Source organism: Telopea speciosissima, chromosome 4, assembly GCF_018873765.1.
Source record: "Telopea speciosissima isolate NSW1024214 ecotype Mountain lineage chromosome 4, Tspe_v1, whole genome shotgun sequence".
NCBI classification, from domain to species: domain Eukaryota; kingdom Viridiplantae; phylum Streptophyta; class Magnoliopsida; order Proteales; family Proteaceae; genus Telopea; species Telopea speciosissima.
In genome coordinates, this window is record NC_057919.1 from 43896450 (window position 1) to 43968538 (window position 72089).

Below are 72089 nucleotides of genomic sequence, written 5' to 3' on the forward strand. Positions count from 1 at the left end.
AACAGGTTGAAGATGCTCCTATGCTCATTCACACACTTGCATAATTGTAATTGCATACGTATAAATAAAATTGCATTTGCATCATATAGAGACTCTAGGAAGGTACTTAAAGACCCTAGAAGTCCTTAGCATTAGTTGGGAAATACTGGACCAAAGACTGTCAGAGATAGGCTGACAAAATGCCTAAAAATCCCTACCAGTCGGACAACCGATCGATCGACTATAGAGCCAAATCGACCGCTGAAAACAATGAGCAACCGATTCCCCCAAACGGTCACCCAACACCTGTCGATCGCTCAATCAGTCGACCAGCTATCGACTACTTGGACTTAAGAATCCTAACGGCTCTATTTTCCCCAACGGCTCTATTTTCCCCAACGGCTATATCTAGCAGTCGATCAACAGAATCAAGTGATCGACTGGTTAAGCTAAAACTAGCCGTTTTATAGTCGTTAGAGCAATTTTGACACATGATTTTTTAGCATTAAATGATGCCTATAAATACCAATCATGTCAGAACCTTTGACCATCACTACAGTCCAAAAGAATACTTTACTGGGAAGTGAAAAGGTTAATTCAGATTCTTAATGCTAGTATTTGAAATCTAGAAGAAAGCTTAGTTACTCAAGGTTGACATCATCACTTGAAGATTTATCTTTTTCTAGTTTAAAGGTCAAAACTCAAGAATCTCCATACTTGTCATTGCATATTCACAATTGTATTGCGTGAAGTAAGTTGGAACACTTCCACTTAGGTAATTTTTTCCTTTTCATCTCTCTTATTAATTGTTTTCTTACTCTTAAGTCAGGTTGACTCTAGACGGGTAAAGCGTGCTTACATTTTGCTAGACTATACTTAGGTTTTGTAAGGGATTCTCTTATCCTTAAAAGATTGTGGGATTCTCTTATCCTTATAAGATTGTAGGATCCTCTTATCCTGATAAAAGGATTTAAAGGTATTTTTCCCACCTATTGTATTGAAAGAAAAAGATTAGTGGAATACTCTCAAGGTTGAGAGAAGTAGACGTAGACTCAAGGTTGAGTCAAACTACTATAATGCTTGTGTTTCTCTTATTTTAATTTGCTTTGAATTACATTATCTTGAAACTGTAGTATAATTTTAAAAGAACAAAAATTTTACTAAGGTAACCTATTCACCCCCCCTCTAGGTTTTCCAACAGACCCAAAGTCCCGAAAGTGGTCAATCACATATCACAACAAGCAACAAGGATTCGACCATAGCCATACAACATTGGGTATGACATATCCTACTCAATCCCCAGTGGGCCCCAACAGATCAATACAAGTGTAACAGAACCAAAAAATAATTGACAGGTTCAAATGGATCAACACATGGAAATTTTTCATGGCATTACAAGCATACATCCATACAAGAATTCATATGCAAGGCCGAGCAAACAACACGGCATTCCAAATCATAATTCAAAACAAAAATTGAATGCCTACCCTGGGTGTTTTCCATGCATTGCCACATATGTGCAGAGGCATGTCCCTGGGGAGATGGCCCTCATATCATGGGGCCCTCGAAGTCTCCTCGTATAGCTCAACATGTTCTCATCCGGATCAATCTCCAGGCGATGGGTAGAGTCATCCCCTTCTTGCAACATGATTCCCTGATGCCTTGACCGCTTGGGAACCGGCGTATCCCCATGGAGCATGGGTCTCTTACACTTGTCTTGCCTATTCATAGCAAAGAGATGGAAGAACAAGAATAACCAAAGATAACTCGCAAAAGAGGACCTCTCTTAAAAATCCACTCGAACAGGAATAGAGAGGAGGATAAGACGATTAATCCAAGTCCAAGATCGAAGGATTTGACCCACAAATGGTCTCACACGGCCTCAAATACCCCAAAATCCTTTTGGAAACCCTAAGCTCTCGAAAATAAAAATGTAAAGTGACTCTTCGTATTCATAATAGCGATTTTCGCCCAGAAAGACATCGAACCATCCTTCACTTGACATCGACGTATTGCTGAGTCAAGCACCTCGATGTCAACATGGGCTCTCACTATCAAAGAAGCCTTTCTCAATGTTGAATTGCACACTTTACTGCCAAAATTCAAAATTTGAACAAGTAGGTCCATCCCCATGGTGACTTGGCACCCCTAGCATGCTACCACCCACCTTACACGTGCCTCGCACCTACAATCAAGCAAGATTCCCAATCTCCAATCACGTCCGCACAATCAGCGATTACCAACTTGGGATCTCAATCAGTGTACTTCACATGCTCTTGCACCAGTAAAATTCCCAAACTACCCTCACCATGGCTAGTACTGTATAGCCACCTATGGCAATTACAAAACTACCCTTGCACCACGCCCTGCTAATGGTGAATTTATCCCTAGGAGTGCCCGTACTATTGGTAACCTTCAAATGCACCACGCCCTGTCAATGGCAAATTTATCCCCAGAAGCGCCCATACTATTGGCAACCTTCAAATGCACCTCGCCCTGTCAACGTCCCCTCAAGCGCCCGTACAATTGGTGACTCTACAGCAGCACCCTTGCCCTATCAACGAAAATATTTCCCAGGATGCCCACACCATGGCAGATACTATTTACAACCCTGACGGAAGAGCCCATACCATCGGCCAGTCTCGTCAACCCAGCCAGCGCAACCTAAACTATTGGCCACCGAGCACTACTACAAGTTCAACCAATGGAGCTACCTGCGCAGGTACGCCTCTATCCCCCACACTCCATTGTCCCTGAGCAAGGCACTGGCTAGTTTTCTCTCAATCCAACAAAGCGAAGCGTTTGCAAAATCACTTCTTTGATCTACAACTGTTGCACAGTCTTAGTCAAAGAAGGGCATTCTGTTAACATCTCATTTTGTCTTTCCCCCTAGAGGTTTCCCGTAACGAGCACCTTCCAAGGCCTAGATTTGATGTATCTGTGGATGTAGCGTCAATGTGTACTGCCTGAATCTATTTATCGATCGTCGATCCCCCTTTGTCGAAGCCCAAATCAGAGCCTCCAAACCCTCCAAGAACCCCTGTAAAGGCTAGCCCTGACCCAGACCCTTTGGTACCAACTTGGCCCAGCACAAAACCTAGCCCAAATAGTCCATTTCATCCATGTCGACACCATAACCGAGGTCGACACTCAAAGGCCCCAAGTCGACATCGACCCCACCTTCCTTCGATATCGAGCCATCCCCTTTGACTATCGGGCAGAACATCCCTACTGTCTAACTTACCTCGACATTCAAAAAACAAAATTCGACATTCAAACACCATCCCTCGATGTCGAGTGTTGTTCATAGACAATCACTTGATGTCGACCTTACCCCACTTCGATGTTGACTCAACCCCTATTCACTGTTGAATCTGTACAAATCTGAAAAGCCAAAACTTGCCATGTTTAGCTCCGATCTCGACTCCCTTAACGACCAAGCCTTTTTTGGCACCTTGGATCTCAATCTTGGCCCTATTAGGCCCTAAGAAATATCTCCTAAGGCAATAAAACAATTGCTACTCACCCATTGGCCATTACCTTGACTTTACACCCACCGTCGTTGTGAAGACCCCTCCTTTGGATGATCCGGATCAAACCTAGCATCCCTACACAAATTTGGGAGTGCACACACCCCTCTACATCTAAAAATACACCCCCTCTCATATTGAGGAGGGTCCCTAGTTCAATGACCCATTGTTTGGACCTTGCTTACCCCAATCTCAACTCCTATATTCAAGTGCTTTGAGTCCTTAGCCTTTGGCCCATCACTTGGCCTTATCCAACTGCCTCTCTCACCTCTTGAGTGCCACATACCCCCTTGAAACTTCAAGATCAAATCTCCAAGACATTCCTCCTGTAATCTCGGCTTGACAATGAAGTGTTGCTTACAAAGAGACAAGAAAAGCCACCACAAGCGGCAATACTTGCTCAACGTACAAATCTCATAAGTTATAAAATGGAAACCTCCACACTTTTATTTCGATTGTCTTCTACTAGGTAGGTCCTTCTTCAGCTTTAACTTGTTAATTCACATTGTTTTAGCTTTTGTCTCGCTTTGCATCTCCAGAGGAAAGTGATCCCATCTCTTTAGATGGTGATCACATATACTCCTTGTTGTCCTTATTGCTTTTATGTTGTACTTTATCTTCATGCATGCATATCTCTATGATCCTCATCCCCTATAGTCTAAGTTTCCCTCATGCATACATGCCACGCATACATGCTTTCACATTTTGCTCTCAACTTCCATGCTTCTTTGTGCACATGCATTAAGCTATCATTTTTGTTCTCATATGTTCGTAATCTTGTCCTATTTAGCTTAGTGTCAACCTTGCTTAGGTCCCATAGGTCTTCGAGTCCTTTCTTTACTTTCATGTATACTGACCCTTGCCTTGCAGCCAAACCTCCGAATATGTGTTTCTTTACCTTCCCTTGTATTTTACTTTCTTATAATTTTCTTGTACTTTACATTCTCCCCAAAGCATGTTATGACCTTACCCAATTGGGCCTAACAATAGAAAGATCGACAAGTTTGGGCGGGCTAGGGTGCCTAATTCTTACCGTAACTTGACCCATACCCAGACCAACGGACCATTGGTCCCCAAAAGGGCGTAGCATAAGAGTCATTACAGTACAATTTTTGGGTCTTAGACCCTCCTCTAGGTGGCGACTCCAACATTCACTTTCGTACCTCTCTTCTCTCCCCCAAAGAGATGATGAGGTGGAGGACACATGGCAATTCTTCACCATTTTTCATTTGTCCTCGTACTTGTGTTGCTATCCATTGATCATGTCTCTAACATGTCCCCTGATGAGCTGGGCTAGGTTCTTGAGTTCTTGTGCCATTCCTGGTAAGGATCTTATGTCTTCTACCCGCTCATATTGCCAATATGCGCTCTGACTATGGGATCCAAATAGGTTGGGGCTTTTGGTAACATAATTCTGAATAGAGGTGTCAACTTCTTTGATGATTTGGTAAGTCTCCTCCAGAGTGGTGTATAACCTTTCATCTTGATCCTGATGATCGTGCCCAACTGTTATAACGGTATTTCTTAATTAATGGACGGTTGAGGCCAGTTCATCCCTTTTTGGGCAGGATCCAATGGTTGATCGCTTCCAAATAGGTTGTCAGTTAGGCTATCAGGTCGATCACTGCTTTGTTCATCAACGGTTATGTCAATGAAGCTGTCGTCATTGTCCTCTTCTTCTGGTAGACCTTCAGGTATAGACTCGATGGGAATCTCACTTCATGCTCGGAATGCTCACCGTTGAAGTCTTGAGAGTATTTATCCTCATTAATCCCTATGTTTATCATGATGGCATCATCTGAAAGTGCTTGCAGTTAGGGCTTGGACCAACTATTTGGTCCATTCTATAACATGGGGATCTTGTTGGTTCTCAACCGATGTGAGCAAGGCTTGTAAGTTAATGGGTTTATCCTCCTCTTTGAGGTTGTTAATGGACTTAGAGTTCCCATCACGTGGTGGAAGGGGATTGGTTTGTACATTCAATTGGCTTACTAGACCACAAACTTTCCCTCATCAAGCAAATCTTGAACTGCATGCTTCAGTTGGTAACATTCATCAGTCACATGCCATTTTGTTTATAGTACTCACAATAGAGGTTGGGCTTGTACCGTTACATCCGTACCCAAAATATACCCTTATACCTCAAGGTAAGTTAGACCTTACCAAAGGGTAATGCCTAGGTGGCAATGGTCAATATTACTGACCTTGAACTTAAAATATTATTATAACTATCCCCTTGAAGTCTTGAAAGTACGGGTCAAAGCCCCGCAACCTTCCTTGAAGTTTGGGCCCTGACAGCAGCATCGGAGTCACGAACGGACTAACTCGAACTGAATCCGCTTGAGGATCCGCCCGTGCTGTTACCTGCCCTTTTGGTTTAATTTTTTGTGGGACCCACATCCCCGTATCTCGAACACCCTAATTGGACCTTTAGACCATATAGACCCTTACCCTTACCATTAATCGGTTAAATGGACCATGAAAGTGGGCCCACAAGGCCTAACTTAAATGAAAAATGGGTTTTATACCCCAACTTAAACCAAATGAGCCTTAGTGGACAAATAGGTCCTATGGACTTAGGATACACCCCAAACATACCCTAACTAACTAAATGGACCTAATAGCTTAAGATATGGGTCAAACAAGACTTAAAGCCCAAATTAAAAACCCATTTAGACCTAAAGACCACTAAGTGTTTTGGGGGTACTTAAACCAAACATGACTTAAGACCCTTTCCAACCCTTAAAAGGATAAGAGAATCCTTTATTCCCTTATCTCTCCCCCTCCCAAGCAAACAGTGGAGGAGAAGGAGGAAGGAAGAAGAAGAAGTAGAAGTATGAGAGGAATGAGAGGGGAAGGGAAGAAGATGGAGGCCATGCCAAGATAGCTGGCTGCCCCATCTTGCTGTCCGAACAAAGGGAGAAGAAGAAGGTGAAGGAGAAGAGATGGAGAGGATGGTTGGAAAGGAAGGAAGGAGGTCAAGAAGGCTCACCTAGCCTTGTCCTTGCTACCTACATTGAAGGTAAGACCTCAAACCCTTGGTACTCCTCCATTTCCCTTTTCATTTTGAAGATTCCTTGAGCTAGGGCTAACCTAGGGTTCCATTTGAGACTCAAGGTGAAGCTCAGCCCTATTTAGGAACTCTAATGGTGCTAACCTAGCTCTAGAAATGGTTCTTATGAGCTGCTTTACTTTGGTTCTAAGCTATGAAACCCCACCCATGAACCAATTTGAGACCAATCCTTATGTGATCTTGGATCCATGAGGTGAGCCTAAGTTCTAGTGACCCTAGGGAGGCTTAGATACCCCCTCCATGACCCTGAAGTGCTAGGGTGCTCCAAGCTTCAAGCTGGAGAAGAATCTCTTTGAAATCTCGAAAAAGATTGTCGACGGACGCATGACCGGACCCACCTGTCATGGTACCACCCGTCAGTCCACCCAGTGTAATCCCTGTGATTTGACCTGAATGGATGATGGAATGGACTTAAGTCTGTTGCATCCGCCCGTGGGTCAGTTCACTCTCGGGTATGTCTTAGGGATCGACTGGATGCAGGGGCAGACTAAGGAAACACATCTGCCCATTGATCTGCTCGCTCTCGGGTGTGTCTTAAAAATCGAATGGATGCACGACTGGATCCAAGCAAGATGTTCCATCCGTGGATCTGCTCCCTCTATTTTCACCTTTTGGCCTGAACGGAGTCAGGGGTGGACTCACCTTGTTGCCTCCACCCATGAGTCCGCTCATGCTGTCTTGGTTGAAACTTGATTTTAACCTTGGGGGCCTAGCATGGGACCCTTCTATACATGCTTTAATGATTTCCTTATGTTTTTAGGCTACCCAACTCGATGGATAACTGGTGCACTGGTGAGATTCATGTCAACCACGTCGGGTGACACCAGAGTTCGGTGAGTGGGTTTTGGGTGACTTTGTTAGGTTTGAATATATATAATTGACAATCTTAAGCATGCTATTATATAATTATAAGCATTGTGCACATTGCATTATTATTCAAATGTGAACTGTTATGAATGTGATATTATTCTCACAATTGTATTGGGCTATGGTGTCAGGTGTGCCGGTACCGGAATCCCAATTTATTTAATTATGAAAACTGTTATATGTTATCTTGATCTGTATGTGTCGTGCAGTGCTGGTACCCGGGTACTAGATGGAATGGGACATTGATGCACTCGAAATATCTCTCGGGACGATAGGACTTGCATATAGTATATATGTGGCTAGAATGCCTATTCCCTTATGCTACGACCCTTGCCAACAGGGGTTTAGGTGTTGGATAGTCTGAGCATCTGTGGTCTGGGGAGGTGGGAGAGGCCAGGACAGGGATAGTGATGGCTATCAGGGTCTGCCACTGGGTGACCGGATGGTTTCTATCGGCGTAGGCTCCCGTGTGATAATTGAGGTTTCACTGGGGCGATAAGTTAAGTGACCCTCAGTGTCTCCCGAGTTATCACAGTAGCATACACTTGACTTGTAGAATTTTGTGTGTTAGGTAAAAAATGAATCTAACATTAGCATGCATCATTCTGTTTGATATTGATTGTATGATGTATATGCATTCCCCTTTGCTCCCTCACTATCTGGTGTAGCTAATCCCGTTGCGCAATCCCTTTTTAGTTGATATGCAGGTAACCTCTTGACGAGCATTGTTGGATGCGAATCAAGTGGAGCCGATGGCTGTGACTTGGATGTAGATGTACACCCAAGGATGGTGCCCTTGTAGCAATTATTTATTATTTAAATTATGTACTCATCCACAATCATGTATAAACTATATGTTTAATTATAAAGAGAGATTTAATGGTTACAAATATTGAGATTGTACTATGTGTTATCATTAGAGAACCGATGCTCTATAATTTCACATGATTTTAGCTAAATTTTGCTTCCGCTAACTCTGTGATTAGAACGATTTATTCCATTTGGGTACGTTCCTTTCTAAAATCACGATTGATAATAGGGTGGACTGTGGCTTGGGACACTATATCTGTGATCCTGGTAAGTATTGGGATGATGTGTGTTGTCCCATTCACCCCCTATGTGGCAAAATATCTTACATCGGGATGGAGGAGTGACATATACCACTTTGAAAATGGGCTTGGCCAGTTAGCCGACTGGATCTTGGTCAGAAGCCCTTTTTGAATCAAATTCTTAAGGACTAAGCTCAAGGGCATGCCTACATCTGTAAATTGTCTCTTTTTTCGGTTCGCCCCACCCTTGGGGAATTGTTCTTAATCAGAAGTGGGGCCTCTATGGTCGGGACCACCACATTCACCTCAATGTTCTTGCTTGGAAAAGTCTTTTTCCTAATCCCAATTCGTTGGATGTTCAATGTCACACCTTGTATAGGATTTCCCTGGATCAAGTCAGGAGGGTTCAAGGCATTTTCAACTTGCTGGCATGCTTCAAACAAAGCCTCAAAAGTAGTCAAGGGTTGGAAAAACAAGTGAGTCTTGTAGCACATCTAGAGGTTCTTGATGATCATCTTGACTTGTTCTTTTTTTGTGGGTTAGTCCCACATAAGTGTAGCCTTTGACCTGAACCTCATCAAGTATTAAGTAAACCCTTCGTTTGCCTCTTGTTTAGTAGTTTCCAGGTCTCGACGGGTCAATTCCATCTCAGTGTTGTATAAGTACTAGAAGGCCTTCAAGTGTGGGTTTGAGAAGAATCTAAGGACATAAGCCATCTCAAGGCTGGCCCAGTCAAAGACATTTGGAATGCCTAGCTCATTCGCTGTTAAGAAAAGTTCATGATTCTCATCTGGCCTATGTATACCCAAAGTGGGCTCGTGGGTCACCGGTTCCATCAAATTTTTTGGATTTCCACTTGAAACCCTTGGGGAAGCGGTTCAGGGAAGAAACAAAGTCCTTCAGAATCGATAATTTGGACCTCTACCCCTTTGACATTCTTCATAGCATGTTCTAATTTCTCAACCTTTTACTTCAGGAGTTAGATCTCAATTGAGTCAACTGAGGGTTGTAACCTGATGTGATGATCTCATCTTCTAGGGCCAAATTAGGGTTTAATGAAGAACCTCCATGGATTCGTGTGCGACTATGGTCCAAGATCGCTTGAGGTGGTGCCAGTGTAGTGACGTTTGCCGCCATCTTGGTCACTAGGCTTACTAAGAGCTGCATCTAAGCATTTAGCTCCTCTATGTCCGTACGATTGTTTTCATCACCCATCTCCGGTTCAAGATAACTCGAAATGCGAACTAGTCTCCTTTCGATCCTAGCCCAACTAGTTGTAGAACTGATATCATGTCGTCCCAAAGTAATGGTTCGTGGTTTGATAGAGTCACGATTAGACCAAAAAGGGAATTTAGGAAGAACCTAGGCCTACGATAAACCTCGTACCCCAGATGTGCCACCTTAGGAAAGGTATGATATGCAATATGATGCACAAACAAATTCACAAAAAGCACGTCAATCCCAAACAAGGGTTAGTAAGTGTAGACGCTAAGTTGATCAAGTTCTAGATTGACCCATACGTCAAGAGCCGCAAATTGACAAAGCGGGCCCAAGATGAGATCATGATTGATCAGGTTGGTTAAGAACAAGGTTAACAAAATGTCGGTTTAGTTCTCAAACAATATTATAGTTAGTGTGTCGTGATCTAAGCGTTGGGCTCTAGATCCCGACATGATACATGCTGATTTAAGGATAATAGTACCAAAAAAAGGTTCCCTTAGCAAGGTGCTCCTATATACCTCTCACCACTACGAGTAAGATAATCAAGCGGTACGGCAGTGCAAGCCTCCATAATATATCAAACGTTATGGTGCTAAGAGTTGTGGTTTCACCAAGGGTAAGTCATGTGTCTACACAACGAGGCCAGGGTTACATCACGAAGTGTAAGTAATGCGGTTGCATCATGCGTTGTTGGATGACTAATGGTATGTGATAGTGTATGCAAATCATGATGCAAGTTAGTGCATAAAAGTTAACATCCAAAAGAATACAATGAAAGAAAAAGTATGTTATACAGTACAGCATATATGCCAAGCATATCAAAAGTCTGACCTAAATTACACAAGTAAAAGTAAATCCCCAGAGTCGCCACCTAGAGGAGGGTCTAGGACCCAAGATTGTAATGTAATGACTCTCATAAAACGCCCTTTTGGGGACAAATGGTCTGTTGGTCTGGATATCAGTCAAGTTACGGTTTGGGGAAGGTATTAGGCATCCCAGTCCGTCCGGACTTGCCGGCCTTTCTATTGCTAAGCAAAGTTGTATTATAACATGCTTTTGGGGGGGATGTAAAAGGCGGGATAAAAATTAAATGCAGAGATAGATAAGAAACAGATACCTGGTGGTTAGGCTACAAGACAAGGGTTAGTATAAATGAAAGGAAAGCAAAGGACTCAAATCCTAGAAAACCTAAAGGTGATTTACTCTAGCTAACATGGTAAAATAATGAGCATGTGGGAACGAAGACGGTGACTAGGATACACATGCATGGAGTGTGTAGAAATAACAGTCAAACATGAAAGCATATATGCATGGCATGTAAAAATCAACAAAATTGATGCTATCATGGGGGAGTCTTGGTCTAGGGGATGGGGATCAAGGATCTTTGCATGCATACATGGGATTCATAACATAAAAAATAGAAGAATAAACATGGCATGTAAAAATCAACAATATTGATGCTATCATGGGGGAGTCTTAGTCTAGGGGATGGGGATATGGATCTGTGCATGCATGCATGGGATTCATAACATAAAAAATAGAAGAATCAACAAAAAGGGAGAGGGAAGAAAGAGGTGTGAATTGTCTTAATAATGGGACTCATTAAGGATTTGTTCAAGGGCTTTTATCAATTATTGATCCTTTTTGTACATTATGTAATCAGCATAACGAGTCCTTTTGGCACCAGTTTTTAGTTGTCCAATTTCAAGGAGGATTTGGTTAGCTAGGCCTCTTGGACTGCTAATAAAAAGATTTGAGTGCAACTTATTTTCCAATTTAGATTGTAAATCTTTTCAACATTAACGATTTCTCAAAATCAGATTTGAAAAAGAAAATTATCAAAGGTTCTACAATCATGTTCTTCATTAGGTTTCAAATAAGTTGATTTTTATTTAACTCAAAAAATAAAAAAATAAAAACCTCCATCACTTAATAAATCTCATTTTTTCAATTGATTTCTTTTCACCCAATTCAATCTTTTGAATCTATTTCTACTCCTCCATGTTTGAATGAACCGGTACAATTAAAGCCATCTGACCGTCTTAAGACTCAACCTTATCATCACTAATTGTAGCTTTTCTTCGAGCAGACCAAAGAAGATATATGGACATATTGCCTACTTTTGAGAAACAAAGGTGCTGAGCGTAATAGGGATGGATTCAGCGCACTTGGGATTACCCATGGACGATGTTGAATTTTTATCACCTCCAATTCGCTGCCCGCTCCAAGTCCCTCCAATCCCTCACATAGGATCAGAAATGACCACCCTACCCCACCTTGGGCAGCGTGTTCAGGCAGTGGGTAAGGTGGTCATTTCCACTCCTATGTGAGGGATTGGAGGGAATTAGAGCGGGCAGCGAATTGGAGGTGAAAGCGATTCGGACGATGCTTAGCTTATAAATAGATCTTCAGCTACTTTCTAAATCATTTCGATCTGTAAAAATCAAGTAGATTGCAAGTAGTTCTAGTTCATAGCATAACCACTTCAGATCATCTAAATTATAACTAGTAGAAAGAGAGACACCATAAACGACAAGACTCTATAGCCTGCATTTGGAGGAAATTATTCACAAGGGTTAACAAGAAATGTTTATGCCGGCTCCAACATGCAAATGCCCTGCTGTAAGAAAATATGCTACACAGTTTATAGCTTCATGCAAATGCATATGGGAAGTTACGGCTTTAGGATACGGCTTCATTACCTCTTCCAACAGCAGTCCAAAAACATAGGAAAATAAATCTACTGCTCGTCCAAGTTCTCACTGAAATCCACTATACCATACAGGAAATAAAATCAAATCACTATTGCCTCCTTGTCTTGTTTTCCCTAAACATTTTCTGAGACAAAGAAAGTAGTCAGTGCTAACCACTGGAATGGACCTACTCAATTAATACTGATCAAAGTAGGAAAAACAGAGGTTCCAATCTCTAGACTTTACAAGGCAACAGAAGTACAGAACTGCTCCATATAGGAATCAATTGAAAGGTATGACGAAGAAAGCCCACATGTAAAGATAAGTCAGAAGAGAAGAAACCAAAACATGATTTAGAACCTATAGCTACTGTATCCTCCAGAGGATCCATATCCACCAAGCGGTTGGGTCGACAATGAGGATGATGGATAGGAAGTATCAGTCAGTTGTGAGTAAGGCCTCAACCCAGTGTCCAGCTTGCCATAGCTGCTTGAGATGGGTTCTTTGTGACTACTGAAACATTCCTGCAGACAATAGTATGGAAGATTATCAGTGATTCTGCTCTTGCTCTCTAAAGCAATAATGGGGGAAAGGTTTGAATAAATACAATAGTACAGAACTGTTCGCAAGCCACTGCACCTGTCCATGTGACAGTAAACAACTAATCCATCACCGGAGAGAGAGAGAGAACACTCCGTTAAGGATGGGAAACTCTTATTTGAAAAATTAGCAACTCATTTCAAGTGTTCTCCAGTAAGAACAGACAGATATTAACAGTACCATTACATGGCTAATTTACTTGATAATTAGCCTTCAAGAAAACAACACCCACTTAATTTTGTTTCATGAAGTACCGCATATGTACTGCATCACTTGGCCAGTAAGACGTACCACCTTTTTCTCAATTCTACAGATAAAGTTTAGCCATTCAATGACTACATGACCTAAATTCTGTCTACCATATATAAATGCAGCATGTTAAGTATGTATATATCTAGATTAGAATATTCGTTTTTCAAACCGAGATACCTGCCCCCTGTCCTATTGTAATTGAAGTTAGTCCTAAGGTCAGTCTAAGTTTAGTCCTAGTTCTAGTTTAATTTCCAAGTGTAATTGTGTTTCCTAGTAGGATTAGGAATCCTTCTATGCAATTCTGATTTGATATAAATAAAGACATTGTGTATTGGTGGGGGGGGGGGGAGGGAATCATTGAATTTCAGGTAGATATTATAATAATAGGAGGGCTCAGGTGAATTCATCAGGGATTAAGGAAGATATTATAATAATAGGAGGGCTCAGGTGAATTCATCAGGGATTAAGGAGAACATTGGACTGGGTTGTTGCAGAACTCATATATGCAAGTATGAAAACAGAATTTTAAGTTTGGAAATGCTGGACTGTAGAGAGGGAATTGAACACATAAGTTATTAGAGTGATTGTTGCTTAATAGAAGGAGGTTCAATATATCAATTAATGCAGAAATTAAGGATTTGAAATTGAAATTCAGAAGTTGAGGTGGAGCAACAGAGGATTTGGAAAGAAGAAGACAAGTTGAGGTCTTGCCGTCTTGGGTGACTGTTTAGGTGCTGAAACCTTTGGACGATATGTGTTATTTGATCAAGTTACTCGTTCATTTTAAAACAAGGTGAGGAAATTATGATTATGTATTACGTTGAAATGTATGCATGCTATGTGAAATTACAGAATAAATGATGTATGATGTGATAAGTATCATTAAGTTTCATGTAATTTAAATGATTGACTCAATGGTACATGACTGCTGAATGTTGTGTGCTATGTAGTGACCATATGAAAAGATACAAAGCTGATGACTAATGCCTATGGAATGAAATCTAATGTGTTATGTGATGAATAATGTAATGGAATGATTTTATATACATCATGTCACGTCAAAGTAATGTATAAAAGAGAAGTACACGTCAGAAATATAGTGAAATCACTTTTCCTATTCTTTCCCCGGACCCCGCTAATAAGAAAGATCCACTACCTTAATTCCTGTTTCAAAAATAGATAATTTGGTATCTAACTGTATAAAGGCTCGTAAGCATGGTTAAAGTAATTGCGTTAAATACCCCAGTGGCTACCACCCCTTTCCAGTCATGGTTCTAAATCTTGCCGAGATTTCGAAAATCTTCAGAATCTCGAGCTGCTTAAGACGAGTTTACATACAAGACACAGAATATGCACCAACTTGAATATCTCGACTGAAATTTCAGCAAGATTTCGGTACTTTTGTAACTGTCTCGCCAAAATTTTGAAAAACTGCTACATTCCACATTATAAAAAAAACACCAACTCGAAAGTACACTTTGAAATTTGAATTAACTTGACAGAGAAGGGGGAAAACCTTATTTCTTGACTTTTTAGCCACATCATCACTCAATACAACTGGGATACACTATTGGGGGTTGTCACATCACTACGAAGAGATCGATTGCTGCCTATTGTGGAAGATTTGGCTACATTCAACTTTTTCAAGTAAAGTTACTATTCCCAAAAACTATTTTTTGGAAGAAAAAAAGTATGACAAATACTTGTTGTATGAGGGTAGATTTTTTATATGTTACACATCGGAGGCCGATCTACGACCTCAAGCCCTCATGGTGTCAAAAAATTTTTCCTTTTTTATAAATTTATTTTTTATTTTTCTGGTAAAAAAATTTTGATTTTCTTACAACAAAGAAGGGAACCTTTTACGGTTAATATAAACTGAATGGTGCTCAATTATATATATGTTAATCACCGTTGGCCGATCTACAGCCTCATGGTGTCAAAAATTATTTTCAACAAGTAAATAATTATTTTTAATTTCCAAAAACTATGAAAAATATTTAAAAAATTCAAAAAATAGGGAAAAGTAAGGAAACCAAGGATGTGAATCCAAAACACCAAATTGGGTGTTTGTTTTTACAATTTGAAGATTAAAACATGTTTATTTAGCCTAAAACAAGCTTCTCTTAAAGTTTTGGAGCCAACTATGGCCATTTTCTCACTGAAACATTACCAAGACCAATAAAAAAACACAAACTCGCCGAGATCTTGGTTAAGACACCTCCCTTGAGACGAGTTTTCGAACCTTGGTTCCAATAGGGGGTTATGTACTGGATGGGGTCTTAAAACAGAAAGAGAATAGACGAGGGGTCCTCCCCCAGGGCTATGGTACCTGGACACATAGGAGTAGAGCGCATCTATAATGCTAGGCTACAGTGCCTGGGAATATATGTAGTCAACTACCACCCTCAATAGTTGGTGTACTATGGTATCCGACCTAGTTAATTAAGGAATGGAATTCTATGATTTGTCATTTATTTCTTTGTTCTATTTATTGCTCTTTTAAATGCTTATGTGTATAAGATCATGTGTACCTCACTGGATGTAAGCTCACCCTATATGACTTGATATTTTACACATGAAGAGATAGGAGAGGAGGTATTCACGGCTTCAGGAGTTGAGAGTAGAGAGCCCTGATCTAGGATTTAGAATCTTTGAGAATTATTTTGAAGACTCTGTGTATGATAGTTTTGTCCACAGTTTAATGGATGATGGAATAGTTTGTATATTCTAGTCTATGACTGAGTAGTTATGTAAATTAATCTTTTTGTTATGTACAAAGTAGTAAGACTTGTAGCCACAATGTATGTAAATGGTCTGTATTATAGTGTTTCCGCTATGTTTTCTGTGTGATATGGGACTTTGTTAGTTTGTTATATGAATGTATGTGACCTTAAGAGTCAACGCTCATGACGATGATGTCTTGTACCCTATCCGGGTTGGGACGTTACACCGGAGTTTCCAACTCTCTCATGGGCTCAAGCCGTACAGGCAAATATTCATGCCAAAGGAAAGTTAAACATAAATTATTGATGATCCTCCTACTACTAATCCCAAAGAGCATTCCACCCTCACAGCCTATGATGAATGGATGCATGAGAAGTCTATTATCAAAATATGGTTACGGAACAGTGTTGAACCTGCTATTGCATCCAAAGTGATGTTTCAAAATCTTGCTAAAGATGTCTGGGAAGATCTGCATGAAAGTTTTCTCAAGAAAAGAATATCCCCCATATGTATGATCTCTATGAGAAACTTTTCGATTCCAAACAAGGAGATTGTTAGTAGGGACTGTTTTATGTCTCAATATGTTCAGGGGTAGTTTATGTATTTTTCAGTTTTCTTATTTCCTATTGTGTCTCTTAAGTCATTATATATAGTGAATGAATGTGGAGCTCACACATTATGGGAGATACTCCAAAGCTACCCGATTCTCATTCTTCTTCTCCTCTTCTCTTTTCTTTATACACTTACATGGTATCAAAGCAAGATCTCTAGAGACTGCTACAACCTTCCTCGCATCTTGTCTCTTCCCTTTCTAGGTTTCAATCATCATTGATTGATTCATCTCAGTTCAAATTCTTGTGAGGCTCTTCAGTTTTCATGTGAAAGGGGTGCAGCATCCTATGCTGTATTTTCAAACTGTTTAGAGACTAGTTCCTCACTGGAGATTGAGAACTAGGTCTTCTTTGTTGATGGAGATCGATCTATGGAGTGAAGAAAACATTCAAGACCATGGAAATCAAGTTTTGTTGAAGTTTTTGTATCAAATTTTGGGGCAGAACTGAAAGTCGAGTTTCTGTCTGGGTTGTTGAGATCGAGTTCTGCCGAAAGGGGTTGAAAATGAGTTTTGTTTGCATGTTTGTAACTGGTTTATTCTCCATAGTGACTGGAGATTAATTCTTATGGTATTTGAAGTTGGAGATCAACCTCACTTTGAGGGTTTTGGGAGCTGAGATCGATTTCCTCAGGTTTCTTCTTCTGCTTTTGCATCCTTTGTGTTTGTTGAAATGTCAAGCTGAGATCGACATTCAGGGTATTGGGAGCTGAGATCGATTTTCTCAAGTTTCTTCTCCCAATTTTGCATCCTTTGTGTGCTGAAATGTCTGACCCATCGAAGAATGTTGTTAGTGAAGTTGCGTCTTCTTCATCTAACCGTGTTACTGAGAAGAAGTTGGAGGGAATCAACAACTTCCAAATGGAAGAAGATTGTTAGATTGGTGTGGATTGGTAGGAATCAGCAAGATCATTTGACCAAGACCAAACCAGTAAGTGATACCTCATGGGATACAGTTGATGCACGCATTTTGGGACAGCAGCTGAACTCTATGGACAACCAGATTGTTGATCTGGTAACTCATATTGCTACAGTCAAGGAACTATGGGATTATCTACATGTTCTGTATTCTAGGCAGAACAACTTATCTCGTATCTATGAGTTATCTCAAGATTTCTACAGAGCTGGTCGAAAGGGTCGCCCCTTAACCCAATACTTCGTTGATTTTAAGAGGATGTATGAGGAGCTGAATTCTCTACTTCCTATCACCTCAGATGTGCAACAGATGCAGAACCAGCGAGAGCATCTCGCAGTTATGGGGTTTCTAGGTGGTCTTGGGAAGGAGGTTGATTCTGTTCATTCCCAGATACTTGGTGGTGATAAGGTAGCCACTCTTTCTGACACTTTTTCACTAGTTCTACGAGTATCTCGTGAGACTTCTCATTATTCTACTACTATGGATAGTTCAGCCTTGGCCTCTTTCACACCTAGCCATGGTCCTAGTAGTGGGACAGGGGCTGGTAGTAACAAAGCCTCTATATCTGGGAAAGCACCTACTTTTGGTTCAGATCTTTCAAGCATAGTGAAGACCTGTCATCATTGTGGTCACACTGGACATATCCAACGCTTCTGTTAGAAACTTCATGGCAAACCATCACAACAACAGTTTGCTAATTCTGCTACCACTACTGAGTCTACTATTTCATCAACTTCTCATTCTACGGGTAAGACTGTGATGATGTCTAATGAGGATTATGCTCCCTTTACCCAGTTCTAGATTTCTCAGTCTTCCCAACCTTCTACTGCTACTTTTGGTTAGATAGGTAATGCCACTGCATGTCTTTCGACTACTTCCCACCCCTAGATCATTGAATCAGAAGCATCGAACCACATGACTAGGGTCTCAGGTATATTTTCTTCCTTTTTTGCATCGCCCTCTAGTGTTACCTTAGTTGATGGTTCTTTAGCTAAAGTAACTAGTACATGCACTGTTCAGGCCACTCCTCCTCTGTCCTTATCCTCTATTCTTTACTTACCTAAGTTTCCCTTTAACCTCTGTTACTAAGTTTACTAAAACCTACCTAAGCTGTAACTTTTCTTTCTGATTCATGTGTCTTTCAAGATCTTACGACGAACAAGACTATTGGTAGAGGTCGTGAGTCGGGGGGCTGTATCTTCTTGAAGACACTTTGTCTGTGGCATGTTTGAGTTTGGCATCTCCTCACCAAGTGCATTATCGTTTGGGTCATCCATCCTTGTAGAGTTTACGGATTTTAGATTCTCATTTTAAGTCTCTTTCTAGCTTAAATTATGAATCTTGTCAGTTTGGGAAGCTTCACCGTGTAAGCTATCCTCCCAAAGTCAATCAAAGGTCTAATCAACCTTTTGCTTTAGTTCATTCTGATGTATGGGGGCCCTTGTCCGATTGTCTCTAAATTGAGATTTTGTTATTTTGTTACTTTTGATGATGATTATTCAGGAGTCACTTGGCTTTATTTAATGAAGAATCGTTCTGAGTTGTTCTCTATTTTTTGTGCTTTTGTGAATGAAGTTCAGACTCAATTTAGTACTCCTTTGCGCAATCATCATAGTGATAATGCTAAGGAATATTTTTCGGCTCCCTTCACTGATTTTATGACTCAACATGACATTATGCATCAATCTTCTTATGCCGACACCCCACAACAAAATGGTGTGGCAGAAAGAAAGAATAGACATTTGATGGAGGTCACACGGTCTCTTTTATTTGAGATGAAGGTGGCCAAACCTTTTTGGGCTGATGCTGTTCTGCTAGCATGTTATCTAATCAACTGCATGTCTTCCTCTGTCTTACGTGTTGGGATACCTCATTCTCTCTTGTTTCCTTCTGCTCCCTTTATTTGCCTTACCACCTCGTGTTTTGGTAGTGTTTGTTTTATTAGTGATCATCATCCCGGTGTCTGTAAGTTGGATCCCAAAGCCCTTAAATGCATCTTCGTTGGTTATTTTCGTACTCAAAAGGGCTATCGATGCTATTCCTTTGAGTCACAGAAATATTGTCACAGTTGATGTCTCTTTCTTTGAGTCTACCCCTTATATTGATTCTCCTGTTGTTGCTTCTGAATTGGATGATGATCTTCCTTTGTATATTGTTTAGTCTTCTACTCCACAGGTTCCTCCAACACCCCCTCCGGCACTGCCACCTCCTGTTACATACTAGCGCCATCTTTGGAAAGTTTGCCCCCTCCCCCGCTCCACCTTTAGCCTCATCTTCTTCGTCAACCGCTCCTTCCCCCAGTAATCCTTCCTCTTCCCTTGATGTTCCTTCTGACCTTGATGTGCCTATTGCTGTTCGCAAGGGCGTTCGAAGTTGTACCCAACATCCTCTCTCTAACTTTGTGTCCTACTCGGGTTTATCCTCTACTTTCCATACTTGCTTGACTACTATTGAGCACCACCCTATTCCTAAGTCTGTTGCAGAGGCATTATCTAGTCTTGGCTGGAGGGCTGCTATGACCGAGGAACTGTTGGCTTTAGAGGCGAATCAGACATGGGATCTTGTTTCTTTACCCTTAGGTAAATCAGCTATTGGTTGTCAATGGGTCTTTGTGGTGAAGGTGACTCTTGATGGTTCTTTGGCTCGCTTGAAGGCTTACCTTGTTGCCAAGGGCTATGCCCAACTGTATGGTGTTGATTATGTGGACACTTTTTCTCTTGTGGCTAAGCTTACTTCTATTCGTATATTGATTTCTCTTGCTGCCACACATCATTGGCCGCTCTTTCAGTTAGAGGTGAAAAATGCATTCTTGCATGGAGATCTCCATGAGGAGGTTTATATGGAACAACCTCTTGGATTTGTTGCTCAGGGGGAGTATGGGATGGTGTGTAAGCTCAAGAAGTCTTTGTATGGGCTAAGACAGATGCCCTGAGCTTGGTTTGGTCGGTTAATTGGAGTTGTTTTGGAATTTGGACTGACACGTAGTAGTGACCATGCAGTATTTTTTCGGCATTCTGATGCAGGAAGAATATTTCTTATTGTATATGTGGATGATATTATCTTACAAGAGATGACTCTTCAGGAATTGAGAAGTTAAAGATGTACAACAGAAGTTTCAAACTAAGGACTTGGGAAGATTGAAATAATTTCTAAGTGTGGAAGTAGCTCAATCTAGGAAAGGAGTTTCGCTTTCACAACGAAAGTATGTTCTTGATCTTCTTTCAGAGACAAGGTTGTTAGGATCCAAACCTCTATATACTCCTATGGATCCTTATTTAAAGCTTACAGCTGATGTTGGTGTTGTTCTTAATGATCCTGAGAAGTTTTAGAGACTTGATGGGAAACTAAACTATTTGACTATGACTCAACCTAACATTGCCTTTCTTGTTAGCGTTGCGAGTCAATTTCTATCTGCTCCTCGTACATCTCATTGGGATGTTGTTATACGTATCTTGTGGTACTTCAAGAAGGCTCCTAGATGTGGATTACTTTACTTTGATCATGGACATGGGCGTGTTGAAGGTTTCTCAGATCCTGACTGGGCTGGATCTCCCATTAATATGAGATCAACTATTGGCTATTGTACTTTTATTGGTGGAAATCTTGTGTCATAGAAGAGCAAGAAATAGACTGTCGCGGCTAGATCGAGTGCAGAATCAGAATATCGAGCCATGGCACATGTTACTTGTGAGTTGATGTGGGTGAAACAGTTGTTGACTAAGCTTGGATTTAGGGATGATTCTCCCATGCAATTATGGTGTGATAATCAAGTGGTTGTTCATATTGCTTCAAATCCTGTGTTTTATGAAAGAATGAAACACATTGAAGTAGATTATCACTTTGTTCGAGAGAAGCTCCAACAAGGAGTCATCTCTCCTAGTCATGTTCGCACAGGAGAATAACTTGCAGATTTATTTACAAAGTCTTTGGGGAATGCTAAAGTAAATTATATTTGTAACAAGTTGGGCATGATTAACATCTATGCTCCAACTTGAGGGGGAGTGTTAGTAGGGACTGTTTTATGTCTTGTTATGTTCAGGGGTAGTTTAGGTATTTTTTAGTTTTCTTATTTCCTATTGTGTCTCTTAAGTCATTATATATAGTGAACGAATGTGGAGCTCACACATTATGTGAGATACTCCAAAGCTACCCGAGTCTCATTCTTATCTTCTTCTTTCTTCTCTTTTCTTTATTTGTTTACACTTACAGAGATAAATCTTTGAGTGAATACTTTGCCTGTTACAAAGGTATGGTTGAAGAACTACAGATACATCAGCCCTTGACTACTAATCTGGATCAGTTGAACCAATGAGATGTGTTCCATGTTGCAAAATTTCTAGCTGGACTACATCCTGACTACAAATCTGTAAAGAGTCAACTTCTCATAGGGGAGAAGGTTCCTTCTCTCAATGAAGTATTTTATCATATCAATTGTTCGGCTAATCCATTTTAAGGTGATACTACTCCCAAGGACAATTCAGCCTTTGTTGCCAATCGTGTACAACGCCAATCCAGAGGCCGCGACCGTGGAACTGGTGAACGTAGTGCAAGTAATCAACCCATTGACAAATCTTCTTGCCAATGCTCTTCTTGAGGAAAACCAAATCATAGTGTGGATACCTGTTAGGCTAAACATGGAAAGCCTGTGTGGGCGAATGAGCTGGCTAATACAACTATAACTGCTACTTCCATTGAGAAATCTATTGGTGACATGAATCATAGTTCTACATCTGGTACTTCATCTATTGTGTCTCGAGACGATTATAACAAGCTACTCAAACAACTTCCACAACTTGAAGTTGCATCTGCCTCAACCTCTACAGCCAATCTAGCTCATACATGTAACTCTACTTTCTATACTTCCTCTACATCGTGGATTATTGATTTTTGTGCATCATATCATATGACATTATGACTGGTAAGTCAAGCTTGTTTTCCTTAATGAATCAAGTTCAAACCCCTTCCCCAATTATACTTGTTGATGGATCCTCTACTCAGGTAACTGGTCATGGAATTGTTTCTCCAACATCCTCCATGACCTTTTCTCATGTTCTTCATGTTCCTAAATTACTTTTAAGTCTTTTATCTGTTAGTCAACTTACTAAATCTCTCAATTGTTCTATCACCTTCTATCCTTCTTACTGTGTCTTTCAGGACCTTCAGACAAGGAAGACGATTGGAGGAGGGCATGAGCGAGATGGACTGTATTACCTGGATGGCACCAGACCTTCTATTGTTGCTACTTCTACTACCGTACCTTCTCCCATGCAATGGCATTTACGTCTTGGTCATCCATCTCTACCTAAGCTCCAGTTAATGGTTCCTAGTTGCATATCAGTTCCTCGTCTTGAGTGTGAAGCCTACGAACTGGGAAAACATCATCGTGCCTCCTTCCCTATGTGTAGTGCACCTAGAAGTTTTTCATTGTTTTCTTCATAGTTATCAAGGCGACGCCATGGCGTCCAGGCACCATAGTCACCTTGGATGCCTTGGTCGCCTAGGAAGGCCCCTTGCCGCCATGGCAGTGTCGCCTTGCTTTTTTACCCTCTAAAACGCCATGGCCGCCTTCCCGCCTAGGTTTAGTCCATTCTGACATTTGGGATCCTTGTCGAGTTCGTAATCGATTAGATTTTTCTTATTTTGTTCATAGTTGTTAAGGCGTCCAAGCGCCTTGGACGCCTTGTTCACCTAGTTGGTGTCGCCTTGAACTTTGGCCCTCTCCTTCGCCTTGGGTCGCCTAACCGCCGTGACAACTATGATTTTGTTAGTGAAGTGGATAATTACGATCACTATCGTTCAATTTGGGATTACTTGTTAAAGATATATCTAAATTCCTTATTGTGCTTACAAATTTTTATCAAGAAATAAAAACTCAATTTGATGTTTCCATTAAAATATTTCGTTCTGATAATGCACTTGAATACACTCAAACTAAGATATCTGATTTTTTCCTAACTCATGGTATAATTCAACAAACTAGTTGTTCATACACTTCACAACAACATGAGGTGGTCGAACGGAAGAATAGGCACTTGTTGGAGATAAGCCCGATCTATTATGCTCCAAAAGAATGTCCCCAAACATTTTTGTGTCAGTGCCTGATATCTTACTAATTGTATGTTTTTATCTATTTTAAATAACAAAATTCCTTTTTCTATGTTATACCCTGATATTTCCTTGTTTGGTTCGCTACCATGAGTCTTTGGCTATGCTTGTTCTGTTCATATCCTTCACCCTAAAATCAATAAATTATCTCATCATCCTATTAAGTGTATTTTCTTGGTTACTCTGAGACACAGAAAGGGTATAAATGTTTTGATCCTATTGCTAATAAACAGTTTATTAATGCTAATGTCACATTCTCTAAGAATACTCCTTATTATTCTACCGATACCTCCTACCTTCTCTTGCAGATAATTTCTCAGGTCCATCTCTACCAGTTCCTATTCCATTCATAATCATCAAGGCGTCGCCTAGGTGTCCAGGCACCTTGGCCGCCTTGTTTGTGTCACCTTGATTTTGGACCCTCTCCAACGCCTTGAGTCGCCTAGATGCCGTGACAACTATGATTCTGTTACAAACTCCTAAACCAATTCAGGTCTATCGGCGGCGTTGACAAGCTGGCTTCCTTCCAAATTTCACACCCTTGCTTCCGCTTTATCTACTAGCTTTGTTCCCAAATCCCACCATGAGGCCTTTTCTCACCTTGGGTAGAAGGCAACAATGGACACAGAGATGGATGCTTTATTGTCTAGAAAGACTTGGACTCTGGTAACATTACCTACTGGGAAGGATCTTGTCAAACGTCGATGGTTTTATACCATCATATACAATCCTGATGGTTCTATTGAGAGACTTAAGGCAAGATTGGTTGCTAAAGGCTATACTCAAACTTATGATGTGAATTATTTGAAACCTTCCCGCCTGTCGCCCGCTTAAATTATGTTCATGTGCTTATTTCTCTAGCTGTCAACTTAGACTGGCCTGTGTATCAGGTGGATATTAAAAATGCATTTCTATATGGTGACCTACAAGAGGGTTATCTATATGGAGCAACCTCCAGGGTATGTTCCAAGGGAGACTTCAACCAAAGTATGTAAGCTCCTTAAGGCAATCTATGGGTTGAACCAATCTCCAATAGCATGGTTTGATAAGTTCAGCTCCATTGTAACTCATTTCGGATTCTCACAGTGTTATTTTGACCATTCTGTCTTTGTTCGTCGCCATAATTCAAAAGTAGTTGTGGTGGGATGTGGATGATATTATTATATCTTATAACGATGCTTCTAGTATTGCTCAAGTTAAATCCTATCTTCATCAACATTTTCAGATGAAAGACTTAGGAAGGGTGCTCTCAAGTATTTTCTTGGTATTGAAGTTTTACTAAACAAGAAATGAGTTAGTCTATCACAAAGGAAATATGTACTCGAAATTCAGTCTGAAACTGAAATGTTTGCTTCTAAACCGGTGAATACTCCTATAGATCCTCATCAAAAGTTTGGCTCTAGTGAGAGTAAAGATTTTAAAGATATACACCGGTATAAAAGACTAGTTGGAAAACCTATTTATCTTACTGTTACTCGACCAAATATATCTTTTGTTGCTGGGGTCATGATTGTTGTCGTGTGTTACATTACCTAAATGGAGCTCCTGTAAGCAAGTACTAAAACTGTCTGTGCAACTGCTCTTGAAAACCAGTCGAGATTCGGGCGAGACAGTGGTGCATTTTTTTCAACTCAAAAACTTTGGGTCACCAGATCGACCGAGATCGAGATCTCGCGAGATCTAGAGATCTGCGAGATATGTCGAGTTTTGTCCAATTAGGTAAGGTATTTAAGTGGTAGGTGGGTTAAAATAATGGGTTGAAAGAGATCAACGAGACCGAGATCTCGGAGATCTCGCGAAAACTTTTGGAGAGCAATCTCTCTCAGATTTCAAAATCCGAGTAAGTTCTCGAACTGTAAGAACTTATTATCGACCCAATCAGAATATTATTCTGAAAAGGCTTTCTAATGTTGATTGGGTTGATGTTGATGGTGATAGACGTTCTACTACTGGTTATTGTACATTTGTGGGTGGCAATTTAGTCACCTAGAAAAGCAAAAAACCAAACTATTGTTGCTAGATCAAGTGTTGAGGTTGAGTATCGGGCGATGGCACATCTACAGCTGAATTAATGTGGATAAAATCATTGCTTCAGGAGTTGGGGCTTTCCAATCAGTCCACCTATGAAGATGTTTTGTGATAATCAAGCTGCTATTTATATTGCAAGCAATTCAGTGCTTCATGAGAAGATCAAGCACATTGAAGTTGATTGTCACTTTGTGAGGGATGTTGCTATGAAAAAGTTGGTTTCTACTCCGCTTGTTTCGACTACTAACCAACTTGGTGGTATGTTTACCAACCGATGTTTGGACCTGCTTTTCGAAAAGGTTGTTCCAAGCTGAGCTAGGTGATTTGTATGCTCTAGCTTGAGGGGGAGTGTTAAGTATGTATATATCTCGATTAGAATATTTCTTATTCTAATCGAAATATCTGCCTGCCTCATCCTATTGTAATTAAAGTTAGTCTTAAGGTCAGTCTAGGTTTAGTCCTAGTCCTAGTTTAATTTCTAAGTGTAATTGTGTTTCCTAGGTTTGATTCCTAGTAGGATTAGGAATCCTTCTAAGGAATTCTTATTTAAATATAAATAAAGACATTGTGGTGGGGAACTGCAAGTTCGATCCAACATCTCTAGTCCGTCCCTCTTTCCCTCCTTCATCTCCTTTCTCTCCCATCACTCTAGGCATCCTGTTTTTATGCCAAGGAAAAAAAAAGTTGGGGTGCAGACTGCAGAGAGAGAGAGAAAGAGAAACCATGAACCCTAACCTGAATAAGTTGTTGAGCTGTCTGAACCTGTGATGAGGATCCCTTTATTTCCACGGTGATCTCGTCTGGGTGACCCCTACTCTCCTGAACAGTGAGGATGGCTCCACTGGTACGGCGAATATACGCAATATTAGCTCCTCCAGTCCCAATAATGTCTTCTGCATAGGATAGAGGTATCTGCATTGTCTGTGTAACCTGAATTTAAGGAAATGGTTAGATAATGATATCAAGGACAAAGAATGTGTGGGATTCTAGACAATGAAGTAGGATCAAGATTCAAAACCTAGAGTTCTGAGTACCAGAGTCCACAACAACACAGAAGAGTTAGGCAAACACTAATTTGCGTAAGTAAAACTATTGGAATTCTTTTTTTTTGGGGGGGGGGGGGGTTTAAAAACGGAAATATCAAGCCCCCATTATTCCCTTCAAAATCAATGGTGGAATATGAAAATTTGTCAAGATTTCTTCAGCAATTTTATCAGTTAAGACTTGATCATAAAAATGATAAATCTGGACAGATTGGGGCTCAGCAGCACCTTTGAGGATAGTAATTTTTTTTTTTTACTCCAACTGTTTCAAGTGAATAAAAATGTATTCAAGGGAGGTTTCATGCTGGGGCTACACACTGCTAATTATGTGAAACAAGAACACATATAGCAGCTAACTTTTTCTTTTTTCTGGGGGTTTTGATAAATAGAAGCTAACTTATTCTTCGAGGTAACTAAATTATATGGCAGTCTTATATGCAGAGCTATTTGGAAGCATCTAGGAGAAGCCGAATCAATTGAAACCAAATACTAATTATTGAATTTGAATATGAGCAGCACCATAGCCTGGAGACTGATTCTTTCTGCAATTACCGCAGACATGACAGAGAAGAACATAAGGCTCTTCAGAGGTAATGAAGCAATAGAAATTCCAAGAATTTGTTCTGATAGCTTTCTCTGGGTTGAAGCATGTCTTTTTTAATGACGTTTCCATACAAGAGAAGGGCAATGTCACCTTTAAGGAGATGCAGATTATCAATGTTTAGAACTTAAAGTAACTAACTGGGCAAAGAGGTTCTCATTTATCCTAAACTTACATGTAGGATTTATCCCATTCCTATGAGCTTTAAATCTATAAACTATAAGCCCTAAAAAATGCACACTAGGTAAGCAGGATTAGGGACTAAGGAACTGTAAAGTGCATTAGGATAAGCAGTGAAAAAAATTAGCTGCAAACAGCATATGGTAGATGTTGAATATAGACAGGATCTTATGGCAAAGATCAATACTTGAAAAACACCAGAAAAAAAGTTTAATGTAGAAAAGCAGTATCAGGAGTCAAAGCTTAGAAGAACCAAATCATTTAAACCTACATAGAAGAAACTCAAAATATGCAGATAGAATTGAAGATTTGGTGCAGATAAAAGAGAAAATATTGGATGCAACCAAGGATTTAAGTATCGGTATCGGGTATCGTATCGATCGGGCAATTTTAAGAGACGTATCGTATCGTATCGTATCGTATCGGAGATACGTATCGATCGGTGTAGAAACGCATGAAAATGATCAAAATACACATGGAAATACACTTTTGGACAATAAAAACAATATAAACAAGCAATTTGTGTCATATATCATGCATATATACTAAGAATTGTGAATAATCAATAACCAGACAAGTGCGGCACATTGAAATTGTTATAAAAGATTAAAAGATGAAATTTCTTATATGTAAAGTCACTCAATTGCCATGAAGAATGTCGGGGTGGATCAAAGTCATGTCTGTAAGGGTCTTCAACAATAGGAGTGACTATTGTGATAGATTTTAGGGTAAATATATAATCTTCTTGGAATGTGATAGATCTATACATAATATAGTACATATATTATATACATTAGCATTTGTTTTAAATTTTAGAAGAAAATAAAAAAAAAAAATCATTTTAAAGAAGCAATTTTCGGTTTTGGGTAAAAAATGCAAAGAAACATGGATTTTGAACTCAAATCTTTGTAAATGTATACAAAGAATGCAATACTAAGTTAGTTTAACATATTCCCTTTGAATCATAACAAAAAAAATACCAAAAATCAAAGATTTAAACAAAAGAATCAAGTTTTTTTCAAAAAACCTACCTTGCCCTTCAAGAACACCTTTTGATTTCGAATGTGGGCTGTTAGATGCAGCAAATGATGAGATTTCACCTCCTTTAGGATCGTTTTTGGCAAAGGAATCAAAGCCCTCAACAAATCTTTGGCAAAAACCAAGTTTAAAGATGTTTTTTTATGGTTTCTCAAAGCTGGAACTGTTTTTTTTCTGCCAGCCTGCTCCTGCTCGAGTTTTCTGTTTTGAGAAGACTTGGGCCCATGTGGTTTTTAAGCTGCTGATACGATCGAGACGTCGAGCGCCGATGATCGAGGTCGATCATCGAGACGTCTCGATACGCCTCGATATGTATCGTTATTTCAAAAATAATAAAATAATGGTTTAAATCATGTCTCGTCTGTATCGATACGTATCGACCGTATCGTATCGTATCGATCTGTATCGGTCGATACATACCGATACATTCGAGACATTTGCATTTTAAAAAAAAAAGATACGTCTCGACCTGTCTCGTCTCGGCCATGACCGATACCGAGACGTATCGGCCGAGACGATACGATACGCTCCGATACTTAATTCCTTGGATGCAACAACTGCAATAACTACAATAATAGTAGTAGTAATAATATATCAAAATTATACAAAACATAAGCAAAGGTAGCACCTCAACTAGTTTAATCTGCATTCAGCAATACAGAAACAATAACCCCCTAAACATGGATGGGTTTAATGCAAATTCACATCTTGAATAAAAAAGAAAACCAACCTGTGTAACTATTGGAGCAGCAGGACGACCAAGTGTTGATGAGCGTATCCCAGAAAGTGCAGGGTCTTGTCCATACAGGGATAGTCCAGAGTGTGGAATTTGAGAATCCAGCTGAGTTTCACGATCAAGAAATAGAGAATCCCTCTTCAAAGAAATCGAATAATCACTGCTAATACCAGTTTGAGAAGCCGTATGATGCATATTTTGCATTTTATCGGGCCAGGCCTCTACCCCACGATCTTGGGAGATTGTTGAATTATACTGATGAAAGACCAATAACAAGCTTCATTACAGACTAGTCACATAACCATGACCTTCCAAAATTTAAGTAGAGAACAACTCACTGTTTTCTCGAATAAAGGAATAACACTATGATCAACCAAGAATTTTCTCAAGTGTCCAACTACTGCTTCTAGTGCTTTAAGAACCTTTAAGGATTCTCCTTGTATCTCTACAATTCTCTCATCGGAAGTGGCATAGAATGGCACTTCATCTAGCACAAATTATACATAAGATCAATTAACACAGTGCTAACAGATATAGTACGAAATCATAATGTCAAAAAAATAAGGAGGGGAAATAAACTACAGATTAATGATAACCAGTCTGTAGGCCAGAATAGCAAAGCAGAAACTTGTTCACAGCAGGATCACAGAGCAAACCAGATTTAGGAGAAAAATTATAACAGAATATAGTAATCCCAGAATGGTTCCAAACTCCAAACGATTACCCTATTCAATTACCAGATTCAGCCTGCAAAGTTTGAGCTAAATATGAGAACAGATTTAGGAGTTTCAGAGGAGTCCTAGTGCTACTAGGATTGCAGGTAGCAGATCTAGAACTTTAAGAATTGATCAGAATTTCCCAGAACTAAGAAAATAGCTTCAGAATCTTATGTTTCAGTTTATAGCTAACTCATCACAGTAACTAAAGAGAGAATTTTCAGTAATTAAAGAGAGAATTTAAGAAAAACTTAACTGAATCAGAACAAAAAACAAAGTTGCCACAGAGTGTGTAGAAATAGCAAAAAAAAGACCTGTAATATTGAAATGGGAAGATAGATAGATAGATAAAACAGTAACCATGCTAGGAATCACGCTAGAAATCCACCTAGCATACTACTGAAATCAAAATTTTCTTTCATGAAATGTGCTTCCCCATTGTTCTTAATCGTACTCCTTTCCTTCATTTGTTTTAGTTCCAAGACTACCCTCATTCTTTAATTATTAATTTCTATCTTATCCCTTCCCTCTTTATCTTCTTAAATAGGCCTTTAAGATTCTGTTTATTTACAATTCTACCACACCCTTTGTAAAATTTGAAATAATTACAGAATTGCCATTCTTTCATTTTTTGCTATAAATCCCTTGGGTGTGCCCAAAAACAATCTGAACCACAGTTACACAACCCCGGATTGCATCAATTGGTATCAGCTGAATGTGGCTATGGATACCTACATTTTCAAGACCAGAGTTTGTTTGCCGAACATAAAAACCGTTATTTTATTCATAGATAAAGGGTAAAGTGAAAATTTTGCCTTGCGTTCTGTGGTGGAGATCAAAGACCAATGAAATCCTCATTGGATATGAAGACGATATTTGAGTCGAATTTTCAATTTGTCAATATTGTAACGGTGTCTATAGTGAGATATTTGAATCTTCCAAATGCATCATTCAAGTAGGTCAAGAGTGGTTGGAAGCACGAAGGGGCATCGTTAATCACAACAAAAATCTGTACACCCTACAGCCTTATCACATGTGCCATACATTTGTTCTTCAGGAACTGGTTGACAAAGTATGTTCGGAGCAAATGGAGGCGTCACCAACAATGCAGCCACAGGAAGAGTCAAATGTTCAACAAAGAGGAAGACCGTTCTGGTGTAGGAAAGCAAGTAACGATAAAGGGGGATGAGATGATTATTCTGGGTGAAGCAACAACAGACTCTATGGCAACGACAAGTGTTCTACATATTGAGTTTGTTATTCCCAAACATTTCAAGACGAGGATGGCATTCCATGTTTCATGTTCTGAACCTGGTCCCCGAAATGGGTGTTGAGTAAGACAATTTACGACCTTCTACAAAACTCGAGGGAGAGTTTTCCTTGGCACCGGAGGAATAGATGCAAATATTTGGCAGGACCAATTTGACCCAACGGGACTCTGATGCAATCCAGAGTTCAGAAACCTTAGTTCAGATTGCTTATGGGCCCACACAAGGGAATAATAACCAAAATATGAAAGACAATGGCAATTCTGTAATTATTTCAAAGTTTACAAAGGGAGTGACAGAATTGTAAAAAAAAACAGAATCTTAAAGGTAAAAGGCCTACTGAAGAAGATAAAGAAGGAAGGGATAAGATAGGAATTAGTAATTAAAGAATAAGGGCAGTCTTGAAATTAAAAAAAAATAAAGCAGAGTAGGATTAAGAACAATGGGAAGTGCATTTCGGGAAAGAAGAAAATATGGTGCCATACAAAATAACAACACCAAGTCTTCGTCTTCCTTACGACAAAGCAACAGAACCAACGGTAATACATGTGGTTTCAGGTTGGGATAATTCCATCGATTCAACAGCAATGACTTTGAAACTTCAAGAGAAGGATATTAACCCACTGGCCTCTAATCCCCCAAAATCATTTATCTACCAAACCAGCACCTAAGAACTAAAATCACTTTTTCCTGAAAAACAGTAACAGGAGGTACTGTAGCCACCAAGTATGATATGGATTTCGATCTCCCAGCAAGGGGGGTTGTTGGGGATGAAATTTTGAAGATCAAGTAGCCTAAGGCAAGGGTTCCTTCAACACAAATCTCAAATGGAAAGGGACTGAGTAACTGGAGCTCGACCCAATCTAGGGGGTGCCAATACTATTAATCGCAGAACAGGAACAAGAGATAAAAGAAGAGGAGATCAATAAGGGGAAGAAAAGGAAAGAAGAACGAAAAAGAATGAAGGGGAAAGGTGTATTGTACATGAGAGAAGGGGGAAGGGGAAGGAGAAGAGAGCACCTGAGATGAAGAAGAGATTGGGAAGGGAGTGCAGCAGCCATCAACCAACTCCGATGAGCGGAACACACAAACAACTCACCACAGTGAAGAAACTCAACTCTACTTCATTCCACATTCAATTCTGTCCAAATCGTTGGATTACAAGCATTTAAATAAAGAAAGAACTCCTAATTAAGTTCTAAAACAGAAATAGAACTCAACTAGGAATCTAACACTAAACAAGAAAGAAAACTATCTCCTATGTTAGCTATCTCTCAAAGAAACAAAATAAATGTTACATTATTAATCACAAATAATTAAATAAGTCATTACCAGCCTTTACTAGACCAAAAACCCCGGTTGGATCAGGTCAGTTTGGGTTTGGGTTTCTAGAGCGGTTCGTGTCGGTCCGATTAAGATAACACTCCTGCATCAGACTCCTAGACCACAAGGAACCGATCCCAAACCGGGTTGTCGGTTCAATATGATATTTAGGGAGATTTATTTTATTTGGGAGAATATTATGTAATCTTTTATGTTGAGTAGGATACATACGAAGAGCTCAGTAAGTTTTTGGAGCTATTTTTTTGTTAGGAATCCTAGTAGAGTTGTTTCCTTATTGGAATCTTTTTCTTTTCTTTTCTTTTTTATATCATGTAATCGATGGAGAATAATAGAATGGAATTAATTGAGCTTTGTTTTGGTTGTAGCCTGTATGACCCAAAGCAGCCTTTTGGCTGAGTGTTCTTCCCTTTCCCCCATCAATTCAGTTCACTTTTCTTCCTTTGTATTCCTTTCTTTCTTCTTTAGTTCTCCGTTTAAGTTCCTTCTTATTTCTTTTCCTACTTGCTATTATCTTTTCTTTTCTATTTCAGTTGTTTAGAACTTTGTTACTTTGCTCTGTTTTGGCAACTTAACAGTCCTTCACTAGGTGGATTCGATAATCTTGAATTCTCGATTGGCTATGTCAGGGTCCAGTTCTCGAATCTCAGACTGATGAAGCAATGGCGTATCCTGTTCTGTTCTAGTAGCGGAAGCCCGGCCAGGTCTGATAGTAGTGGTGTCTCTGTTGAGACTTGCTCAGTGGCCCTGTCATCTGAACCGGAAATCTCATATGTAAGTAGTCGAGACCAATGTCGTTCCAGTATCCGCCCAAAAGAAGAGTTCACAAAATGATCGGAAACTCTAAAATGGACTGGTTATTCACATACGACACCAGTTGCTTGATGGCTACCCCTTCGCTACCCTCTTCATAGTCGCTTCTCTCTGTGTTTGACTGTTCCTTGGTGCTACCCTCGGTGGGCATGGCCAAGAAGCAGCCAGCTGACTGCCCCCTTCCACCCAGCCTTTATTCGCTATGTGAGCAAGGTTTTGCTATGTTTTGGCATTCTAGGCAGGTCGCAAGAAGCTGCTGGTCGAAGGTTTGGACCAATCGCAAATCATCACCATCTTGCCCGCTTCCAATTGATGACTGGCTATTATATAAGTGTTGTCCTAAGTCCCTGTGGTGGGGCTCGGCTCCCGAACCGTACATGAGCTGCCTCGTACAGCTCTTCCTAAGAACTTGAAGGCCCCTTCTCTCTAAATTTTTTTTTATAAATTGATTAACAAGACATAAAAAAAACTTTTCCAAAAAGCCTTCGCCCTCCTATTCGACGGGGCTATTAGAGAAGCAGCTTCGTTTCTTGACTTCTTTGCTCAGTCAAGCTTCCTTGTTCTTTAGTGTAGTCTTGAAATTCTTGCCTCATAAGGTGAGCACTGAAGCTTCTTTGGAGAGGCCAGGGCAATTATAGGTGGCGTATCGTGCGAGACCTCCCGACAGCGTAGAATGATCCAAGTTTCTGGAAAGGTCAGCGTTGCCGCTTTACTGGATTGGTAGGTCGAAGAACTATCCAAACAGCAACATCAGTGTTTCATGAGTTTTTTTTCTTTCCTTTTTTACAGGGGCTAATCATGTTTCATGGATTCTGTTGGTACTTTCTTCCTTTCTTCATCGTATCTTGGGTGTCAGCTCTTCTATCCAAGGCAACCCAACCCTTCGAATTTTATTCCCCTTGAGCCTTCCAACTGTGACATTGAAACAAACTACCAGTTCAGGTTTTATTGGTTCTGCCAGATTGACTTTCAGCAACTAACAATTATTTTTCTTCTAGTTAATTTGGGTGTTGATCAAGTAGAATCAATAGGCCTTCAAGATTCCGATCTCCCTTCAAAGGTTCAGCCGAATTGGATCAGTATCAAATCAGTGATCTCATTCAAGATCAAACTGGTTTGCCAATAGAACAGACCACTGCAAGGTAGAAGATGACCTGTGACTTATTTATTTTCTTATTTCGTTATTTCCAGAATCTTAAACTCTATTTGTATCCTTTATTTGTGTTAATGGCTAATCTACCTCTTCTCTTTAAATATGAATTCGTTTTGTATCCTAGATCCTATTTCTATACTAAGCAGCCCGAAATTTTATGTTTATTTACAATTCTGCCACTCCCTTTGTAAGCTTTGAAATAATTACAGAATTGCCATTGTCTTCCATCTTTTGACTATTATTCCCTTGGATGGGCCCATAAGCACACCGAACCAGGGTTTATGAACCCCGGATTGCATCAAATCTATATCCATTTTGGTTTTTGACAAATAACCAAGATTGTATTAATAATTCAGAGAATGGCATATTACCATCTTCAACTTCTCAGAAACTCTCTCAATCCTCATGCATCTCGACATATAATTAATTAAAGAGAACGGTTTGTTGTAACCAAGGTTGGTTACAACAAGATTGTAAACTTTACATTTTTCCCTTTTAGTATAACACACTTTTTTCAATGAGGGTTTTCAGTGAGGGTAAATCCTCTCATTTCACATACAAAACTGCATTAAATGGTTTTCAAGTTTTTGAAAACCTCTTTTTATCCCTGCATTAAATAACTTTTTGGGAATAAGTTAAGGGGCAATTAAAAGAAGGTTACAATTTCTTAGTTCACCACTTTGGTGACAAGAAGTTGTTCCCATAACTAAAAATCTACCTAAGGTTCAAGGTTTTAGTTTCGAGCCTGGTTTCGACAAGGCTTGAAACTGAAATATTTACGAAACCGCAAAATTTCGGTCGAAACCAAGAAGGTTTCAATTGATGGTTTTGAAGCCCAAATGCCCAAATTAGTTCCCAAAACTCCTATTTTAGACTGACCCTTTAAACAAAGTGGAACCTTAGATTGTAAAAAAAAAAAAAAAACACAAAAAAAAATTATAGTTTGGCTCTGGACCCTAGGTTGGTAGTGTACGCGGTACACTATACAATGTTGTTTAGTACTAGAACACATAATTCAACTAAATTAACAAAAATATGCTTTAGGAATGAATAAACATAAATTAGAAACCATTTCATAATTATTAAATGTTATTCATGGTTCATTACAAAGATATTGGAGTGATTTGGTGAAAAATCACAAAACTGAGATTTCCTAGCAAGTTTCCCTCTTTGGAAACTAGTAAAACTATAACGAAACTCGAAACATGTTCGAAATTTTATCAATACTACAATATTTCAATCAAAATCAAGCACACAAAGGGTTTAACCGAAACAATACTGAAATTTGAAACATGGTCGAAATTTTGCCTAAAATGCAAAATTTAGGTCGAAACATTGCAATTCTTCAGTATCGCAGGCTGTTTGGTTTCAAAAGCTCGCAAAACTGAAATATTTTGGTTGGTTTCGCGAAATTTCGTCGAAACCTTGTACTATGAATCTACGACAATCCAAAATTCTTCTACATGTGTATAGATGTTGCAATTTTGAATGAAAGTGTTAACAAGCCATCCAACAATCATATAGAAATAAGGATCACAAGCGCCAGACATTCCCTGTGAAGATAACAGCAGCCAAAACTCAAACAAGGATCAAACAAAATTTTGCCAAAATACCTACACACTAAACAAAATTAAGGGGGGGTCCAAATCCAGAACTTCAAACTATCCTACAGAAACAAGGACCAGAGAGCATCAAGTTTTGAACCTCCTTTGACCCACTTTTTATTCCTAGACAGATACAACGAAAAGAACTGCAAAATCCAATGTTTATGTCCATTGAGACAAGGATGGCAGGATAAACCTTAAGAACGTGATCAATATTCAATACACACAAACCTGATCAATTACTTAAGCAGAAAAAGAAGTTAGCAGGACTTAGTAATTGGACACCAATCACTTATATTTACATAGATACTCCTGAATACCCTTTTTTTTTGGGCTTGTGATTTGATTGGATGAGTTAACTACCAACCTGCAGCAATGTAATCACTGCCCAAGACCATACAATATATGATTTGTGATGAGCACATTCATGTGTGAATCTTAGGTACATAAAGAATGCATTTTCATACTTGGAACAGTGCTACTCGGGTGTTTTGTCTTTGTTTTCAGGTTGTAGGTCAATTCAAGTGGAAGAGAAGGAAATTCTGAAAAAGAAACTACTTTTGGAGCTAAAGTGTGAAGAAAGTCAAAAGTCAAAGGTTGGTCAAAGATTCCATCCACATAAGCAAGAGATGTCAACTTCGAAGTCAAGAGTTCAAGTTTCAAGTTTCATGCACTTGTGCAGGCCGGGCCCCTGAGAAAGAGAGATAAGGGCATACTGATAATTTTGATGATTTTAGAAATCTCCAGAACATATCGAATATGGGGTTCGTTGTGTTCGTAGAATTATTTGGTGCACTTTTCATTCTTGGGTTGAGTTGTTTCGGAGTTAGGATGGAGAGATATAGCCAAGGAGAGGATTTTGACTAAGTTGGAATTTAGATTGACTTTTAGATTTAAATAAATCCTCACCCCAAATCACTCACGGTTCCATATCCCACGGTTTTCTCTCTTTCCTACAATCCCTCTCTCATCCCAACTCTCTTATTCCCCATACCGTATCTCTCTCCCATCCCTCCTCTAATTCCACCAAAGCCTCTCTCTCCCATGTCACCAATCCCTCGTCTTTTCCCAACTCTCCATTAAATATCCGTTCTCTCCTCCACGGTTGAGCTCTCTCTTGCGGATTCTAGTTTTTTAGTTTTTTTTTTATTCTCAAGTTCTCGTTCTCTTCCAAACCCGATTGTCGTCTTCTTTTTTTTCTTATGTAATCAGGGTTCATCTTATGTAACTTTAATTCTTAAATTCATTGTTAGGTTAATTTCATCTCTCTTTCCCCCCTTCGATCATATGTGTAAGTTTCATTAAACACTTTGGTAATTTGTTCTTCAATATTGGACGCGGCTTCAAGTGATGGTGTTAAAGTGAATGGATTTGTCTTCACTGGAGTTATTCGAATCAGCTAAGTTCTTCTTCTTTTAAATTTCAGTTTTAGTAATTTCCATGTCTTTTTCTCCATCAATCCTTCCTTCCCTCTTCATTGCTTTCATGGCTAGCTAAACCCCTCCTCTTGGGAGTGGGTGAAACCATGAGAGAAGGAAGAATTGATGGCTAGCATTGTTTATGTGATTAATGGACATGATCAATATTGGACTTACAATGGATGAGTGCCCACAACTTGTATGTCGTTCCAAGGGGAACTATATACATGTTCGTTAGCCGTATCCATTGTGACACCATTATGTTCATGTATTTTCTTGTTTACATTGTATGTTGTATGAGCATTATTTTCATAGGATATGTTAGCCTTATATGAGCCGCGCCGCATATCTTATAGACCTAGGTTGTATGCATGTTTTGTCCTAATATGCTAGTCATTGATCTGCCCTAATTCTCATGGTGAAACCCATTCCCAAGTGACTTTCTTACTTTTAATTCATCCATTCCCTTAGTGGTTGCCCTAGTTTCTATTTTTAATTTGTTAACTTGGTAATTTAGTTGCTTCTATATTTGTTAGTTTCCATAATTGGTAGTTTACATATATAGGTTGTTTCCATATTTGGTAAGTTGTACACTTCGCCTTAATTAAAAGTGGAAATTTATTCAAGGTTAACCTCCTCATGTTCGACCCGTAGCTACGATTGACTCGTACGCTTGCGGTATTATTTTAAACTCAAACAAGTTTTTGGCGCTGTTGCCGGGGAGGTGACTCTTGTTTAGTTTCCAATTTTAATTGATTAGTAGTGTTTTTCTTTTTTTTTATTATTTCTGCTATATAATATAAAAAAAAATCGGAAAAAAAAAATCGTGAACTTTGAGGATTGCCCTAACTTCGAATTGTGGCTTTTGTATCCTTGTTTGGGTGAGGAATTCTAAGCATCGTTTGGAAAGAGTAGAGATTCCAACCATGGGTGAGGAAGGAGAGAGGCAACCTATGACCCTTAGGGACCGCTTTTACCCCGCACAGGCTGCACAACCCTCATGCATTCGCTTACCCGTCGCCCAAGGAAACAATTATGAGCTTAAATCTAATTCCATTAGTATGTTGCCCCACTTTCATGGGGTAGTTAATGAAAATGCATATTTGTTTCTTAGGGAGTTTGAGGAGGTATGTGTGCTCATTAAGATGCAACAATTGACTGATAATGCGGTTAAGTTGGGATTCATCACCTTTGCACTTAAGGATCAAGCCAAAAGGTGGCTCTATGGTTTACCTAGAGACTCAATAACTACATGGGATTAATTTACAGTTATCTTCCTAAAGAAGTTCTTTCCCTTGCATAAGACCAATAGGATTAGGAATGACATTCTGCAGTTCAGACAGAGACCAAACGAATCCTTCTCCAACTTCATGGAGAGATTCAACAACCTTCTTCAAGAATGTCCTCACCATGGCCTAGATACTTGGCATCTGTGCCAAATCATCTATGAGGGTATAGATTATCAAACCAAGCAATTGGTGGAATCCATGTGCCCAACTGGATTCACATCATTCACCGATGAAAATCAAGCTTGGGAGTTTTTGGTTGACTTAGCGGACAAAACCAAAGAGTAGGAATCCACTCAAGAAAATGAAAACTTGGGTAAGGGATTTTTGGTAGAGGGAACTGTAGCCAAAGAGGCTCAGTTGGACAGTCTTATTAGAAGACTGGAAGCCATAGTGACCAAGGGACCTTCCCCGATAAATCAGGTTTGTCAGACCACCCCTTTGTGCAGTGGGTACCAATCCTCATCACATGTGATGGAGGAGTGCCCTAATATGTCTAGTGGGCATGGAAGCTATGAGAGTGTGCATGTAATGAACAAGTATAGTGGAACCTATAACCTTAGGTAGATAAATCACCCTAACTTCTCATGGAACCAAGGCCCCAATCAAGTTGGCCCATTTACATTCCAACCTCCAATCCAAGGTCAGTTTGCTCCCCAGCAGACTAACCCTAGATTTGTCCCCCCTCCCAATAATCTCCAACCCACACCACCAACCCCAATGATGAATCAACAACCACCTGGATTTCTGAAAAATAGTGGTGAGTCTACAAAGATAAATTCCCTTAAGAAGAGTATGGAGCTTCTCATGAACACATTCATGACCAGCCAACATAATATGGAGAGGCAAATCTCTCAACTAGCCAATACACTCCATGAAAGGGAAAAGGGTAAGATGCCAAGTCAACCAAATCCGAAGCCTAGGACCTCTGTGCCCCATCCACCTTACACTCAGCTAAACTCTATCCATTAGAGTCCACACCACTCAGAACTCTCTAGTCAATGTAATGCCATATATGCTCTGAGGAGTGGATGTGAGTACCAACAAGAGGTTCCAATTCAACCAACTCCTGTAACTTCTAAGCCTCCTGTTGATGTTATGAAGGTTCCCCATCCACCACCCATTATAAGTGCCCCACATGACCCTCCTATAGTTGTGAATGAACAGCCCCCTATCAAAGGTTCGTCTGATGAACCTATAGTGGTTAATGAAGAGAAACCTAAAGAGCCACCTGAGAAGACTTATGTCCCTAATGCTCTATTTCCCAATAGGCTTAAAAGCAACAAGAAGGATGCAATAACTGAAAAGGTTTTAAATGTCTTCAAAAATGTGCAAGTTAACATCCCTCTTTTAGATGCTATTTCCCAGGTACCTACCTATGCAAAAATCCTCAAGGAATTGTGTGCTCAAAAAAGGAAAACCAATGTACCTAAGAAAGCCTTTCTGACTGCCAACGTGAGCTCAGTTCTGTTGCAACAGACAGTGGCTAAGTATAAGGATTCTGGTTGCCCAACTATCTCATGTATGATTGGTAACACTAGAATTGACCATGCCCTTCTTGATCTATGAGCAAGTGTCAATCTCTTGCCATATTCGGTGTACCAACAATTAGAGTTAGGAGACCTTAAGCCAACATCTGTTACATTACAATTGGCAGATAGATCAGTCAAGACTCCCATGAAAGTAATTGAGGATGTGTTATTAAAGGTTGGGGAATTTCTTTTTCCCGTGGATTTCATAGACCTAGATACCCAACTTGTGACCAATATCAAAGGCCAAATCCCGATTATCCTTGGTAGACCTTTCTTAGCTACTAGCAATGCTTTAATCAATTGTAGGAATGGTCTTATGAGGCTGTCTTTTGGGAATGCATCTCGTGATTTTAATGTCTTTAGATTGGGAAAACAACCATACTTAGATGAAGACGTGCATCTAATTTTTGAACCACCTGATTTGGTTACAACTGCTCTTAACTTATGTATCAATCAATGTCTAAAGGACTTGCACCAATCCAAATATGGGGGAGAGCCTTCTAAATTGTAGACCAAGCCACCACCTATTGAGGCAGATGGCAATCTGTCTACTTCTCTTCCCAAGCCACCACCAGTGGAAGCGCCTGATAAGAAACAAGAGGTCTTGTCCCCACAACACAGTGGGGGCATTGAAATATTTGATCCAGGTAAGGGTAGAAACTCTACAATGTCTAGCACTCTCTTAATTCCTCTCTCATGCCACTTTCTTCACCACATTCTTACGAGGTAATGGATTTCCATACAGCTCCTTATTTTGAGCCACCATGATCATATATGGTAAAACCACCCCCTTTTGTCCTTGTTTTTCTTTTTTTCATGCATTGAGGACACTGCATAATTTAAGTATGGGGGGGGATTTCATTGAATTTGTAGTCTTTACTTTGGTTCGAGACAAGTTTTGTAACCTCTTCGATTTATTTTTTTTTAAAGACTTTGAGAGCATCCAAATACCCTGCACTTTGAAGTAATAAATATTCCGTAATGAGAAAGGGAGTTGGAATATATTTCACAGTGGGATTTTAAAACAATTAAGTACAATCAAAAGCATTATCTACTGAGGGAGGCGATTTTGTTAGTCGTCTTGTTTACACGAGTTTTTGTTAGGAGTTAAGGCTGGACCGTGGCACATTTGCATGATATATTTGATTGAAAACAAAAAAAAGAAAAAAAAAATTTACTCTTTGATCCAGTCTCGGCTTGTAGCCTATTTGGCTTGAGTAAGTAAGCTCGAGGGGTGTTTTACACCTAATTCCTTAAAGCCGTCTGGTTTAAAAGTAATTGGCCTAAAGCTCGCTACAAGAGCCACCTAGAAAGCTTAAGAGGTCAAGACATTGCACGGATTGGAGTAGTATATGCTGGAAAAAAAAAAAAAAGTTTGAACTCATACTGCATCAATTTCTAAAGCCACAAAGTGACAATCAAAATATATATGCACCGAGAATCTACTCCAATACTCCTTAGTAACTTGGGTGTCTGGTGCAAGCCCTGCATGTCATTCAAGCCAAACGTGGTAGAGGAACATTTGAGTTCAATACTTGGAAATATATGGCAAAGTGAAATCAAAGTGAAACTAAGATTGTGCATGTGCTTAAAGGTTCTACCAAAACTCCGAGCTGAAGTCTTTTGTAGCCTAGATGACCTATTCAATCTAATCTAGAGGGAAAATAATGTGACCAATCTACATCCTGAAGTTTCCCTAATTTAGATGTGTGACAATTCTCCAACTCAGAGTGGGATAATAAAGTGCAAGTGTGGGGGATATCTAGAAAATCTCGAAGTAAATTATTTTTATCTTGGAGCAGCTGCATTCTCTACCTTGGCCATAGTATGGATTTACAAATTGAATTTTGTGGGTATATTCACTGCAAACACTCACAAGACACAACTCATCCACTGGGGGTAACCTAGGGGTTTAAAGGCTTGTTGCACATGCTAAGTGCAATCGTGATTCCTACGAAAGTTAGGGCTTTTTGTTTTTTTTTTTGCTCGAGGACAAGCAAAGTCTAAGTATGGGGGAATCTGATGAGCACATTTATGTGTGAATCTTAGGTACATAAAGTATGCATTTTCATACTTGGAACAGTGCTACTCGGGTGTTTTGTCTTTGTTTTCAAGTTGTAGGTCAATTCAAGTGGAAGAGAAGGAAATTCTGGAAATGAAGCTACTTTTGGAGCTAAAGTATAAAGAAAGTCAAAAGTCAAACTTCTGGTCAAAAGTCCCCACATAAGCAAGAGACGTCAACTTCGAAGTCAAGAGTTCAAATTTCAAGTTTCATGCACTTGTGCGGGCCGGGTCCCTGAGAAAGAGAGATAAGGGCATAATGGTAATTTTGATGATTTTAGAAATCTCCGGAATATATCAAATATGGGGTTCGTTGTGTTCGTAGAATTATTTGGTGCACTTTTCGTTCTTGGGTCAAGTCGTTTCGGAGTCGGGATGGAGAGATATAGCCAAAGAGAGGATTTTGACTAAGTTAGAATTTAGATTGACTTTTGGATTTAAAGAAATCCTCACCCCAAATCACTCACGGTTCCCATATCCCACGGTTTTCTCTCTTTCCTACAATCCCTCTCTCATCCCAACTCTCTTAATCCCCATACCGTATCTCTCTCTATCCCTCCTCTAATTCCACCAAATCCTCTCTCTCCCATGTCACCAATCTCTCGCCTTTTCCCAACTCTCCATTAAATATCTGATCTCTCCTCCACGGTTGAGCTCTCTCTGGCGGATTCTAGTTTTTTAGTTTTTTCTTTATTCTCAAGTTCTCGTTCTCTTCAATACCCTATTGTCATCTTCGTTTTTTTCTTATTTTCGGTTTAGATATCTTATGTAATCCTTATGTAACTTCAATTCTTAGATTCATTGTTAGGTTAATTTCATCTCCCTTTCCCCCCTTCAATCATGTGTAATTTTCGTTAAACACTTGGGTAATTTGTTCTTCAATATTAGATGCGGCTTCAAGTGATGGTGTTAATGTGAATGGATTTGTCTTCATTGGAGTTATTCGAATCAGCTAAGCTCTTCTACTTTTAAATTTCAGTTTTAGTAATTTCCATGTCTTTTTTTCCATCAATCCTTCCTTCCCTCTTCATTGCTTTCATGGCTAGCTAAACCCCTCCTCTTGGGAGTGGGTGAAACCATGAGAGAAGGAAGAATTGATGGCTAGCATTGTTTATGTGATTAATGGACATGATCAACATTAGACTTACAATGGATAACTGCCCACAGCTTATATGTCATTCCAAGATGAACTATATATATGTTTGTTAGCCGTATCCATTGTGACACCATTATGTTCATGTATTTTTTCGTTTACATTGTATGTTGTATGAGCACTATTTTCATAGGATATGTTAGCCGTATATGAGCCGCGCCACATATCTTATAGACCTAGGTTGTATGCATGCTTTGCCCTAATATGCTAGTCATTGATCTGCCCTAATTCTCATGGTGGAACCCATTCCCAAGTGACTTTCTTACTTTTAATTCATCCATTCCCTTAGCGGTTGCCCTAGTTTCTATTTTTAATTTGTTAACTTTGGTAATTTAGTTGCTTCTATATTTGCTAGTTTCCATAATTGGTAGTTTACATACATAGGTTGTTTCCATATTTGGTAAGTTGTACACTTTGCCTTACTTAAAAGTGGAAATTTATTCAAGGTTGACCTCCTCGTGTTCAACCCGTACGCTTGCGATATTATTTTAAACTCAAACAATTTGCACTATTACAATCACAAGAGAAACGCACCATGTGCAGGAAGTTTGCTTTCATTCATCAATGGTTGTGAAAAGATTCAGCATATACACACAAGTACCAAGAATACTGCAGCCAGAATGTCGATCTCAAACAAAGTGACAGCGCTAATACAAAGTCATTTCAGATATAAAAATGTTGGAAGCATACCTCCGGATAGGACCCGCACAGTTGCTCCTGTGCTCTCCTGTATTGACTTTATTAGAGACCCTTGCTTTCCAATTAGATTAATGGCTTGTGATGATGCCACCAATAACCTGATTGAACACATTACACCTCCAGAAGCTACTGAACCTGCATCATCACCCTCATTCTCAGGTAATCCTTGAACCCGTTTGAATACTCTAATTACAGCATCCATTGCAGGAGAAATTTGTGCATCTGGCTCTTCCTTTCCAGATATCAGTACCTGAAAACAAAAATTGACACAATTGTAACCAGAGTCGAGAAGTTATTGTGGCTAAGAATTATGATGCATGATTCACTTGGAATACAAAGGAACAATGTATGGTAACTGGTAGCATCACCCAATTGTTTCAATCATATACAAAATGACGGCTTGAATATCAACATCGCAAAATATCCCAAAAAAATAAACATAGAAAGTTTAGATCCAAAATATTTGTGTAGCATACGAAACCAGAAGTAGGAATTCGACATGAATTCGAAGAAGTAGAAAGAGGATAATACAAAAGTCGACCTCGAATCAGGGAATCTTAGTCAAAACATACCATCGGAAGAATACATCCAGGCCATGAATCCAGTCAAGAAACTCTGGATTGTTATCCCCGTACAAGTTAACAATATCCAACTTGGCCCCTCTTCCAGCTCCATAAGAAGGATCATCAAAAGGTCGACCAGTCTCATTTGGTAGTGGTGGTGGTAGTGATAGTGCACTGTGAAACGGGTCCCCTTGTTGAGAACCCACACCATAGTTGTCAAGGCGTCGCGTAGTCGTCGCCTAGCCGCCACCTTGGCATCCTAGCGGAAATCTTGAGGGCAAGGTGCTTGGCGCTTTATTGTCAAGGTGCTATTTTATTTTTTTATTATTATTTATGTTTTATTCTATTTGTTATGTTTCTATTGGACTGTGTACGTTATTACTGTGCACTGCTTTACACCAAATCACCTAAAGGCAAAAACATATCGAATGAAACCCTTGACTCTAGCTATCCTGCTCTCACGCCTTTGCTCAAGGGAAGAAATGAAACCCTCAATTCCTGCCCCAGCTCTTGCATCCAGCGACTCTGGCGACCACAAACTAGGCTCCAATGATCTGGCAAGTTCTCTCCTCCTCCTCCTCCTCCTCCTCCTCCTCCTCCTTCTCCTTCTCCTTCTCCTTCTCCTTATCTTTCTCCTTCTTCTCTGTTAGTGCTTTTTTTTTCTTTGTTCTTCTTCTTCCCCTACTCCTGCTCTCACACCTTCACTCAAGGGAAGGAACGAAACCCTCGATTCCTGCCCCAGCTCTCGCACCCAGCGACTCCAGCGACCACAAACTATGCTCCAATGATCCAGTAAGTTCTCTCCTCCTTCTCCTTCTCTCCTTCTCCTTCTCCTTCTTCTCTGCTAGTGCCTTTTTTTCTTTGTTCTTCTTCTTCCCCTCCTCCGACTTCGACCATTCTCTGTTTTGTTTTCTTTTCTTTATTCTGATTGATTCAGTTATTTTTCTGCTCAAACTCCAGCTCCAGCAACTCCGGTGACCACAAACCTGGCTCTGGTGATGACTGCAAGTCTGCAACCTTAGATTTTCACCGGTAAGTTCTCTTCTTCTCTTTTGCGATTTTTTCTCTGTTCTTCCTCAAATATCGTTATCCATTTTTTTCATTGATCTTCTTTTCCTCCTCCAACCTCGATTCCTCTGTTGAGGTTTTTTTTTCCCCCTTTTTCTCTATTCTGCTTGTTCTTCTTGACCAGCGGCAGCGGCACCTTGATTGCAGAATTTTTTTTCTTCCCGTTCATCTCCTCCTGCATTTTTTTTTCCTTTGTTCTTCTACTGTCTTTTTCCCCTCCTTTTTCTTCTTTTCTTCCTTTTTCTTCTTCTATATCAGTGGCTGCTGGTGGTGAGGTTGGTGGCTGTAATTCTCTTGTATGTGATGTTATTCAAATTAAATTGTGCAAGTGTTAGTATAAATCATGTCATTTTGTCATTTTGTGATTATATGTTATGTAATCTGAAATTATTTGATTGTGTTTCACTTATTTTGTAATGTTGTGATTATATGATTATGTAATTCCTTGATTATGCAATTCAATTGTGCAATATAACCTTAACAGCAGCATCTAGGTCCAACACCTCATACAAGCCCAGGGTACCTATGCTGTAAAGTGTAATGGGCTGTTAAATTAGCATATATTGATTGAGTTTGCTATTGCTGTAAAGTGTAATGAACTATTTATTTATTCATGTATGTGTAGCTTACTCATTTTAGCATCAATAAAAAAGGCGCCTAGGCACCGCCTAAGCACTTAGGAAGGACCTCGAATGCCTTGGATCACCTAGAGCCTTGACAACTATGACCCACACTCCCTTCGACATAATTTAAGTCTCTTTGAATGGAGGAATGTAGGTTGTTCGCGGAGGTTGGCTATGAGTAAAGGCAGAGGGTTGTGGCATGGAATTGGAAAATCCCCAAACTGATTTGGCCTTTTCCATTATCAGAAGGTTTAAGCTTTAATGACTGCCAACATGGTTTTAAGTGAAGTGATAGTTGTCTTGAGGCTATAAACACTAGTGGTGGTGATCAACCCAATCTGTGAGATGAGCAATGTTTGTCCAAGTTTTCTCCTTATGGGAGTCGAGTCGCTAAATTACCTCACTGTTGGCCACCAAGGTTAAAGGTATGGACAAAGATTTTCAATAATTATACCAATTAATGCAACCCCGGATTTCAAGACCTTCTTGTTGAATTGCTATGGCCTATGGGTCCACCAGAATAATAAACAACTCAGTTAGAAGGATAATGCCAATTTTGTAATTTCTGATAAGCTCAGGATCCTTTTAGGTAAAGAAAAGAGAAGCAGAGACAAATTTGTAATTAAACCTTGAAGAGAGGTTCTTTCTAGAATTTGAAATGAAAATGGGACAAAACAGAAGGAAAAAAGGAGGGGTTTCTTGAAAATAACCAGAGATATTGGCCTTAAGTTTAAAGAGCATAATAAGTTATCTTCAACCTAACGATGGAAAAGCATACAGCAGAGAACATAGAAAAACATCTCGGTCTCGCAAGAAACCGAGACAAGATGGCATGCAATATTAAATATTCTCCTGTTTTGACCCAACTTGACCAGTTTTGACCTGTTTCAACCAAGATATCTTGGTTTCAGCCGAAACCTGGTTGAACCATTTGAACCGGGCGTTATAAATCCCATGTCTCGACAAAGTTTCCTTCTGTTTCGATGGTTTCGACACAGGTAGTCCCATTTTGGATCAAATCTTCGGATTTCTTCGTGCTGCTTCGCCATTTTGTGTATCTACAAGCTACATCAACCTTCCTAGTATAGTGTTTGAACCTTCAAGCTCAAAGGTAATAGTATTATCTTCCCAAAAATCAAATTTTTTGTACAACACATGTATACACGGTATAATTCATTAAAATGTATATATGTTAGCTACAATAGCCCAATCTACGACTCTACGAAGTCAGATTTTTTTTTTGGGTAGGCCAATTATATTTTTTATTTTCTGATTTATAAAAACTAATTCCATACAACATATTTTTGAAAAAAAAAAAATGACTTATATCTGATGGATGGACACCAATTTAATATATGTTAGTCACACCATTGGCCACTCTAAGGCGTGACAGTGTGGGAATTTTTTCCCGTTTTTATTTATTTACTTAACTTTTATGATTTTTGAAAAACAATTGCTGAAATTAAAAAAACATATTGAAAGTAAATAGGAGAAATATTCTGTTTTAGTTTTTGAAAAAGGTGAAAAAATAGTTACAGTTTGTAGAATATGTTTTCAGCTGTATTTGATTAGTAATGTTATGTTCTTTAATTAATTAATAGTTAGTGCTCTTGTACTTGACATGAATTATTTAGTGTTCTTGTACTTTAACTATATGTGAACCAAGATTTAAAAACTCGGTTTCAACCAGCTAGAAACCAAGATATGGTCGAAACCAGGGATTTTTTTCACAGCCAACTCAAGGTGGTGATTTCAAGGCCCAAATATGGTTTTTTTTTTTCTCTGATTTTTTCTGTACAGCCTACTTTTGACATTATAAACACAATGCATGAACTATTTTCACAAAAAAAACACTCAAAATGGTATTTGTGATTTTGGATCCAAGATTACTAGCATACGCTGAATGATTAGGTACAATGTATGTTAGCCATATTATAAATACTAAGTTAACATACAATTAAAGTACAAGAACACTAAATAATTACTAATTAATTAATTAACATTAATTAATTAAAGAACATAACATTACAAATCAAATACAGCTGAAAACATATTCCACAAACTTTAACTACTTTTATACTCTTTTTAAACTAAAACAAAATATTTCTCCTATTTCTTTTCAATTTTTTTTTTATTTCAGCAATTTTTTTTCAAAAATCAGAAAAATTAAACAAATAAATAAAAACAGAAGAAAAAAATTTCCGACAAAGTCAAGCCGTAGATCAGCCAATGGTGTCTAACATATATTAAATTGGTGTCCATCCATCATATATAAGTCATATTTTTGAAAAAAATATGTTTTATGGAAATAGTTTTTATAAATCAAAAAATTAAAAAAATAATAATAATTGGCCTACCCAAAAATCCAAGTCGTAGATCGGGCCATTGCAGCTAACATAAATAAATTTCAACAAATTATATCATAGATTCATATGTATTGTACAAAAAAATTGATTTTTGGGAAGAGAACACTATTATTACCTTTGAGCTTGAAGGTTCAAACATTGTACTACAAAGGTTGATGAAACTTGTAGATGCACAAAATGGCAGAGCAGGGTGAAGAAATCCGAAGATTTGAGCCAAAATGGGACTTGTTGTGTCGAAACCACTGAAACAAAAGAAAACTTGGTCGAAACTTGCGAGAAATGGCAAGTTTTGATCGAGACATGGGATTTATAAAGTCTGGTTCAAATGGTTCAACCAGGTTTCGATCGAAACCGAGATATCCCGGAAAAAATAGGAGAATATTTAAAATCACATGCCATCTCGAGAAACCAAGATGTTTTTTCTATGATGTGAACTTAGTATTTATAATATGGCTAGTGAACACTGAACCCAATCATTCAGCATACACTAGTAAACTTGGGTCCAAAACCACAAGTACCATTTCGAGTGTTTTTTGTGAAAATAGTTCATGCATTGTGTTTAGAATGTTAAAAATAGGCTGTACAAACAAAATCACATCAAAAATACCATTTCTGGGCCTCAAAACCAGCACCTCGAGTTGGCTGTGAAAAAATCCCTAGTCTCAACTAGGTTTGGACCATATCTCAGTTTCTGGATGGTCGAAACCGAGTTTATGAACCTTGGCAAAGAGGTTCCTCTTGTGCTCTCTCAACTAGAATCCAATTGACCTGACAATTTAAGAGAAGATTTCTAACAGAAAGATCTCTGAAGATCGACCACAAATCAGTCGAAATAACGATCGGAACATTAGTAAAAAAAAAATTCCTGAAACTAGAAGTAGTGGTAGAAGCAGGATCAGACTTGATTTCAGGCAAGCATCTCTAAACAAGAAGGTGTAAAGGAGGTAACTTTCTAGGATTTAAGTCACCCTTGGGGGAAAAACTAACCCCCATAAGTCAGGTCGTTCTGAGTTGCATAGATAGAGTACCAGCGAACTCTTCTCAAACCAACAACACTGCCAGTATAAATATCAGAGGAGGATAATAGCAAGAATATCAGATGAGGAAGAGAAACAAAGAGAGGAGGGAGGGAAGAAGCTATTATCTTCTGGTAGAACGCCAAAATTCCCGAAGCTATGAATTTTTTGTTAGAACGCCAAAACCAAATCCATTTGTTAATGGTGATTGATCTCCATGTCTTTTAATTATTGGGGTTCAGTGTTTACAAAATACCCACTGCCAGTAAATTTAACAAATTAAGTTCTTGTGCTATAATTGTGTCTAATAATAATGTACCAAACAAAACCCTAACCCTGGGGGGGAGGGGGGGAGAGACCAAAACGAGCATTTCATTCAAACAAACAAGAAGCAGAGAACAACCCAGAAACCCTAAAAGAGCGAGGTACTCACGATGCGGTCAGCAGTGCCTATGGCACCTTCAAGGACGCGAATGCGAGCCCGAGTCTCCTCACACATCTTCTTGATGACATCGCCTTTGCGGCCGATGATGCTTCCCACCTTAAGAACGGGGACGATGAGACGAAACACGCAGTCTCCAGGCCACCCTGGCCATTTCTTCTCCTCCTGTGTCACCGTCGCAGCTGGAGCAGCCGCTGCCGGTGTCGTTGTCGCCGGCGTCACCGGAAGTTGTTCGGTGGCGTTATCGGGACCGTCCTCAGCAGGAGTAATTGCAGCGTCTGATGTCGCCGGCACTGTTTGAGATTCCATTGCCGTTGCCGATGAAGTCTCTGGCACAATACCGTTGTCTGCTGGTTCGACGGCATAAGATGCAGCAGCCATTTGGAGAAAAATGGGGACAGAGGGACAGAGGGACAGAGGGACGAAAGAAGAGAGGGTCGAGGGTTTTAGCCTAGAAGCACAAAGGCAGTTAAATGGAACTGGACTGTTAGATTGCAATTGAGAATATCCAACGGTCAGCGTTACTTGAATGCTCTGGTTCTATTTGTCGTACCAACTCATGGAAGCGTTTTCTCCCTTCAGACAAAAACTCTTTTCTATTTGTGGGGAGGGTCACCGTTGAAACGTCGGATGGGAATCGATATTGATTTGTGTTCGTATCTTTAGGAGAATCCATATTCAAAAAATGGGTTATCGAAAATCATGAATATTTCAATTTCAAATCCGATATTATCTTATTCATTTAGGTTCAATTATAAAAATGGAGAGGATTCTCTGGCAAACAAGGTATTTTTTCTGTTTTTTTTTGGTAGAAAGCAAACAAGGTACTTTACACCATTGTTTCTCTTTTTTTTTTTAAAAGTATAATAATCTCATGTGAGGACCGTTTCTCTTGTGTATGTCAGGCTTAGAGAACCATTTTTCTTATAAAAAATATGATTAAATATTAATTTTATTAATAATATTTTATAGAGTAAATTATGTGTACTTTTCCCTGGAACTAGTCCGTAACTCATGTATACCCCACGATTTGAAAAAAAATAATACAAATAGTTCCCCGCTTTTACAAGCTAATATCAAAGTAGTCCACTTTGTTAGTTGATTCCTGTTAAGTGATATCATCAGGTTAGATTTTATCAAATGGCCAAATTATCCTTGAAGAAGGGCAAACTTACCATTTTACCCTTTATGCAAAAACCCCAAATCGTAAGGGATACAATTTAGGGTTGAGGTTTATTCTCTACAAACCCTTTCTTCTCCAACGAAGAGTTTTTTTCATAGCGTGAAAAGCTTAGCTCACTTCAGGTAGAGAAGGATTTTCTGTTCTTTGGTGACAAAGTGAAGGGTCAAAGGAACTAACAAGTGACTGTTTGTGGAGGTTGGTTACATTTAGTGGGTCTTAATAGTTTAGTAATTTCAAGTGCAAATAGGTTGTAGAGGTTGTAGTTCTCGAGAGCTTATGTGAGATGGTGTCATCAGATATCTCACCCAACTGTACCCTGGTAGTCAGCTTCCTGAGAAGCTTGTATCCAACATCAGGAAGGATTTTGATTCCTTACTACTCAGGTTGAAACTGACTAAAATATTTTAGTTCGATTCTATTTCTAGTTTTTCTTTTTAATTTTAGTTCGTTCATGGTTCTTTTGGTTGTCCTATATAGAACTGCTCAGTTGGGATTTGACATAAAAGGGGTATTTCTTCACATTAAATTGATAAAGCAAACAGTGGTCAACGACCAACCTACGATTTTGATTCAAGAATTATTTGATGAGGACACCCAAGGACTTGTTTTAAAACTTTAATTTTCTTGTAACTCTTCGATTTCATTTCTCACCCTTTCGGAAGCACTAAATAGTGTGGTCATTTACTCTTGGGGTCATTCTTGTTCTGGTTCAATCTGGTCTAGAGAAACAATTCAAGACTAGGATCCAGTGTGCCATGAAATTTGCCCTAAAGAAGCCTAAATTGGCCACCATGAAGCTCCGATTTGGGCTCTGTGGGTGCTAGGTGGAGAATACCAAGGGCCAAGAAATAGTTGAGACTGACGATGAGAAAGGTGAACAGAGTTACAAAAATGGAGTTGTGAACTCGAACCCTAAGTTCCAACTCCCTAATCCACTGCCTGAATCTTCTTACATTGTCACTGTTGATGAGTGGTAGACGATCTGATCGGGCGGGGATGAGATTGGGAAATGGCTATTGTACTCTGATTAGATTGAGTTCATTGATCAAATCAGACCTACTTCATTCAAGGGTATTTACAAGGGCAAACGAGTATCGATTGAGAAGCTCAAAGGGTGCAAGAAGGGTTGCTCTTACAAGTTCCAACTACGAAGAGATCTCCTAGAGCTCATGATTTGTGGGCACAGAAACATATAATAGTTCCACGACGTATGCATGAAGAAACTCACAGGTTGTGTGTGGTGACTATGATAATGGAAGTTGGATTAATCCAGGAGATTATACAAAAGAATAAGAAGCTTCAAACTAGGGAAATTATAAGGATTGCCATTGATGTTGCAGAAGGGATGAAGTTCATGAATGACCATGGGGTCGCATACAAAGACCTCAACAAGCAAAAGAAGGACGAGGAGGAAGAAGAAGAAGAGGATGGTAGAATCATCAATTAGATGGGTTATATGGAGGGATATGACAGGGTTAAAATGGTCTTTTTCTCTTTTTTTTCAAAGTTTTAAGTTAACACCGTTAGTGAAGAGGGTTACAATTATATTTTTTGAAATCGTGTGGTCTCTTTGAGTTACGGTCTATTTCTATTACACCCCACTCCCTATGACTAGGTAGTGTGACTAGGATACATGCCAGTACCCTACACCAACACCAGGATCACAGATGCAATGCGATAACCAAAGCCTCAACAGTATATATATAATCAGTGTTGTGGAAGAAATATATAATATAATAACGATACTATCAGTGTGAGGAAGCTAAACGTGTTATATCATATATGTAAAGTGGAAGTTTATCCTGACATCACAAGTGTAACAAACTGTACATACTCATTACGAGTAATTAATATTCAAAAAGTGAATGATAACTGTATTGTCTATACTCATAATTACAAACCCAAAAATATAATAAAGTTAAGAGTCAAAAGGACCTCCAGCCCAAGAACTGAACTACTATGCCCCATAAGCACAAGTCTCATAGGCACAGTCGTCACCATGCTCTTCCTCGCTAGGAGCACTCCAAACATCCAAGCCATCATTGTACGGGTAAGGAGAGTCCACACTTTCCACATCCGACACACCTGCATCCACATCTAGAAAGAGAGGACCCTTGAGGGATGGGCTTCACTAAGCCCAATGAGCGATTCGATCATGCAAGCATACACAGTCAATATATGAATGCATAGTTCACATGATGCACGAGAGTTCCTTTTATTATTCCACCTAGACAAAAAAACTAAGTCTGGGTACACTACTACTCCAGCACTTTAGGTAGCATCCCTAGTCCCGAGAATGGTGGAACCCAATGATGTCAAACCCGAGTTGCGGTTGGAAGCTTGAGGTACCAGACTCGCCATGAGATTGTCCGCAAACCCCCTGGAACCTACGGAACCGGACTCCATCATGAGTTGTCCACAAAACCCCACATAACCCCGTTACTGGCGTTTGGTACAGAAATACGATCAAAACCCTGTACTTTACAACAAGCCTATCCCGTGGATTATCCGACACCTAACCCCCTATCAGCAAGGGTCATAGCACTGAGAAAAATATCATCCTAACCAGCATACATCTATATGAATGATGGTTCATGCATCTGTATATGCCAGAGGTCGAGTCCATAGTGTCGCTATATCGGTTTGCCCGGCTATCCTCTCGTCCCCTCTAGCCTTCACATACACATACCAATAGTATGGCGAGTGTGATACTACAGTCACGGTCGGCCAGTTACAAACCCATTTCTGTCCTAATGCAACAATTATTTCAAAAGTAAATACAATAGTGAGTACGGTGAATACGATCATGGAAATCCGATCATATTGTACCCCGTTTCCAAAGCCTAGTTCTATATGAGCATTTGATTAATTAACACATGGCAATCACAAGTCCGGCACCCACTCACGGCACCCGGATCCCATCACACATATCCACCACATAACCATAATCCACATTCATATCCCACCACATATCCATCACATAACCATTACCCACAACACATACCATTCATAACATTTAACCATAAGCAAACAACCTAGGCATCTAGCATTCAACATGATAAATATCCTAATAGAACTAACCCTAATCTAACATACATATAGAAAGTTAAATACCTAAGCTAGCATACATAGTGAGTACATCGCAGTCAATCATATTATGCATGTCATTCATAGCATATGCATGTAATGGCACACACTCATTCAATGATAAACACTCCGTAAACAAAATCCAAGTATCTAACCTACTCACCAAGTAGTCGCAACTTTGGTGTTCCCATTACTTTCTTCAATTCCTGTGTACCCGTACGTCCTCCCATAGGTTATAGGTACTCTAGGAAGTCATGTTTTAATTGTCCATTAGTCGAGGATTGGTCTGAGAGCTAAACTCCATGCTCAGCCCCAGAACAGTTGCTAAACTGCTCTGTGCGGTTGATGGGTCCATCCACCGCACAACCTGGGGTGGATGCAATCAGAATATAAAACTAAGAAGATCCATTCTTGATGTAGGTGTGTGAATGATGCAACCCATCCACCCCAGGATCATCCGCATGTGCCTAGAATTGCCCAAAAATGTTGAATTTCAGTTAGGACTCGAGCTAGGACTTGGCCAACCTCATGGGAACCTAAGGGGGGGTTGCAATGGGTGCTGCAAGCACTCAATTAAGTGTTCCATACAATGGATTCACAAAGCCCTCAGGCTAGAACCCAATTCCACATCCCATAACCTAAAACCTAGGTCAAAATTAAAGGAAATGAGAGGAGAAAGGGAGTTCTCACCAAAGGGATGGATGGAGCAGCTGAATAAGCCTTTCAAGCTCACCTTCTTCTCCTTTCTCTTCCTTTCTTCTCTTTCCTTAGTTATACTCTACCTTCCTACGACTTCCTTGGCTTGGTTGAAGCTCCAAGTGACGGTAGAATGGATGGAGGAACCCAAGAGTGATGAGGGACAACAAGGGTCCTTCTTCCTTCTTTTTTCTCCTCTTTCTCTCCCACGTTTTCCCCTTTCTCTCCTTAAAATGTGAGAAATGAGGGTGAGGGCTGAGGTTTTCTATTTATAGACCAAGCAACTTAGGGGATGTTTGGCTGGGACACTATATTACTTAAAGTACTTTAAACCTTAGTTGGGTCTTGGTGGACCCATAGGCTAGGTGTCCCAAGGGCATAGGTGGATTAGGTAGGTCCCACACCCAATAGGAACATAGGGGAACAAGTCCCACTAAAACCCATGTGAGGCCCACACCCGAAATCACTCATTTATGGGCATGACAACATTTGCGTTGATGGACTCGATTATCCGCAAAGTCATGTGCCATGTTCCTCAAGTGCTGATTTTTGGTGATTTTGGCTCCGATTGACTCTAGGGGTGTCAATTCCAGGCCCGACACGGTAGCCCCAACCAAGCCCCTCCCGGTTAAAGCCCAGGCCGACCCAGTCTAGATTATTAAGCCCGCCACGTTTAATAATCAGGCGGTCCCAGTGTGGGGTTGTAGCCCATCGGGCACCCGACCAGACTGACCAATTTCAGGCCTGACCTAGTTCCATGTTAACATGTTTTTTCAAACAATTTTCCTTTGAGGGCCTATCTCTTATGAGGAACAAACCATTGAGCTCCTTCTCTACTACTCCTCCAGATCCTCTTCATTTTCTTTATCATGATTTCTTTAAATAGTTACAAATCTACAAATTCAAGTTGATTTTATTCATATAGACTAGGGTGATGTTGTTAAACCTGCTCCAATCTAACTGCAACCTTGCATATAGATCAGGAGCCTGAGGTCACATACACCAGCACTCTATGGTGTATCAAACCTATAGTTGAGTACAGTGAGGTTCTCCCACTGGTGACATCCTACACACCAACATGGAGGAGATTCTCAGCACCATGCAATTGCATCATGCATCACCAGATGTACAACTCCAGGTAATAACTCCTTGTTACATTCCTAGGGACTATGCCCATATTCATACCTGTAATGCCTTAGTAGACATGTGGGGGAAGGTGCCCATGTGTGGGTCTCAGCCTTTGGGAAGAATTAAAGCAAAAACAGCAAAGCAGAATTCTCTGGACGATTCCAAAGGTCCAATTAAAGGTCTAGAGTTACTGAAATGAGTATTTTTCGCTCCAAACTTGTGGGAGCACAGTGTCTTGCATTGGGGATCCCATCACCACATTCCCAATGACTTGTAGGAACTATCCCCCAACCATGAAACCATGTGGGACCCACCTACCCATCCTCACACATAGAAAAGCTAGGAAAAGAATAGGTTTTCCCAAAATAGCCCCTAGCCAAATAGGCCTTACTAGTAGGCTAAGGCCTATAAATAGAAGACTCAGCCTTAGAAACTATCCCTACTGTTCAAATCATGGAAGGAGAAGAAAGAAAGAAAGAGAACAGAAGAAGGAAAGAAGAGAGAAGGGAGCATGGGCTTTGTTCAAGACTGATCATTCCTGAAGTTATACCCTTCATATGAGTCGATCCCTAACCTCTACCATTCCCCAATTCTGGTTCTTGTATAAAATTCCAGAATTTAGCCATGTAACCATGTACTACCATGTTCTCTTATGCCAATACCAAGCAGGATGCTTAGGAAACCATAGATCCTTACATGAATGCTTTGAATTCTATATAAATACTCTTCATCTACACCATTACAAACCCAGAAATGCTTAGACATTAGTTCCAGCCATGTATATAGCTTATATGTATGTCCAACCATGTACATAGAGCATGAATGGTAAGGTAGAATCATGGATCCTTACAGGCATGATGAGTTTCCTACACTATTGCATAAGTTTAGTACTATAATAAGCTAATATAACTATTACTATACTGTTTTGTATGATTTAGAATGCTAAGAGACTGATCTTGGTCTTGCCTTGCTTGAATTGTGTATGCTTGAACCCAACCCATCACCCAAAATGACAAACCATGATTGGAATTGTCAAACCCTACCCCTGATTGACTGGAATCTTGACTGAAGGACAGGAACCCCAGACATGGCATCCAAGCACACTGTGGAGTATCACTCCAGAGACTGAATTTGATGATGAAACCCTGTGCATGTCTTCCTACATACCTGTCAGAAGGTGGACAGCTGATCCCTGCAATTGCATGGCCCACAGCATAATGTATTGCTTGGACTCCAGGTATTCTCTCTCCTCCCCATAATTGTGGGTCCCACCCTTGAAAATGTGTGTAAAAGGTCCTAAATGACATGTGGGTACAAGGCCCTAACCCTGGGTCAAACCCCTGTGCAAGCCCACAGAATTTCAGCCTTACTGAATTCTCTAGGTGATGCAGACATCACCCAGAGACATCACCTAGAGTGCAAAACTACATTATTTTAATGTTTCAATCTGTGGGGACCTCCCATATTGGACATGGGCACCCTCCATAGGTTGAGGGGAGTCTGAGGGACCACCTCATACCCTTGGATCACTGTGGACCCCACCAGAGTGCCTAGAATGGCTGAGAATGCAGTTAAAAATGCATTTTGGAAATAGACCTTAGCAGCCAAACAGGCCCTAGTCATGGGCTAGACTATATATACCAGTGCCTTGGGTTCATTTTAAACCCTTGGCTACTATTCAAATCGTTGGAGAAGGGAGAGGAAAGAAAAGAGAGAAAAGAGGGGAAGAGGAAGAAGGAAAGGAAGGAGAAGAAGAGGAGAAGCGGCCCTACACCCCTTGGCCTAGTTTTCGTGCCTCCTTAGCTCTGCTTAGGTATAAACAACCCTGCACATACCTGCTGCCTTCTTTGAATCTCTGTGTTTTGCTTGGTATTTGACCACCGGCAACCCAGAATAGCTAGGGACTGCCATGTACTATCTCAGATCTGCCATGCAAACATGAAGCATGGAAGATCTTAGTGTTTTATGAGGATTTATACACTTGTTTTTGTCTCTGGAACCGAAACCAGAGTTGTGCTTGGCTGCACTGCTAAGTTACACTGAAAATGGGCTGTTTGGAGTCATGATTTCATGCCCTGGATGCATGGGACCTAGCCCTAGGTGGTAGCAAACTTGAATCATTGTAATAAACCTGAAATCAGCTTTGCATGCAGTGAAAACAGTGATTTGTAACTAATGACAGCCTGTGTTACTATTCACTGGGCTATGTGGGTAGCCTCTGGCAGCCAAGTGGTGGACCCAATTGAAAATCCACAAGGACCAGTGCAAAGGGTACCCCTGGGGGTCCAAAATGACCTAACATGCATTGGAAGAAGGTCCATGCACTGCCCATGGTTCAAAACCTAGGAATCTCAGCCTGATTCGCCCAGAGACATCGCCTAGTGTGGGAAATTTTGCTGTTTTGATGATATGACCTGGGGATCCTCACCCTAGGGCCATGATACAGTGTAGGGAGGTGGAAAATGACCAAAATGCCCCTCCCCACATCTATCCATGTGTATGAGTGCTTTGGGAACCCAATGGTCAACACAAGAAGTTCACAAGGTAGTCGTAAGGGAAAACACCCTCGTGTTATACCAGAGGTTGAATTGCCAAATGGAACTGAGGCTCAAAATTCTGAAGCATCGGCTGCTTCGTCAGAGGCACCAGTGGCTGCACAAGCCATTACAGCGGCACCTCAGCCGAATGTGGCAGCCGATGATGTGACTGCGTTCATGACCACTATGATGCGAACCATGCAGCAACAATAAGAATTGCTAGGCTAGATGTCTACGCAATTTGCAACCATGATGCATGAGCGTGCGGCACCACCCCCACCACCTAACCGGCCCATACTTTTCCCACCACCTGTGCCTCAACACTTAGCGAAAAACTCCACCGCCAAGGTGATGGAGAGATTCAAGAAACTCTAACTACCCGCGTTTTCCAAATTGACTTCCGAGGCAATGCAGTCGGAATGGTGGATTAGTGCCCTAGAGAAGGCATTTGAAGTGCTCGAGTGCACGGATGCACAAAAGCTGATATGTGCGGGTTATCAGCTATAGAAGGAGGCTAAAGCTTGGTGGAAGGCTACTAAGCCTAATTTGGAAGCTACTCATCCGAATTCCATATGGGAGCAATTTAAAGAGGTTTTCTTCAAGAACTACTTCCCGGAGAGTTTTAGGGACAGGAAAGAAGCCGAGTTCACTGCACTAGTACAAGGGACCAAGTCAATGTTGGATTACGAACATCGGTTTGAAGACTTGTTCCATTTTGCTCCAGAGCATCTGAGAGGGGAAGTTAGTAAGGCGAAGAAGTTTGGGAAGGGACTCAAACCTGAAATTGGGTCAGTACTGTCAATTATGGATATTCGAGATTATGCTCAAATGGTCGATAAGGCGAAGACCATGGAAGACAGATTTAAAGAGATTGAAAAAGAGAAGGTTACAATGTCGCCTGGGTTGAACAAAAGGCTAAATAATTTTTAGACTTTTGGATGGCCAAACAAAGTTTATCAAGGAACAAGTTCAAGCCCTAATCCGACTCCGTGTCGTAGGCCAAACGTGGGTCAGAATCCTTTCCACCCTACTATCAATCGACCTGCTCAACCGGCTAAAAGTCAAGCGACAACAGCAGCTTCGCCAGCCCGACCAGCTACAAGTCAAGTGAGCCAAGCCTCAACACCTGTTGTTCCACATTATAAGTGCTACGTGTACAACAAGGAAGGGCACATGGCTAAAGAGTGCAGATCACGTGAGTACAACAACAACTCGCCAAGCCAATCCTACACTAGGCCTTTTCAGCCACAGGACAATCGAACTCGAGGAAAGGTGTTTGCAATGACAACTGAGGAAGCTGAGGCAAACCCCGATGTATTGACAGGTAAGTCTACTAAACACTACTGAGTTGTAGGGAACAACTGGTTTATTTATGCGACCTAAATTATATACGAACCCTAGGTACCCTGAGTGTCTCAACTATACCTGCACGAGTATTATTCAACTTGGGCGCATCCTACTCTTTCGTTTTTATCACTTTTACGAGTAGGATGGAGAATCAACCAAGAGACATCGGGCACGAATTAGTAGTCAACACACCGACGGGTAGTGTCGTGAGCTTGAAAGAAGTCTATGACCCTTGTCCGGTAGAAATTTTTGGGAAGAATTTAACCGCACGGCTAATAAAGCTCGACATGAAGGATTTTGACGTCATATTAGGTATGGATTGGTTGTCTGCCTATAGAGCGAATGTCATGTGTGCGGAGAAGAAGATAGTGTTGAAGTTGGAAGATGGGTCAGTTTTCACCTATCAAAGTGAGCCAGTAAAGAAACCCAAAAGGATAACCTTATCCGCCCTCCAGGCTTGGAAGTTGCTAGACGAAGGGTGTCAAGGCTTCTTGGCCACTGTGATAGATACCGAGGCAAAGGTAAAGCCCTTGGAGGAACTTGACGTCGTTAGGGGATTTCTTGATGTCTTCCCAGAAGATCTGACATAGCTACCACCTGATTGTGACAAAGAATTCGCGATTGACCTAATTCCTAGTGCAGCACCGATATCTAAGGCACCATATCGAATGGCACCTATTGAATTGAAGGAGTTGCAGGTCCAACTTCAAGATTTCCTAAAGAAGGGATTCATTTGACCCAACGTATCACCTTGGGGAGCACCCGTGCTATTCATTAAGAAGAAGGATGGTAGTATGCGGCTGTGTATCGACTACTACGAGCTGAATAAGCTAACCATCAAGAATCGATACCCGTTGCCGCACATTGATGACCTATTTGACCAGCTGCAAGGAGCAAGAGTTTTCTCTAAGATTGATCTTAGGTCCGGATACCATCAATTGAAGATCAAGAGTGGTGATATTCACAAAACGGCGTTTTGAACTCGATACAGACATTATGAATTCCTGGTTTTTTTCGTTCGGGTTAACCTACGCCCCGGTAGCGTTCATGGACATGATGAATAGAGTATTCTAGGACGTGTTGGATAAATTCGATATTGTGTTTATTGACGACATTCTGGTATACTCCAAGAGTGAAGAAGAGTATGCTCGGCACCTTACATTCGTGCTGCAGCGGTTGTGGGAACACCAGCTTTATGGCAAATTTAGTAAATATGAATTTTGGCTTCACCAAATTGGATTCCTAGGATATATCGTCACCAAGGACAGCATTAAAGTAGCCCCGGATAAAGTGAAGGTGGTTCTCGAGTGGGAGACGCCAAAGAGTGCCACTGAGATCTGAAGTTTCTCAGGATCGACCGGTTATTACCACCGATTTATCAAAAATTTTTTGCGCATCTCGACACCCATGATAAAACTTATAAAGAAGGGCACCAAGTTTGAGTGGAATGAAGCATGCGAGAAAAGTTTTCAGGAGTTAAGGAACCGATTGGTAATGGCTCCAGTTTTAACCATTCCAGACGAAACTGGAGGAATTGTGGTGTATACTGACGCATCCAGGATAAGATTGGGTGGCGTTCTGATGCAGAGAGGTAAAGTGGTCGCATATGCCTCACGATGACTGAAAGAACACGAGAAGAACTACCCCACTCATGACTTAGAGTTGGCAGCGGTGGTTTTCGCGTTAAAAATATGGCGACACTACCTATATGGTAAAAAGAGCGAAATCTTCAGCGATCACAAGTGTCTGAAGTATTTCTTCACCCAGCAGGAGCTGAATATGAGACAGAGGCGGTGGTTAGAGCTGGTAAAGGATTATGATTGTGAAATCCAGTACCACCCCGGTAAGGCCAACGTTGTAGCTGATGCGTTAACTAGAAAATCTCAGACTGCATCTCTCGCTTCTTTGGTCGTAAGCGAGCTGTTGGTAGAAGAAGCTCGAAAGTTTGATCTAGAACTCATGTTTGAAGGAATGGCTATACAACTAGCAGTCATGGATCTAAGTCATGGATCTACAACCGTCGATACAAGAAGAAGTAATTGCGAAGCAACCCTTGAACCCTGAATTGGCCAAGATTATTTGGGAAGTACAATAAGGAGTCAATAAGGACCCAAATTTTTCATTGGCCCATGATGGTGCATTAAAGTTTCGAGACAGATTGTGTGTGCATGATGATTATGATGTCCAAGATCGAATCCTTAAAGAGGCGCACAACTCACCCTATACAATTCACCCCGGAAGCATGAAGATGTATAAAGACTTGAAGAAATACTACTAGTGGATTGGAATGAAAGAGACCATAGCAATATACGTGTCCAAGTGCCTCACCTATCAACAAAAAAAAGCAGAGAGACACCGACCGTATGGATTGTTGCAGCCACTCCCTTTACCTGAATGGAAGTGGGAAAGGATTACTAAGGATTTCGTGACAAATCTACCCAACACCAGGAAAGGGATGAATGCGATATGGGTAATTGTAGACGGATTGACGAAGGCAGCTCACTTTGTATCGATCAAAATAAGTTATTCAATGGAGAAGCTTGCCCAGCTATATATTGAAAATATAGTCCGCTTACATGGAGTGCCTGTCAGTATAGTATCTGATAGAGATCTTCGATTTACCTCAAGGTTTTGGAGGAGTTTACAAAAGGCATTGGGACCTCAGCTGAATCTTTGTACAGCTTTCCATCCGCAGAGGGACGGATAGTCAGAAAGAACTATCCAGGCTCTGGAGGACATGCTCAGAGCCTGTGTCTTAGAAATGAGTGATAGTTGGGATGCCCACATACCTCTGGTGGAATTTGCATACAATAGTCATCACTCCACCATTGGCATGGCACCGTTTGAAGCACTTTATGGCTGGAAGTGCCGAACCCCGTTGTATTGGGACGAGGTTGGTGAACGAAGATATCTCGGGCCAGAAATGATACAAGCAACATGTGACAAGGTGGACATCATAAGAGAGAAAATCAAGGCAGCCCAGTCAAGACAGAAAAGTAATGCGGATAATCGAAGAAAAGACATTGAATTCAAAGTCGGGGAAAAGGTGTTCCTCCGAGTATCTCCAACAAAGGGATTGCTATGTTTCAACAAGAAGGGTAAACTGAGCCCAAGATTCATCGGTCCTTATGAAATCCTCAATAAAGTAGGACCCGTAGCATACCAACTGGCAATCCACGATGTTTTCCATGTGTCGATGCTAAGAAGGTACATCGATAACCCGACCCATGTACTCTCAACTGAACCTGAACAGTTGGACGTGGACATGACTTACAAAGAACAGCCTATGGAGATATTGGATAGAAAGGAGCATAATCTTCATAACCGCACGATCGCCTTTGTAAAGGTTCGATGGGGAAACAATCCCATAGAGGAAGCTTCTTGGGAGCATGAGTAAGAAATGAAAGAGAAATATCCCCAACTCTTCGAACTACAAGGTAAGTAAATTTTGAGGATCAAATTTTTGTAAGGTGGGGAGAAATATCAAACCCTGCCCCTGACTGACTGGAATCTTGACTGAAGGATAGGAAACGCAGACATGGCATCCAAGCACACTGTGGAGTATTGCTCCAGAGACTGAATTTGATGATGAAACCCTGTGCATGTCTTCCTACATACTTGTCAGAAGGTGGACAGCTGATCCCTGCAGTTGCATGGCCCACAGCATAATGTACTGCTTGGACTCCAGGTATTCTCTCTCATCTGCATAATTATGGGTCCCACCCCCAAAAATGTGTGTAAAAGACCCTAAATGACATGTGGGTACAAGGCCCTAACCCTAGGTCAAACCCCTATGCAAGCCCATAGAGTTTTAGCCTTGCTGAATTCTCTGGGCGATGCAGACATCACCCAGAGTGCAAAACTACATTATTTTAATGTTTCAATCTGTGGGGACCACCTATATTGGACATGGGCACCCTCCATAGGTTGAGGGGAATCTGAGGGACCACCTCATACCCTTGGATCACTGTGGACCCCACCAGAGTGCCCAGAATGGCTGAGAATGTAGTTAAAAATGCATTTTGGAAATAGACCTTAGCAGCCAAACAGGCCCTAGTCATGGGCTGGACTATATATACCAGTGCCTTGGGTTCATTTTAAACCCTTGGCTACTGTTCAAATCGTTGGACAAGGGAGAGGAAAGAAAAGAGAGAAAAGAGAGGAAGAGGAAGAAGGAAAGGAAGGAGAAGAAGAGGAGAAGCAGCACTACACCCCTTGGCCTGGTTTTCGTGCCTCCTCAGTTCTGCTCAGGTATAAACAACCCTGCATATACCTGCTGCCTTCTTTGAATCTCTGTGTTTTGCTTGGTATCTGACCACTGGCAACCCAGAATAGCTGGGGACTGCCATGTACTATCTCAGATCTACCTTGCAAACATGAAGCATGGAAGATCTTAGTGTTTTATGAGGATTTATATACCTATTTTAGTCTCTGGAACTGAAACCAGAGCTGTGCTTGGCTGTACTGCTAAGTTACACTGAAAATGGGCTATTTGGAGTCCTGATTTCATGTCCTGGCTGTATGGGACCTAGCCCTAGGTGGTAGCAGACTTGAATCATTGTAATAAACCTGAAATCAACTTTGCATGCAGTGAAAACAGTGATTTGTAACTGATGACACCCTGTATTACTATTCACTGGGCTGTCTGGGCAGCTTCTGGTAGCCAAGTGGTGGGCCCTATTGAAAATCCACAAGGACTAGTGCAAAGGGTACCCTTGGGGTCCAAAATGACCTAACATGCATTGGAAGAAGGTCCATGCACTGCCCATGGTTCAAAACCTAGGAATCTCAGGCTGATTCCGATTTTGCAATCTCTGGGCGATGCAGACATCGCCCAGAGACATCGTCCAGTGTGGGAAATTTTGTTGTTTTGATGATATGACCTGGGGATCCTCACCCTAGGGCCATGATACAGTGTAGGGAGGTGGAAAATGACCAGAATGCCCCTCCCCACATCTATCCATGTGTATGAGTGCTTTGGGAACCCAAGTGGGCCCCGCAGGAGTTGGAAACCCTGCCTGCGTTGGCCCTACAACACTGTCAAGTTGGGGACAGCACTGTAAGACTAATGTGACCTAGGAACATATACTAATGTAACAAATGACCATTTTACCCCTAGGCCACCATCTCTGGATGATGCACCGGGACATGGGCCTAAGGCCCAGTGCAAGGCCCGGAGAATTCCAAGTGATGATCAATTGTACACTGGGTCAACCCAATGAGCTTAGAACAACCCTAGGACCTCCAAAAACAGTTTGGAATATTAAATGACAATTTCTGATTTATATCTAGGATTTGATCCCGTGCTCAAGGCCTACAGCCAGACTGTAGTCGGAACTGAATTTGCAACTGAGTTCTTAGAACCAGACCCATGTGAGTGAAATATTATTGTGTATGTATGTGTAACTATATTATTATGCCGACAATTAAATTCTTAAATTATAAATGCTGTGGTATTTAAATTTTGTTCAATTACTCAAAATTATTACACATTGATTGTCTGTTGATCAACACTGTGATTGGTACATGATGATTGTGAATGTTAGACAAGATGCTGTAGTTGACTTGGAAAAGAGGCCAGTGGTAGCCCGTAGTATAGGATACGGTTGATAGCGCCCGACTCATTCGATGCCATATAGACATGGGGCTAAAGTTTCATCACCCGTGCTACGCACCCTTGCTAACAGGGGTTAAGGTGTTGGATAACTGTGAGGACTACCATAAAACCCTATAGGCATTTACGCCAGGAAGCCTCAGCACAGCTGGGATGCCCCAGGGCAAATTTGCCGGGAAGCACCAAAAGGTGAAGTTTTGGCTATATGCCACATATAAAGATTATGCACCAGTTTGGTGGAATTATATTGAGTCAGTTACCTCACAGGAGTTAATCCAGAGGGCCGGTAGGGCTGACCTGGGTAGGGAGATGCTGGAGCTGGCTTGTCCTCTCTGACAACTCAATGGGTGTATCACGGGAAAGGGTAACCAAGCCCACACCAGGGATACATGTATTGGGGATTGTAGTAGCACTAACCTGACCTAGTTGTATTGATAGGTGGCTAATAAATAATCTGGACTTGCATATCATGTAGGATCATGTGGATTGTGGTTGCATGTGCATGCATGATGATGTGTTTTGCTCACGAGCTCGGTGGGGCTCACACTCTGTTATATATGTTTTTCTTCTAGATGATTCTGTAGGTGGATGCCGCTGTGGCATGGAGGCTCATTACGAGGAGGAGAGCCCTGATTATTATGATGATATTGGTGTGGACCCCGACAGAGGTCGTGGCAATGATGCGTGCATTCTCGGTGGTCATTTTTGAAGACCAGTGAGGAGTGCACTTGATACTTTTTGTCTTGGGGACTCCTTTTTGTTTTGTTAGGAGTTTATCCCCATCTTGTTTGTGGTGTAGTTTCAGTTTTGTTCTCTTTTTGGGGTTGAGTTATCTCACCCTGTATATATATATTTATATGTATTTCCTTTTAGCTTTTGTCAGCTTTATCTTTCAGTTGTGGGTTGTACTGGGAGGGAATGTATCAGAACTCACTTATGTATATATATGTATCATCATCATTCCCATAATGCTATACTTTCTTTCTTGTTGTAATTGTAGTTTCTCTACAACACTCTGATCTTACTTGTGGTAAAGTGATGATTGTGGAACCGTGAATGTATTAACAGCTTCTAGATCCGTGGGGTTTGGAGGATTGCCGTTATGTAATTCGGGTCACCTACCTAATCCTCCCAGGGTGTGGTTTGGGGTGTGACAAGAATCATGTAAACCCATGCTAGAGACCTAAATATGTCCATTACTAACCACTGAGCATCATCCCAAGTCATATTGGGATGAATTCTGCAGAGAAACCCTTGTAGATATTAAAAAATCCTGTGTTAAACAGGTAGTGGACGTTTCGCACTGGATGTTTCAAAGGTCCAGTGAAACGTCTGGTGGTGTTTTTGTGGCCAACCTTTAACCTAAACTCCATGGGACTTAAACAATGCCCCAAATGGCCTTTAGGACCCAAAACCTATTATAAACCCTTGGCCCTTGTAGCCTTGTTGCTGTCCTTACCTTGGGAGAACCAATGGCCATGATCTAAAGAGGGACTATGGGACCAAAACATGAGCTAGCCATGGGGGAAACCATTGCCATCACTCCCCAATGCTGTTGAGGTGTATAAACAAGGAAATCCCAAGAAGAACCCCCATTGTTGCTGTATCTTTCCTTCTAGATGTTTCACTCTGGATGTTTCAAAGGTCCAGTGGAAAGTCCAATATGCTGTCAACATTGTTTTATGCTTGGACTTAATTCCAACCAAACCCCAGAGTAACCCTAGGGCCCCAAACTCCGTTAAACATTATTTAACAAATTCTAATGATCCCATTAACATAGGTTATAGCCCCGGGTGCAAAGAGTTGTATCAAAGCCCAGCCGGGACCCGACAATCAGAAGGACAAATAGGAATTAGTCAAGGTGAGTGGAATTACACCATACGTGTAGGTGCAACATAGTTGTTGGATTATGATAAGAAGAACAATTTACTTTGCTTTATTTTTAAAGTTTTATTTCTTATTGGAATTATGTTGAGAACTGTTGATCGAATGCTTGTATATGATTGCCAGTCTAGATGTTGTAGCCGGCTTGGAAATGAGGCTGGTGGTGGCCCGTAGAATGGGATGTAGGGCACCACCCGACTCATACTATATCATATAGAATGCATATGGTTAGGGTATCATCACCCGTGCTACGAACCCTTGCCAACAAGGGTTAAGGTATTGGATGTCTATGAGAGAACTAATACCCGAGAGGTATTTTTTGATTTGGTACCTGTCCTTCAAAAGGAGGATGGTATCACAGGCTAATATTAAAGGGCTGGTTGAGCTGTCCATGGAGAGAATGTTGGAGCCAACTAGTTTATCCGACAACTCAATGGGTATATCGCGGGAAGGGGTTAAAATCCCGCACCAGGGATATCTATATTAGGGATTGTAGTAGCACCTCTATCTAACTTAGTTTTGTTGTTAGGTGGATTAACTAAAATAAATGAATCTCATGCATATAGACTCATGGTTGTGCTTGCATGTGTATGCATGGTTTATATTTCATTCACAGGCTCAGCAGAGCTCACACTCGTGCAAACTCTCTTTTTAGATTATACTGCAAGTGGACATCTCGATGGCTGGGAGACTTGTTTCGAGGTGGAGGTTGATGGTGATTATGACTATTTGGGTGTAGACCCCGAGGGAGGTTATCCTTCTTATGCGGGTGATCAAGGTGACCCTTGAGGATGATCCTTGAGAGATGGGCAACATACTTTTCTAACCTTTAGGGATTCTTTCAGGTAGATAGGATCTACTAACTCTCCCTTCTTTTGTATAGCTTGCTTGGGCTTCTGTTTACTTGCCCACTTCTGTATACCTGTAAAGCTGTGGTTGGAATGGTATTGACTGTATAAAGAAGTTGTGATATGGGAATAGAAACAATGTGATGTAAATATTTAAATCATTAATGATAAGCTTTAGTTTTCGTTGCACTCTGTATTTATCTGTCCATTACTTGTGGGTGTGTGTGTTTGTGAGTTATATTAACTGCTTTTGGATCCTGATGATTTGGCGGATGTTACTATACAATCCGGGTCACTTACCTAATCCTCCTAGGGGTGGTTTGGGGCGTGACAAAGCTTAATATCAGAACGAGAAGCTCTTTCTATACTCACAAACAGCGGAGATAGGATAACTAGTAATATAGAACCAAAGGAATACATAATTAGACAAACATGAGATAAGCTTGTGAATAAAACACCATAAGAACTAACAAAATGCAAAGATAATAAGATTTCATAAATCAAAAGGGCATAAGCCATTACACTTTTATAAAGTTTGGAAGTACTACTTTCGATTACAACCTAGAAAGGGAAATGCAACTAACAACAAGGAAAGACATAAAGCATAACTTAAGAAAAAAATAAAAGATTCCTAAAATCTAGGGACATCAGGACTGAAAGGACTACTTCTGAGCTGGATCCTCTTATGGGGGCTGAGGTTGATGTGAGTTTACTTGAAAGTGGGCATCCCAGAAGTTCAACCGCTGCTCAATGGACCCCACTCTTCCATCCAAGGAAGTGAAGCGGTGCTCCACCCTGGATGACACCTTAGTAAGATGGGTATGCATACCCCTAAACTGTGCCATCATATCCTCCCAGTTGAAAACCCTGGATGGTGGTGGTGACACTTGAGAGGGTGAGGCCTCTATGTAATCCTCAGTGGGAAGATCCCCAAACTGTGCTCTAGAATCCATGGGGACATCCTCCTGAACTTCTTCCCCAACTTATTCCTCACCCTCTACCTCTTCCCCTTCCCCTTCCTGTTCCTCTACATTGCTCCCGCGCATATCAGTCATCCCCATCTTCTTGATGGAAGTATTACTAATGGGCCATACCCTCACCTTCCTCGACCTCCCCAGTAAGGTCAACTCCAAAGTGCACAAATATCTAGGTAAGGAACCTCCCATAGGGCAAATTACCATCAGCCGGGTTTTGGGCATGATACAACATAACTTGCATGAGTAGATATGGCAAATTGAGCTTAGGTCCTCCCTTGCCCGCCATATACAAATAGTAAGTAATGTAAGCCCGTAACATTGAAACACTAGCCCAGTTACCCCCTTTTGGGTAGATGTTATACTGCACACAACTACTCAGTATCCTAGCCATGGGCTTGTAACCCCCCTCAGACCCTAGAATCTTGCCCAAACCTGTAAGAGCCTTGAACACCAGCTCCAGAGACTATAGAAAACTGATCAGAAATGTCTACCCTTGGCTTGTAATAGCACCTATCCCCTTTATTCGATATTTGAAGAATGTTAGCCAAGATAGCTGGGGTAAACACCATATCCACCCCCTTCACCCTACTATGGAGTACAAAGCCTCGGCATTCAACTGTTGGGACAAGGTTACAATAAAAGTACCGAACCAGGCTTGGGTAGCAAGGGAGATTCAGGGACAACATTGATACCCAGCCTAGGGCATTAAACCTCTCGTAGACTTTATATTTCTTGAAGTCCTCCACCTTTACTACCCTCCCATTCACAACCTTCTTCCCACATAAACTCTTCCATTCTTGCGCGTGCTGATATCTCAAAAACCAGAATTGATCAAACTTTGGTTCTTCAGATGAAGACCCATCCTTGGATGTGGGGGATGGTACGGACGAAGATGATGGTGGGGATGGCTCTAGCCGTTGGCGCTTGGTAGCCACTGATTTCCTTGCTCCCCCATGACCTTGACTTGAAGACATAACTATAAAACAAACAAATAGGAGAAGGTTAGGGTTTTACAAGCAAAGGGGGGAAAATCTGGAAAATTTGGGAAAAATAAAGAGATCCCACTTTGAACTTCCTAGGGCTTGTTGTGAATGCAAGGAAGCTTGAGGAAATGTCTTACAATGATGGGGGAGTACCACACAAGGTTCTCTAGACGCACTTGGAAGCTCCACTCTACCCAAACTGAGAATAGAAAATGAGCAAATGAGTTTCAGATTGAGTTTATAACAGCTCTCGATTCTCTGGACGATCCACTTTGGACTTTTCAAACATCCAGAGAATGGCAGGATAACAAAATTTGAATTTTTTTTTTACCTAGGACCAACTTATATAATGGAATCACATGAACACCCCAAAACACTTGAATAAGCATGGAGACAGATTAGTCCATGTTCCCCAATATATATATAGGTGTGTACAATATGAATGCTAGTATGTGTATATACATAAATATGGGTGTTTGAACATGTACGAGTGTGAAAAGTAGATAGAATATGCACATAGTTATGTGAGGACCAGGAAACCACATATGAATCTAACCAAAGTGTTTCTTAGGTGTTGGGAGCGACGTGCCGACACACGAACCCGGGAATCTAAGATCACAATGGAATATTTTCTAAGGCCAATTGAGGAATATCACTATGATGATAGCAACATACATGAGCTGAACCAAAAAATTGAAATTATGATAAATGATCGTAAGTATCTACAGGGCCAGATGCACCATAACAGAGACCTAATGGCTAGGGATTTCTATGTTATCGAAAGAAGAGTCGGTTTCCTCCAATACCACACTACCCGGAGTATACTAAACCGGTGGTTAGACCAAATTCAATGCCTAGTATAGGGAGTCAGGGTAAAGGTATTAGTTGACTCTGTCTTTAAGATTTCCATTTATATACTTGGCAGTTAGATTAAATCTTGAGTAGTGTTGTTGCATGCATGCATCTTCTAATCATCTCCTTCCATGTTCCATATAGACATTACCCGATAGCATGCAACCTTGAGTATACCTGTCCTAAGTTAAAATACCCTTAGTAGACTAATGACCAATCTCTCCCATGATAGGAAATGGTCGTGTTGTTTGGGCTTGGCAAAACCCAACGACATGCGTTACCTTAGGCAACTAAGAAGAAGATTAGCTCGAATCCAGAGAATTAAGACCAGAGTGAGGAAATATTTGAAAGTGTACCTGGCCCATGTTGATATCTGTAGGATTGAAGACCGTGTTTACTTTCTTACACTAGCCGACTAGGTTAGCAGTGACTTATACCACCTCGACGTGGACTCGTATGTAATAGGAAAAAGACTTGAACAATTTACCTTCTAGTTACAGGTACACAACACAACCCGTCCTATCTTAGGGCTTGCTTCTGCTATATTACTTATGATCATCCATGTTTTAGTTATACTTCTCTG

At 40.5% G+C, this 72089-nt stretch overlaps 1 protein-coding gene across 3 annotated transcripts; it reads right to left on the reverse strand.

Annotated features, from left to right (window-relative positions):
- Positions 1–12420: 12420 nt before the first annotated feature.
- Positions 12421–50695, reverse strand: LOC122658920 (RNA-binding KH domain-containing protein PEPPER-like). 3 transcript variants are annotated; one of them, XM_043854076.1, is made up of 7 exons: positions 50362–50695; positions 44284–44542; positions 29587–29735; positions 29243–29503; positions 26386–26580; positions 12767–12936; positions 12421–12526 (listed from the first exon to the last, which is right to left on the reverse strand). In XM_043854076.1, coding segments are annotated over exons 1-7 (1353 nt in total). In that variant the 5' UTR covers positions 50680–50695; the 3' UTR covers positions 12421–12525. The 3 variants fall into 3 exon arrangements, with proteins under 3 accessions (XP_043710011.1, XP_043710010.1, XP_043710012.1); XM_043854075.1 differs by lacking the exon at positions 12421–12526 and adding an exon at positions 12533–12703 and having other exon boundaries at positions 12751–12936; XM_043854077.1 differs by lacking the exon at positions 12421–12526 and having other exon boundaries at positions 12712–12936.
- Positions 50696–72089: the final 21394 nt, after the last annotated feature.

Excerpts from the sequence above, each read along its gene's own strand:
- LOC122658920 (XM_043854076.1), bottom strand. The coding sequence starts at position 50,679 with ATGGAATCTCAAACAGTGCCGGCGACATCAGACGCTGCAATTACTCCT. Across the intron at positions 29,736-44,283 it reads TGTGCGGGTCCTATCCGGAG|ATGAAGTGCCATTCTATGCC; the intron begins GTATGCTTCCAA and ends AATTTGTGCTAG. Across the intron at positions 29,504-29,586 it reads TTCCTTTATTCGAGAAAACA|TATAATTCAACAATCTCCCA; the intron begins GTGAGTTGTTCT and ends GTCTTTCATCAG.